We start from the raw sequence: 71,304 nt of genomic DNA, 5'->3' as shown, positions 1-71,304 counted from the left end.
ATTGCTTTCTCAGCTCTAATTTTTCCTTTACTCCCTGGATGCTTTGTTTCTTCTCTGGTTATACCATTTTGCACAGTCAATACAGAGAAATGCACTTTCCAGTGTGTGTGCTCATCTCTTGGATGTCCATGTCCATAGCCACCACTTCTCCAGATGTCCAACCCAGCCTGCTGACTTGTCCCTCATCGATGTCCAACCCAACCCGCTGACTTGTCCCTCATCCTCCCATTTGGGCTAGTTTTCATTTTAAATTTTATCTTATTTGTAACTGTTTCTTATTGTTTTTCGATTACCAGTATTATTAGTATTACCAGTGTGACCAGTATGACCAGTAGGCCCGGCTAGCAATCAATTAAGACACCGACACTTGGTATATTTTAAAATGTCCTTAGTTAACCTGGGGCAGGGCAGACATTCATCCTCTAAACTACTTCTCATACCTGCCCAAATCCTATGCCATCTGTTTCTACCAATTTCTATCAAGCTACCTCCCATCCATAATCCTAAATACTTGTTAATGTTCTTCATCTCTTCATCTGGGGCGAATTCCCCATCCACACCGGCCATGTGCTTCTCCTCCACCTAACTCACGGTGGCCTTCTCCTCCGGTCTTTTTCTTCTTCCCAGAATTCCTCTCTCTGTCTCTAAGCCCCACCTGTCTCCACTTCCCTGCCCAGGTAGGATGGGCTTTTTATTTATCAAAAGGTGGATCACAGAGACAGCAAGCAGTAATTAACATCAAAATACACCAGACATCTCTCAACAGTTTCTCCTATCATGTCCACCTTTCTTTTCCTCCCTCCAAGTTCTCTCTTATTCCTCTCCTTGACTGTTTTCAGATCCATGACCTCTTTTTTCATTAATTGTTTTGTGTGTGTGTGTGTGTGTGTGTGTGTGTGTGTGTGTGTGTATTCCTAAGTACACAAATGCAACCTGCTCAGTCTGTATGTTACATACATACATATGCATGTTTTCAGGGCTGATGGGAGAGCCCAGGAGGCCTCAATCCTACACAAAGAACTGCAGGCAACTAAGGAGCCCTGAGAATGGGAGAAATACTCTTCACTTGGGAAGATTAGACCAACTGGTTATCCGATCGTCTGCGAGAATGCTTAAGTTTCCCAGAGTTTGTAGACAATGTGATAAAAGGGGTCATCTGACTAGTGAATGTATGTCCAGGAGAGGCATACAAAGTAACGTCTTGCCGTTAGAAAGCAGCTTTGGAGTCCTAGCTCAAGACTCAACAGCAAAAAGCATGAACCATTCCAGACAAGAGCAGTCCAGAGTTATCAGGTTAAAAAACAAACCAACAGCAAGTCTCATTCATATTAAGAGAAAAGCCATTTTTTAAACAGAAAGGGGGAGAGAGAGAGAGACAGAGACAGAGACAGAGACACAGAGAGACAGAGACAGAGGGCTCACTCCAAGAAAGAAGGCTGCTGGTGCTTCCCCCCTTGCTGCTCCTGGTTGCTGTTGATGCAATTTGACAAGAAGAAGCTGGAGGTATCCTGAAATGAAGACTGGACTTGCCCCAAGGCACCTGATGACCCTAAACAGCAGGAAGTAGCTAAGAAAAACCATGCTCCTTCTCCTCACTAACCTTCTTTCTCTTCTACCTGGTGTTGGGGTGCTGGAAGGGACTGGGGTGGCAGTGGGAGAAAGAGATATAAGGAAGCCAAAATAAAAACAGATTTTAAAAGTCCATCTACAGATTACCCCTGTTTTCTGGAGTAAACTTACCAACCACCCAACTGTTAACGCCAGAAACCTGTTACCATTTCTCTGCTGTCCCTGTCTCGAGACAGATCTTTCCAATCAGGTGTCTGCTAGAAAGTGGAATGTTTCTGACATTGTTGGGTGGTGCAGGAGCCTATTAGTTTAGCCCATCATTAAATGTCTTCTGATTCCAGTTCATCATTCATTTATTTAGTCACCAATTAGTCCTGTAAATTTTGATAAAGTTTGACACATCCGATTGTTGGTCTGGTGGCCAGGTCCAGCTTCCTCCCTCTTAGCATGTCCAGGTACCAAAGCATGCATGTGCTGGACCCAAAGGCATGAAGTGTAGCCTGGCAGATGGGTTTTCAGGATGCCAGGCTGGCAATGAATGGCCAGAGGAGACAGTTTTCTCTGATACAGCTCCTCCACTTTATTGAGGTGAGCGAATAAGCATTATATAAGCATTGGAGGAGTGGGTAGGGGTTTTCGGGTTAGTGTACATCATTACCTGAGGCTGAAGTGCTAGGAATGCTTCATTTTCGTGGAGATGAATTCCAGGTGCTAGGCTATCTGACTACCTCAAGAATTGCAAAGGAGGGCTGGGCGTAGTGGTGCACGCCTTTAATCCCAGCACTCCAGAGGCAGAGGCAGGTGGATCACTGTGAATTCGAGGCCAGCCTGGTCTACAAAGTGAGTTCAGGACAGCCAACGCTAATATAGAGAGACCCTGTCTTGAAAAAAAAAACAAAAACAAACAAATAAACAAACAAAAAGAATTGCAAAGGAGGGGAGGAAGTGTCACAAGACCATGTGCACCAAGGAACAGGAAAAGAACCTCCTTACTCCCGCCAGTCTCAAGATTGAGATTTTGGGGGCTTGGACACATCCCAAAATCACTCTAGCTCCAGGCCAGTTTCCCCAGTTGCACAGTCTACATGCCCCACATCCACTGGTTGGATTGTTGGGGTTAGGTTAGTAATCCTAAGCAGTGCGTATAATTCCTCTATGTCCCTTGTAGTGGTTTGAGTGAGAATGGCTTTCATGGACTCGTCTGTATGAGTGTTTACTCACCAGAGAGTGGAACTGCTTGATAGGATCAGAAGAACTAGCAGGTTGGCTTTCAAAAGTCCATGCCAGGCCAGATCTCTCTCTCTCTCTCTCTCTCTCTCTCTCTCTCTCTCTCTCTCTCTCTCTCTCTCTCTCTCTCTCTCCCTCTCTCTCTCTCTCTCTCTCTCTCTCTCTCTGTTTCTCTGTCTCTGTCTCTCTCTGTGTCCTCCTCTCTTTCCCTCCCCTCCCTCTCTTCCTCTTCCTCCCCTTTTCTCTCTCAGCCTGCAGACCACAATGCAGCTCTCAGCTACAGCTACAGCTGCAGCTACAGTCGTGGAGAGCATGATGACACCATGCTCTCCACCATGATGTTAATGTGCTAGACTTAGATCCTCGGAGTCTATTCCTGGAAACCCAATTGAGAGACAGAGTCCAGAGTCGATGCAAAGGCAAAGGAATTTTATTGAGCTGACGCACCGGGGTCCACCAAGCTCAGAAGAGTTGGGGGACCCCATCCTGCAAAGGCTGAGGGTTTACAGAGGCAGAACTCAGTACCAGTGGTTAGTTATTAACTGATCGGCTAACAAAGGTGACCTTTTGGGAGCATGGCCTTTTCTCAGGGCCTTGTAAATTCTGATCAGGGTGAGGTAGAGGCAGTAAATTCCAAGGGGTGAGGTGGAGGGCTCTTGCTCGGCTAACAATGTTTTGTTTGTTCTTGCTATCACCCTATGATGCTATTGTTAATGTGGCTGAGCTCAGGCCACCTGGAATCTTACACTATCTCAGGCTAACAGATTCCGGGTAAGCTGGGGTAGGGGCTGTGGGGTGTAGTAGTGGAAATTTTTCTTAACTTGACCTATTTGGCTACTTTAAGCAGGAAGCATTTAAGTAACATGGCTGAGCTATAGCTAACTTAAGCTAACTTGGATTCTTCAAATGAACTAAACCTCTAAAACTGTAAGCGAGCCCCCCATTAAATACTTTCTTTTATAAGAGTTACCTTGGTCATGGTGTCTCCTCACAGCAATAGAACAGTGACTGAGATAGAAGTTGGTACCAGGGACTGGGATTGCTGTGACAGGCCTGATCCTGCTGTTAATGTTGGAGGACTTTGGGACTTCGGATTAGAAAAGCTGTTGACTTCATGAGACATCCTAATAGAAGCAGGGGAGGCAGGTGCTGAGGGCGATTTGAACTGCAGGGACCAGCTCAAGAAGTTTCCGAGAGGAAGATAATTAGTAAGTGGCCTAAAGACCATTCTTGGGATATTTGGCAAAAAAGTGGCTACGTTTTTGTCCTTTTCTTAAAAATCCGCATGAAGCTAAGTTGAAGAGTTTTGGATTAATGGTGTTGGCAGAGGGAACGTCAGAGCAGCTTAGTATTGACTGTGTTGTGTGGCTATTCGTGACGCTCTCACGCAGAATTGCACCGAGAAGGGGCAAGCTGGACAAAGAGAAACACAAAATGTACAGCGTGAGGAGAAAAGGAGCACCAGGAAAGGCAGCAGTGAGCCGAGCCCTCTACTCAAGGAGGTAAAAAGTCTGGTGCCCTAAACATCCTAAAGGGATTGGGGACCTCAAGGCAAGACCACACCCAACTAAGCTTTCTTCCAACTTGTAAAAAAGGAAGTAAAGAAGAGCTTAATCAGAGAAGGAAACCTGAAAGCTAATGCAAATGTAATTAAAAGAGGGGACCGAGTTCCAGCCCCAACAAGTGGCAGAAGTTAGCGGCTTCAGACATGTGCCTCTGGCTTCAGATTCAAGGATACAAGAAAGGGGTTATGGAAACTCCCTCTGCATCCAAGACAAGCCACTGAGTCCAGGCATATGTCAGGGCTGTTACTGAATGGAGACCCAAAGAGGCCATTGTGTGAGGCTGTGAAGGGAAATCCTGGGTTACACTGGAGACCCCAAGATGTTGGAGATGCCAGAGTCATGGGGGTACCTGTGAAGGAAAGCTTCAGACTAGGTGGGGAACCAGCCCAAGAGAGAGAACTGTGTTACAGTTAACAAAGCTAAAAAGAAATAGAGATATGAAGAGCACTTTGACATTATGTGACAGAGCAAGACATTGCAAAGTCTCTTCCATTTTGTATTCTTGTTGAAACCATTTCTAGTTTAACTAAAATTTGATCTGCTTGATGAAGGACTCCATGGAAGATTATCTAACTCTGTTCTAGGAACCCAAGGTTAGGATGTCCCAGCAAACTTATCTTAGCTTGTATGCATAGAAACCCCTACAGTGAACACCTTATGTTAGCTTCTGTTAAACTGCTTGCTTCTACAAAGCCCCACTCCCACAAGCTGCCAAGCAAGATGCTAGGACGTAGTTTCTACTATCAAAAACCACATGTTCTAGACACTTAGGGTCATACCTAGTTCCTAGAATACTTGGGTGTGGTCCCATCTGGCTGGAATAAAGGCTTTCGATTGACTATAAACTGTGTCTAAGTGGTCATGTCTGGTGGGCTACCAGAAACAATCAGCCATGGAGATGCAGAATTAGAAGTTTGCCCTGATGGTTTTTGGTCTTGCTTTGGTCCTATACTTCTTTACTATGTTTCCTTTCCTCCCTTTTGGAATGGTAATGTGTATTCTGTGCCACTGTATGTTGGAAGTGTGTGATCTGCTTTTTGATTTCAGCTTTATAGGGGATTACAGTTAAAAGACTGCCATGCGGTTCAGAAGAGACTTCAAACTTTGGACTTTTAAAGTGTTAAGACTGTGGTAGAATATGAAGACTCTTGAAGCTGGACCGAATGTATTTTTGTATTTCGATATGGCTACAAGGATGTGAGGATGTCAGAGTGGGATGTGGTAGCTCGAATGAGAATGGCTCTCCCAGGTTAGTATTTGAATGCTTGGTCCACTGGAGAGTAGAGCCATTTGATAGGATTAGAAGAACTAGGAGGCGTGGCCTTGGAGAAGGTGTGTCACGGAGGGTGGGCTTTAAGGCTTCGAAAGCCCAGGCCAGGCCCAGGCCTAGTCTCTCTCTCTCTCTCTCTCTCTCTCTCTCTCTCTCTCTCTCTCTCTCTCCTCCCTCCCTCCCTCCCTCCCTCCCTCTCTCTCTCTCTCTCTCTCTCTCTCTCTCTCTCTCTCTCTCTCTCTCTCTCTCCCCCTGTGGATCAGGATGTACCTCTGAGCAGCTGCTCCAGAACCAAGCTTTCTGCCCCACTCTCCACCGTGATGAAAATGGACTAACCCTCTAAAACTGTAAACAAGTCTCCAAATTAAACACTTTCTTGGTTATGGTGTCTCCTCACAGAATTAGAGCGGTGACTAAGACACTTTTTCACTCCCAATCAAAATTCATTGTTCTGCTGACCTACTCCCTTAGTTCTCTGATTTCTGCTACATGGCAGCCAATTCTTCCTCTACCTCAGCCCACACAGGTTTCTTAGTTGTTTGTCACTGTTTTATTTCAGCTGGCCATTCAGAGTTTTATCAACAATATTCTATAGTAACACAGTATTTTTCTTTCTTTTCTTTTCTTTTTTTTTTTTAGGAATGGTTTCAGACAGGGTTTCTCTATGTAGCCTCGGCTGTCCTGGACTCGGTTTGTAGACAAGGCTCTTTTCAAACTCACAGCGATCCACCTGCCTCTGCCTCCCGAGTGCTGGGATTATAGTTATGCACCGCTGCACCAGGCCATAATATTTCCTTCTCTGCACTCAGGTAGTAGCAGCCCCCAAATCATGCCATGGTCTTGCTTCATGGCGGATGGAATTGTTCAGATTCAAACACCGTAACTGAAGAGAGCAGAGAACATTCCTGTTTTCATTTGGAGGCATTTTCTGTTTTGTTTTGGGGGAACACAACTGCGTTTTCTCCACGAGTCAGATCTTCTCTCCTTCTACACACTGTTCCCCACCAGTATTTCTAGTTGTCTTTGTTCCCCCTTTAATTTTCTTTACCTTTTTTTCCCTCCCATTCCATTCCACGTTTTTTGTGATCTCACTTAAGTCTCATTTTGTTGGTCTGTGTCAGGGATTTCAGTAGGGGATTATTTTATCCCACCCAAAGAATACAAACCAGGCTGAAGGAGGTCTGGATCTGAAAGCTGAAATAGCATGTGGTATAATGTTGTATAAAGTGGCTGGTATTTCAGTTTTGTTTGCTACAGAACCTGAACTTTGCTCCTCTTTGTTATTTCCAACAAAGTACCCATTTGTCAGGAATTTCTCATTTCAAAGTTATCATCCCCAGTGGTGAGGGCTTGCTCTCTGAGTAGCCTGCAAAGAAAGATACATCTCATCTAAGAATCATTTATTTTCACCCCCGTCCCTTCCCTCCAAAAAGGAAAACAAACAAAAACAACCCCCCCCAAAAAAACTCCACCACTTAACAGTACATGCTGTGTTTTTACTCTAGCCCCAGGTAAAGAAAGGAAGTTTTTTCCTACATGTTTTTTGTGTGTTTGTTTGTTTTGTTTTGTTTTTTGCTAGAAACAAAATTTCAGTGTCCTTCGTAGCATCATAGATTCGGCAGACAGTTGTATGTATAGTAGAGGTAGAAATAAAAATAATAATTAAAACATGCTGAATTGACTGGCATTCAAGAATGCCACATGTCCAACACAGCTTTAGGAAGATCTCCTTGAGCTGGGAAGATGGCTCAGAATGTAAAACACTTGCTTTGCGGACCTAAGTTCAAATCCCCAGTGCCCGTTTAAGAAGCTGGCTATGGCTGTGTATGTGTGTCTGTAGGTCCAGCTTTGGCCAACCAGCTTAGCCAAACCAGGGGGCTTTGGGCTCAGTGAGAGACCAGCCTCAAGGCAATAAGGTGGAGAACAATTGGAAATGCCTGAAGCCCTGCTCTGGCCTCTGCAAGCGCACTGCCCCAGCAACAAATAAAGGCATTCTTTCTGCATACCCAACTCTAATCTCCAAGTAAAGGGCTGATCTGAGGATCTTTAAAATTACATGGAGTTGATGTGCCTATTGGCAACTCTTATAAAAGAAAGCATTTATTAAAAAAGAAAAAGAAAAGAAAAGAAAAGAAAGCATTTATTGGGGTCTGGCTTACAGTTTCACAGGTTTAGTCCCTTCTCATCACGACAGGGAGCAGGCAGGCATGGTGCTAGGGAGGTAGCTGCGAGTTCTACCTCCAGATCCACAGGCAGCAGGAAGAGAGAAAGACACTGGGCCTGGCTTGGGCTTTTGAAACTCCAAAGCCCACCCACAGTGACACTCTTCCTCCAAGAAGGCCACACCTAACTCTTCTCAAGCCTTGTGCCTCTTCCTGATGACCAAGCATTCAGATACAGGGAGTCTACGGGGCCTTCTTATTCAAACCACCACAGGGGCTATGTGAGATAAGCTGTTAGGCCATAGAGAATAAAACAAGAAAAGAGTACAGAGACTGGAGAAACAAACCATCACGATTTATTAAAGAGATTCAAGACGGCAGATTACCAGGAACAAGAAATCCATGACGCCAACAGTAGAAACTGAAAACATACGTGACTGTGTGGTCATGCATAGTCAGGAGGAACCGAGGCCAGAGTTGCCTACCTTTCCAGCACCTCAGACGACAACACTACTAATGTGTAGCAGGCAACCTAAATAATATTTATTTATTTATTTATTTTCGAGACAGGGTTTCTCTGTGTAGCCTTGGCTGTCCTGGACTCCCTTTGCAGAGCAAGCTGGCCTAGAACGCACAGCGATCTGCGTGCCTCTGTCTCGTGAGTGCTGGGATTATAAGGATACACCATTGTACCTGGTGCAGTTTGTGAATAAAGTTTATATACAAGCCTGTCTGTAGCCGTTTGCTGCTGCCTAATGAGAACAAAGAGGATTTCCACTGCTATAGGCAGAGTTGCTGCCGTAAAATTTATTTGAGATGGCCCAGCACAGTGTCGCACGCCTATCATCCCAGCACTTGGCAGAGGCAGGTGGATCTCTGTGAGTTCGAGGCCAGCCTGGTCTACAAAGTGAGTCCAGGTCAGCCAAGGCTACACAGAGAAACCATGCCTCTAAAAATGAAAAAGAAAAAGAAACCAACCCAAATATATTAAAGACGATGCTGCCCATTATGATGTAAATAGCTGCGTGCATGAATTCAGATGTCTGGTTACACAAGCCAATTAAATGTTGTGATGGAACATTGTCTTCTGTATGATACTGTGCCCGGCATTAGTAGGCTGTGCGATCTTGGATATTCATCTGTATACTGAAGGTAAATGACCACGTCAATAACCTCATAGGTTGGGATTTAAAACATTCGGAAGAGCACTTGGCACAGCGTAAGTGCTCTTATTATTTTAACGTTATTCTGGCTTTTAGCCAACTCACTGAGCAAAATAATCTCGTCTCATAGATGCTGGAGGATTTCTGTAAGTGAGTAGTAAAGTTTATTAAGAAAAATGAGGGTGGGGCTGGAGAGATGGGTCAGCCATTAAGAGTATTTGTTGTTCTTGTCAGAGGACCAGGGGTTCAGTTCCCAGCACCCACATAGTAGCTCACAATCAGGTATAACTCCAGTTCCAGGGCATCTGAAGCCTTCTTCCGTCCTCCTCAGACAACACACACGCACACGCACACGCACACGCACACACACCTGGTGCACATGCGTACATTCAGGCAAAATGCAAAAACACTCATAATGAAATAACACTAAAAATGCTTTAAAAAAATTTTTTTTAAAGAAAAGAGAGGCCACCCATGAATTTAATGTCACATTTAGTGTATTTAGGGCTGAGTTTCAGTTAGGGTGTTAATTAAGGACAGTATTTTCATGTTAGAGTGTGACACAGACTCTGGCATTGTTAGGGTATAAACTAGTAAAAACTGACCACAGTCTCCCTCCCTCCCTCTCTCCCTCCTTCCCTCCCTCCCTCCCTTCCTCCCTCCTTCTCTCGCTACCTTTCTGAGACAGAGTTTATTTTATGTACCTCTGGCTGCCCTTGAACTCGCTCTGTAGAGTAAGTGGGCTTCGAACTCAGAAATCTGCCTGCCTCTGCCTTCTTAGTGCTGGGATAAAAGGCGTGGGCCACCTCACCAGGCTTCTGTATACTCATTTTCAAAGATAAGGTTTGTTTGTTTGTTTATTTTTATAGTTTTTATTTGCTTTTGTTTTTCAAGACAGGATTTCACTGTGTAGCCCTGGTTGTCCTGGAACTCACTCTGTAGGCCAGGCTGGCCTTGAACTCAGAGACCCACTTGCTCTGCCTCCCAAGTGCTGGGATTAAAGGAGTGCACTTTTTAAAAAAAATTATATATTATATTTTAAAACATTAAACATTTCTTATTTTTACACATACATTTATATTATTACATATACATCGTATTTTGTTTGACATAGTTATGGCAATTTAAGAGATGGTAGGATAGGAAGAACCGGCAGCAGCTTTTAATACAAGAAAACCTCAGAACACTAATTATTAGACACATTGTCCATTTAACAATTTCTCGAAATTGTATCGCTCTGGAGGAAGGGGAGAATATGACTTGAATTTCCACCTGTTAGGATATGAACACGGGCTGTGCAAATCATGTTACTTGGGCTTATCATCAGCCAAAATTTTAGCTAAAACTTGCCATATACAATTCCCCTTCTTAGGAGGCGCTGACACCCCAGCTCCACCCTGGGCCTGAGGGCAGAGCTGCAAGGGCGACTCCTGGCCTGGAGGGTTAAGTTACAGTTAGGGTTTGTGTTGTACGGTGTGCATTCACGGAGTGCTGGTTGCCAAAGCCTCCAAGCGCCGCCGAGTACTGACAAGGACAGCCTAGCAGTGCGGGATACATCTGAAGAGTTGCCAAAAGGGCAGCCGAGCGCTGCCAAGGTGCCGAGCGGTGCCGAGCGGTGCCGAGGACCGGCAAGGATTCCCGAGCGGTGCCGAGGACAGGCAAGGATTCCCGAGCGGTGCCGAGGACCGGCAAGGATTCCCGAGCGGCGCCGAGGACCGGCAAGGATTCCCGAGCGGCGCCGAGGACCGGCAAGGATTCCCGAGCGGCGCCGAGGACCGGCAAGGATTCCCGAGCGGCGCCGAGGACCAGCAAGGACTGCCGAGCGCCGCCGAGCCTCGCAGAGCGGACTAGGGTACAGCGGTGCACGCCCGCGCCATGGTGGAGCGGCCGGCCGAGCCGGGCACGAGCGGCGCCCCGGAGCTGGAGCTGCTGAAGCGGCGCGCGGCCGAGAGCATCGACGAGGCGGCCGAGCGCCTGGGCGCGCTGAGCCGCGCCATCTGGAGCGCCCCGGAGCTTGCCTACGAGGAGCACGGCGCGCACCGCGAGCTGACCGGCTTCTTCGAGCGCGAGCCCCCGGCCGCCTCGTGGACCGTGCAGCCGCACTTCGGGCTTCCCACCGCCTTCCGTGCTGAGTGGGCGCCGCCGGAGGCCGCGGCGGGGCCCCGCGAGCTGCAGCTGGCCTTCCTGTGCGAGTACGACGCGCTGCCCGCCCTGGGCCACGCCTGCGGCCACAACCTCATCGCCGAGGTCGGGGCGGCCGCCGCGCTGGGCCTGCGGGCCGCGCTGGAGAGCATCGCTGCGCCGCCGCCGGTCAAGGTGAGCCTCGCCCGGCCAGGGCGGGGAGTGTCGGTGCCGCGGCGCGGACCCGGCGGGGAGTGCCAGAGCAGTTAGTTTTTGGTGGCAGACGGCTGCAGTTTGCCGACTGGGTTGTGGATCTCTGGAGGAAGTTAAATTCTGTAGACTCAAAGAAAAAGGGGGGGGGGGGAGGATTTTGATTTGAGTAATTGGTATTTGTATAGTAAATTTCAGTCTTTAGAACTACCAGACGAACAAACTTTCTACAGGAGTAGAGATAACGGAGAAGCGAATAAACATTTACTGCGTGTTCGGATTCATTAAAAGTGTTGATTTTTTACTTCAGAATGTCAGCAGGCGTCGCGGTTCTTTAAACAGGAGAATATTGTGCGTGTCTGTCTTAAGCAGGTCTGATCTTGTGTTTACTCTTTCAGATGGTATGCCTAGTTCTGTGAACCAAGAATCAACCCTCTGTCACTGAGCCCGGCTCCCCTCTCAGTGGCAGGAATCTTCTACAGCAGTTCATCTCTTGTGGCCTTTCCCCTTTAGCTACTACCTTCTCTTTTATGCCTCTGCTTTTTTTGTTTTGTTTAGGGATGAGGGGTGAAACCCCGGACAGACTTAGAAAAATTCTCATCAGTTGGTGAGAGCTCATTAGACACAGAGGAAGGAGGAGCTCCGCGGCCAGGCATGATAGGGCATGGTAGTACATGCAAGGCCGATCTCTGTAAGTTCGAGGTTAGTCTGGTCAGCATTAAGAGCTCCAGGACAGTCAAGATTATAGAAAGGGACCCTGTGTCAAACCGCCCCCTCTCCCCCACTCCAAGCACATCAATTTTAAATGCTTTATAAATTTAAAAATAAAGCCAGACTTTGCGAACTATACCAACTTATAATTCCAAGTGGTGGTTCTCAGCAAAATTCCTCCCTTGCCAGAAAATGCAATTTAAGTGCAAAGACTTATATTTGGCAGGCAAAGCCTTTTTCTCAACCCCAGCTTGTTTCATTGTATTTTTATACACGACCCTGAGAGTATGTGAATTTTATGCAGTTAATTTGTCTTTGCTTTTTAAAAAAATTGCTTGAAGAAGTTAAGCTTAAATATCAAAGTAAAATGTTTGTTCTGTAAAGTTCTCTTTTGTTTGATTAGGTGTTTGGTGGCCCATTAAGTCTTCTGGGTTGAACTGGTGGAATCGAATTAGTAAGTTTGTGTCACAGTTGTCGGTTTCTAACCATGACGATAAGATTAATGACTTGAGACTTTTTAAGCAGTGTGTCAGTAAGGAATCAGTTCCAACCGGAAGAGTAGGACAGCTCTCTAAGGTAACTGCAGCCCAGAAGACTTGCTCTGTAACCTGGGAAGCCTGAAGCCTCTCTGAAGTGATTCAGGCCACTCACCCACCTCACAGGGTTGTTGTGAGGGTAAGAGACAGGCCACTTGCAAGGTTCTCACCAGGAAATCCCCTCGCTAACTATATACCTATTATGCACATAATGCTAGCAGGCTCAGCTATGAAGAGACCTGAACAGATAAGTCCTAGCAAATGTTGAAGAACGAAGTACATAGAATTCTAATTTTTTTTATCTTTGTTATCATAGCTAAGTTTAAATTAAGTTATAAATTTGAGGTAACTTTCCAAGAGCATTCCTAGCATGCATTTATATTAGTTTACTGTAACAATACAGATTAAAATGTGTGATTCTGCACCGTTTATTTCTATTGACAGTATAAGTGTCAGACTGTAACTTCTCTTCAGGGTTTAAGGACTTAAGTATGCATTTTGAATGCAGGTGCACTAAAATCTGTTTAATGTTTTCCTGCTAGGAATCTCTTTGTGGTGCTAACATATGTAGTTCCTTGTAGGTAATTGTCCTGGGAACCCCTGCAGAAGAAGATGGCGGTGGCAAAATTGATTTAATTGAGGCAGGTGCTTTTAAGAACCTCGATATTGTTTTCATGGCTCATCCATCTCAGGAGGATGCCGCCTATCTACCAGATGTGGCCGAGCATGAGTAAGTCATCACGCTTGTTTGTTTTGTTTTGTTTTCTTGTTTTTTTAAGATTTTATTTATTATGTATACAGTGTTTCACCTACTTGTAGGCCTGCATGCCAGAAGAGGGCACCAGATCTCATTATAGATGGTTTTGAGCCACCATATGGTTGCTGGGAATTGAACTCAGGACCGTTGGAAGAACAGACAGTGCTCTTAACCTCTGAGCCATCTCTCCAACCCCTGAGGATAGTTTCTTAGTGGACGACAGACTGAAGAGCTTGGGCAAAAAAGCTACGGCAGGGAGACGGTGTAGTGGGTAGAAAGGCCCTTGTCACACACGCCTGGTGACCTGAGTTATTTCCCTAGGACCCACATCGAAGTGGAGAGAGCAAGCGGGCCGTGGTGGTGCATGCCTGCAATGCCAGCAGAGGCAGGCGGATCTCTATGAGTTCGAGGCCAGCCTGGTCTACACAGTGAGTCTAGGACAGCTAGGACTACACAGAGAAACCCTGTCTAAAAACAAAAACAAAAGAGTGAAGAGAACTAAGTTGTCCTTTGATGGCCACAGGTGTCCCATGGCGTGCACCTTCCCCGTCACACACACACACAGTAGTTTAAACAGGAAAAGGAAAGTAAGCCAGACACTAAACCTCCGCAGTTACACATTGAGAGAGTAGAATAAACCTCTCATCTCATTGCTGGATGCTAAGACAACCCCAGTCTTGAGTTTGAGGCCAGCGTGTTCTGCACTGGAAGGACCCTGTGAGCTGACTGAGAGCGCTGTGATGTTTTACACCGAGTAGCTTCTGGCAAGCCTCTTCTGGTCACAACCTGTTACTCTAGTCACAGTTGAACTGTTCCAGGATGGTCTGAACAGGGAGAGCAAGCGTTGCTGTTCTCTTTTGAACTTAGCCTGGTTTCCGGAAGCCATCTGTCCTTCGGTGAGGAATTGTCTTTATAAGGGGTGGCTGTGTTAGCCTGGGAAGACAGCACTTCATGCTGTTTTTAACTTGGGCCTGTGGAGCTGAAGGAGGTTCTGCCATGAGCCACTGTGAATTTTAACCTCAAACGACAGACTGTGAGAGTAGTTGTGGTATGGTTAGTGGGATGGTCCCACAGAGCCACTGCTGGGCTGTGTTGGCTAGTTTCTGTAGAAGTGGGCAGGGATGCTGGGCGGGACCATGGCTCCATCCCTGCAGTGGGACTGTGCTCAGGAATTTCACCTCTCCGAGCCCCACCCGATCTCATTTTCAGAGGGTAGACACTGTGATTGCTGTGGTGTCTTCATCCTCATCAACTTGGAACTGGTACTGTGAGAGTAGAAATGACTCGCTTTGTATGGGGGGCAGATAGAGTTTTATCTGTGTACTTCTGGAAAATGCTAGAGACTACAAATCTTGCCCAGTACTTCTGACTGGAGGAGGCCTGCACACTGTAGGCCCATTTCCCAGAATACTAGGATTAGATTTAGGCTACACTGACTAGATCACCCACTTGCCTGCACAAACCCTACCCCCTCAGCTAAGGTCTGGTATATAGCCCCGGCTTTCTGGAGCTCACTCTGTAGCTGAGGTTGTCTGGAACTACTGATCCTCTGGCCTCTCCCACCCCAGCACTGGGCTCGCAGGTGTGCCTCTCCATGCCTTGTTTGTGCAGGCAATGAGTAAGCCTAGGACATTACACACGCTAGATAAACACTGTGCCGTCTAAGCTCTGTCTTCAGCCCAGCTTTGTAGTGCTTTCTTTATTTGGGGTGTTGAGGCCTCAACCTCCCTTCCAGCCTCCCAACTTTAGGTAGGAGAAAGGTTAGTGGGGGAGAGGGGGCCCCTTTACTTCTCCTGGCTGTTTTGGGTCAGTTGGGTTCTTTTGGGCTATACCCGTCTCTGCCAACAGCACCAGCACACAGTCTCCTCCAAGCTGCTGCTCCCTCCTTCTCTCTGTCTGCCCCAAACTGCAATACTGCCGTCTCTCATCTCTTCAAACTGCTACTTGCCACACACCCAACACTGCTGGCCACACTCTGTGCCCTAGACCACACCCTTCTCTGTGCTGCAGGAGGCAGACAGACACCAGCTGGCAAAAGCCACGCCCCTCAGTTAACAAGTGTGGACAGGCTAAAGCTCAAACTGAAACCCCACACTTGGATTAGAACAAAAGCATATTTATACAACACAACTGAGTTTACAAAGAAATCAAAACTTCCATTATACAGCTTTGCTTTTTGTTTGTTTGTTTGTTTTGTTTTTTAATTTAGGTAGTTTGATGCAGCCCAGGCTAGCCTCAGATTTCCTATGTAGCCGAGGATGATCCTGTTGCATCCCCCGTACTGGGATTACAGGCATACACCATTACACCTGGTCATATGGGGTGTTAGAGATTGAGCCCAGGGCTGCATACACGCTACATCTCTGCTCTACCCCGACACACGCACACGCGCACACACACACACTCTCAATATGCCGTCTAGGTTGGCCTAGAGTTTGTAAAGATCTACCTGCTCCAGTCTCCTGAGAGCTAGGCATTTATTATTATTAAAGGCATTTATTTATCTTAGCCTGTATGTATATGATGGGGGGGCCATGTGTGCCTTGGTACACGTGTTGCACTCAGAGGACACTGGTGGAATTGGTTCTGCTTGTACCTTTATATGGGCTCCAAGGATCAAACTCAGGTGTCAGACTTGTTTAGCGAATAATCTACCTGTTGGGCTGCCGCATCATCCCAACCCCCTTTTAACTTAACAGTCTGCCTTAAAAAGTAATTATATATGTACTAAACCAACTGCTATTTTAAACAAAAGCAGGCCTTTTGAACTTAAAATACTACTATTGATATAATGAATCCATTAATATTTCTGTTTTTACTGTTTTTTTTAAACCATGGATTTAAGCTTTGTGTTTAATATAGTCTAAGAAGTTGACAACCTTTTACAGTTGAATTTTATTTATCAGTTTATTTATGTAGTTTGTGTGTGTGTACACATGCATGAGTGTGTTCCACAGTGTAAGTGTGGTAGCCAGAGAGCATCTTGTGGGGTTGGACGTCTCTTTCCACTTATGAGTCCCAGGGATCAATCTTAGGTTGTCAGGCTTGGAGCCAAGTCCAGCCCTTGACAACTGTTTATGTAGTACAATAATAATTCATAAAATTTAAAAATATTACAGATATTAACTGTTTTGTAACATTAATAGGAATTTGGTCAGAAGTAGCTGAAGTACCAGGATACTTTAAAAAGTTGTGATAGTTTAATTTTCAAATAGCATCCTAATGTATTTCAATACCACCTTTTTTTCTCTTTCCTTGACCTTCCCTCTCTTTGCTGTTGGTTTTCCTCAGACAGGGTCTCACTATGTAGCCTTAGCTGGCCTTAGCCTCGAACTCAGAGATCTGCCTGCCTCTGCTTTCCGAATGCCAGGATTTTAAAAAGTGAGCCACCACTCCCAGCAGACCATTTGAAGACAAGCTTGCCTGAGTTCTTGCAGCTTTTGTTACAGAACTGTCCCAGAACTGTTGTCTGAAGGATGTAGAAATGTTTGTGCTCCAGCACCTAATGCGGCATTGCATGTTTGCTTGAGCTGAGTTGTTGGGCAGTCCCCTTTCTCTTTGTGTTTGGAGTTTTTCCTCCCTCCCTCCCTCCCTCCCTCCCTCCCTCCCTCCCTCCCTCCCTCCCTTCCTTCTCCCATCACTCTAGAAATGGAACTCCCAGCCTTCCACAGGATGAGCAGGCCCTCCCACTGAGCCACATTTGAGTTCCCACATCTGCATGCTTCTGCAGATGCTTTTCACATAGAAATTCCAGTGCTCAGAGGTCCCAGAGGCGGCTCTGTAGTTAAGACCGGGCACTGCTCCTCCAGAGAACTTGTTTGTCCTGTAACTCCAGCTTCGGCATTCTGATTTGCTCTGCTGGCCTCCTCAGGCATTGCACTCACGTGTGCAAACTCACGTGTACACACACACACACACACACACACACTGTAGTTCACACCCTTACCCTTCTCAGCTCCATATTCACACGCACATTCTCATACACAGACACATAGGAACACACACAGCTAATTAGATTGTCTTATTTTGTGATACTGGAGAAAGTAGTTTCCAGTGATTTCTTTTATTTCCTAGTGTGACTGTGAAATACTATGGAAAAGCGTCGCATGCTGCTGCTTACCCGTGGGAGGGAGTGAACGCCTTAGACGCTGCAGTCCTCGCCTACAACAACCTCTCTGCATTCAGACAGCAGATGAAACCAACCTGGAGAGCTCATGGTATTCGTGCCAAGTATTTGTATAGTAAATGGTTCCTATTATATTTCAGTGCAGTAAAATCTTTTTTAAAATTATATTTTATTAATGTATTCATATTACATCTCAATTGTTATCCCATCCCTGTATCCTCCCATTCCTCCCTCCCATTTTCCCCTTACTCCCCTCCCCTATGACTGAATGAGGGTGTCCTCCTCCCCCTGTGTATGTTCAGGCTATCAAGTCTCTTCTTGGTAGCCTGCTATCCTTCCTCTGAGTGCCACCAGGCCTCCCTGTCCAGGGGACGTGGTCAAATACGGGGCACCAGAGTTCGTGTGAAAGTCAGTCCTCACTCTCCACTCAACTGTAGAGAATGTCTTGTCCATTGGCTAGATCTGGCTAGGGGTTCGAAATTCGGTGCAGTAAAATCTTAAAATTGGGGTTTGGAAGCCAGGCAGTGGTAATATACACCTTTAATCCCAACGTTTGGGAGGCAGAGATAGGTGGATCTCTGTGAGTTCAAGGCCAGCCTGGTCGACAGAGTGAGAGTCCCAGGACAGCCAGGGCTACACAGAGGAACCCTGTCTCAAAAAACCAAAAAGAAAAGAAACAGGTGGGGGTCGGGGTGGGGATGTGGTTCAGTTAGTGGAATGCTCGCCCAGGATGCACTGTGCATCACTTCATAAAACCTGACATGTGTCACACACCTGTAATTCCAGTACAGAATCAGAAGTTCATGGTCATCCTCAGCCAGGTGTAAATACAAAGGCAACCTGGCATAAATGAGATTCTTTCTCAAAAAAACAAAAAAACAAAACAGAACAGTGGTGCTAGGCAAGTGCTCTGTTGTTGAGCATTACCCTCAGCCCAAACTATAATTCCTTCATGTTAAGTAGATCCCTTAGAATAAAGTACATATGGATGATTTTCCCTTATTAGCTTGGAAATAGCACTTCTCTGTGGAAATGTTGTACAGCATGTCAAAATCTTTGTTTATTTCCCTTTTTATACTGGATGCAAAGCTTTTCTTTAAACAAATAATCAAATGTAACTTCAGTAATTTGATTCTTTTTATAGGTATAATAAAAAATGGTGGTGTAAAACCCAATATCATCCCCTCTTACTCGGAATTAATCTATTACTTCCGTGCCCCCTCAATGAAGGAGCTTCAAGTTCTGACCAAAAAGGCCGAAGATTCCTTCAGAGCTGCAGCTTTGGCCACAGGCTGCACAGTAAGAGCTTCGCAGGGTTGTGTGGGGGCTGTGGCTGCTCGTGTCGCCCGCAGCAAAGCCGACCTCAGGTCTTTGTTCATGTGACAGTTTGGCTTGTGTGTGGGTGGTGCTGGGCATCTGGCTCGGGGCCTTGCTCTCACTGGTGATATCGCGAATCCACAAAGTGAGTTGGTGACATATTTAATGTGAAATCCTCCGGAGAATGTTTACTGTGAAAGCATTTAATTCTTGCATACTACTTCAGTGTCTACAATAAAGAATGCTACAGGCCGCCTTACTTAGACAGAGGCTAGAGAGCTTAGCATATGCTATGCTAGTATCCCTGCCTTTTCCTGTCTCTTTGCATAGTTCCCATAAAGGGCATTTTAGGACATCTGTGTATCTCTTTGGCAAAGGTGTCATATAAATATGTGTATGGCTTGCTGGAGTGGAAGTTAAGATAGACTCAGAACAAAGGAGGTTCTGCTGACTAGAACTGTGAAGTCAGAAACATTTCAGTATCAGCCGCATGGGCTGTGACATGGGATGGTCTTCTTAGAGACACTTTTGTCTCCTGGCCATTCGAAACATAGTGTCTCTGGGGCTCTGTTTCTCCCTGGAAAAGTTGGGGCAATGCTGTGGTTTCCCCATGTTTCTTGTAGAGACAAATGCAGTAGCATCTGTAGAGAGGCCCCAGCCTGGCCTTGTGTTCTGCCCTTGGTCGAGTGGTTGTTGACATGGTAGTAGTGTCCCAGCAGTCCTCATAATGTGTACTTTTTGTCTTAAGAGTAGAGTGGACAGTGTTGGGAAGAACAGAGCAGTTAAGAAAAATTTGGGGTAGGGCTGTAGCTTGGCAAACGCAAGACTCTGGATTCAACTCCTGGTTGGTGGGGCGGGAGGAGAGTGTTTCCTGGAATACTGCAGGCCTGATTGAGCTTTGAAGGCTAGTCAAACTTCTAGACACATGAGCAATAGCGAGATCTCAGGCAGGTGTCAGAAAGACGATGTATAAATGCTCGTCTTGTGTTTTGAGTAGATAAATGCTTGTGCAGGAGTAAGGACATGTCCCCCTTTGGCCATTTGCAAAGAAGTTCATTGTACAGCTGTAAATCTCCCACAACCCAATGACTAGACACTTATTTCCTCATAATTAAATAATTTAAATATTTATAAGTTAGTTACATGAACTGTAATTAGCTAATATTTCAGTGTATTCCCTAAGCAAGGCTTAGGGGCTGGAGAGATGGTCCAGTCAGCAAAACACTTTTTTTTTTTTCAGGCTGAAGACCTGAGTTTGTTGTCCAGAACCACTTTTAAAAGGCAGGTGTGATAGAGGACACATGAAATCCCAGCTCTGGGGAGGCAGATTTCAGTGCCTCACTAGCCAGCCAGCCTAGGTCTCTTGGTGAGCCCCAGGCAAACGGAGAGAGAGGCCCTATCTCAAAACCCAGAGAAATGTCACCTGAGCTTGTTCTCTTATCTTCCACATGCATGTCTGTATACACGAACGAAGGTAGAGTTTATTGTTGGATTTAAATCTATGAGAGACCTTTCACTAATTTATATTTTGGCTGATTTATAAGATATGGTCGCCATTATTCCTACCTTAGATGTTGCCAAGAATAGAAGAAATTGATCTCTTCAGTTTGATGATTAGCTTTTGTTCATTGAAAACAAACACTGTTAGGTGCACTTGCATAGTCACATAGAGGCTGCTTCTGTGTCTTCCTGTACTTGCATTGGTATGCAAGGCCATCACACCTGCCTCACTGAAGTGTCTGTTGTCTCTGAGGATCCCATTCAAACAAGGCTGAGATGTCAGGGGCAATTCTATGCACAGTGTGTTGACTTGTATAGATGTGTTTTGTGTTTTCCTTTTGGATACTGAAGTCTACAGCAGTGTCTATCAGAATGATTTGCGGCCATCTGCATCAGAATTCCTTGGAGGTTCAGGTTTTAAAAAGGAAGTTTCTGGACAATCCTATACTCTTTTTAGATGACTGAATCGATACTTGCTGGCTAGGATAGTGTTTAGTGACACTTTGGTGTGAGGCTTGTGTAACAGAGCAAATGGGGCATTAGGAACTATATCTCACTTTATAATGCACTTTTTTTTTTTAATTAAGAGATTTTTATAAGAGTCTATATCTAGGATGGAAAGTGCCTGTCCTGAAACCTTTTCCTTTTAGAAACCATCACTGTTTTAGACTTGATGAATTTGAGTTTTTTAATCTCAAGCTCTATTTTGTAATTTTTTATTAGGTAGAAATTGAAAGTGACGCACATGATTATTACAATGTTATTCCCAATAAGACACTGTGCAGTGCGTATATGGAGAACGGGAAGAAGCTGGGAATAGAATTCATTTCAGAAGATGCAGTGTTGAATCGCCCTTCAGGTAACTAAGCTGTCGTAGACTGAGCTGTTTGAGTAAGAGAAATGCCAACTTAGAGTCTAAAGAGGTAAGGAGGACTGCTGGGCAGGGTCTTGGCGTAGCCCACACTGGCCTCCAACTGCACGTGGAGCTGACACTGACCTTACGCTTGCCACTTCTGCCTCTGCTTCTCACATGCAGCGACTGTAAATCCATGCCACCGTACCTGGGACAAGGAGGGGTGCGGGAAATAGAGGCAAGTCTGGAAATTTCTGATCAAAACTCGCTTATTGAAAATCCTCACAGAGCTTTTATGGGGTTACTGGGGCAAGGGCATTTGCGTAAGCGAGGTTGCTATGGATACCTAACTGTAAAATGCCCCAGCAGTTGTCTACCTTCACAGCTGTTCTAACCACAGAAGAAGGGAAAATTCCAGAAAGAGGGAAGTTGTAAACGGTCTGGTTAGCCGAGCTGTTCGGAGCCCCCTCCCTAGGAGATGGTTGGCACAAGGACTGTGGTGGGAAGCTGCAGAGTTAGAGGGGAAGTGAATGCTGGCTTCGGCAGTACCTAAACCAAAGGTGCAAAGAAGCAGGCCAACGTGGGCTCTGCAGATCCTGAGGCTTTCCGTGGATTTAAGGAAAACTCAGGAATTCTGAGTAAAATCAGTGCAATATATGTACACCTATCCTTCCATGTTCACACCCACTCATATACGTACACTCAAACATACATATTTTGAGACAAGGTCTTGTGTAACCCAGGCTTCTTTGAATTTGTTGTGTAGCTGAGGGTGGCCTTGAACTGATCATTCCTGCCTCCACCTCATGAGTGTTGGTTTACGCGGCGCTGGGGTCTAGACCCAGGGCTTCTTGTGTGCTCTTGGCAAGCTCTCTTCCAAGCCCATGTCAGGGACTACATTAATGTCAGTATTCTGGCTGTGGCGGAGGGTTGTAGTAAGATGTCACCATTGGGGGATGTAGGGTAGGGGACATACAGACTCTGCCAGCTTCCAAGTAAAAGAACCAATGGATGATGTCACTGAGTCTCAGTCAGCTGGCGTTCCCAGTGAAGATTTCTCTTCACAGCTGAGCTTCCTGTGGCCAAACTTGTAGATTCCTTCCTCCTGTGGTTTTTATATGTGGGACAAACAATAGCACCATCTCTTGGAAATGATTGACTTCTAGCTGCGTTCAAGGATACAGTATACTTACTGTCACAGAGTTAGGGGAGTCAGAACATCCTCAGGCAAGGACACTTGGGTCTGAAATGGGGTAGGGGCAGCCATGCTTCCAGAGCCAGCTTCTCAGCTCAGTCAACACAAGACAATCCCCAATATACTGCACACCACAAGTATGTATAATCAGAAACCCTGTATTTTAGAGTACCCCAAATCCTAACCTCCCTCCACCTTTGCCTCATAACTTGTAGCTATGAGACCTTTAATGTCTGTAAGACCTGGTTTCTTCCTGAGTAAAGTGAGAACTGTTCAAATATAAGTGAGAAACTTGGGGGTAGTGCCCACAACTATAATCCCAGGACTCGGGAAGTTGAGACAGGATTACAGGTTCAAGGTTGTCCTGTGCAACCTATCAAGACCCTGTCTTATCACCTAGCCAACCTCAAAGAAGATGATGAGCATCAAAGAGCCTCCTTATGGACATGGCTTCAAAGGTGGCAAAATAAGCCACTGGGCAAAATGTCCCCGTTCCTGCCACAAACAGAATCTGCCTAAAAATGGGCAACTTAGATGCAGGCAGAGTCGACCGCTGCACTCTGCCAAGTCAGGGTAAGCGAGTCCTCAATAGTTCCTGCCCTGTGAACAAGTCTGGCAGAGATATTAGGCCAGAAAGCTGAAGATGAGGCGCCAACGTTATACAGTGTATTGGATGACTGGTCAGGCAGTAAACTGTCTTAAGTCAATTTGTACAATTTGGAAGCTGCTAACCCATGCTGCTGGTTCACTCAGGAATTTGTTTTATTTCTTCTCAAGTCACTGAGGGGAATTGAAGACAAGATAGTATAGTTTTACAACCAAGCTTAGTTGGTTAGGGGACAAAATTGTTTTAGATCAAGATAAAGAAGTTAAGCAATTAGAGTTGAGATAGGATAGATATTGAATCTCATTTGGAAATTTAGACCCAACAAGACAGGAAAGACACTTACTTCAAACGAGACGAATGCAGATGGTCAAGTCACTATGAATGTAACATGTATAGCACTCATTATTCTCATGATTGTCACATGGTTTCCCCCTGCTGTATGTAGTTTGTTTAATACATGTGTAGTAAGATAAAAGTATTTAAAAAAAAAAAAAAGACCCTGTCTTAACAAACAAAAGGACACTTGTAAAGTTTAAAAATGTAAATGAGAATGTATATGAAGTTCTTAGTTTTAAACAGAGTAATTCCTGTTCCTGTTGGCTGCATGTTTTGATTTCCTTTTCTTACATTTACGCTTGTGTAGTTTAACACCCTGGCACAGTGTTTAACCTATCAGAAAGCATTCAGCAAATAACCATTGAATTAGCACAAAGCTTTGCTTTTGTTATGATTCATTCAACAATGGTAGCCTCTGCCTTGTGATAATCTCATGTGTGGCAATTTAAAAATACTATTTCTTGACTAATGGTGAGAGACATTAGCCAAATAACCCAACAAGAAATAAGCTAGAATTGAAAAGTGATACTGTTTCTGTGTACACTGTGAGAGCCTCCACTACTGGCCGGACCAGGGAAGTGAGACAAGGCTTGCTCAGAGTGGATGACAGGGGAACAGCAGGGCTGGGAATGTGCTTCAGCTGGTAGAGTAGTTGCCTAGCATGCATGAAGCCCTGCGTTCCACCTCAGCATGTGCTAGGGAGAGAGGCAGGAGGATCAGAGAAGGTCATCACATACTAAGTTCAAGGCCATCCAGGGCCACACAATACTTTGTCTCAAAAAATAAAGAAAAATGTAAAAAAAAAAAAAAAAAAAAAAAAAAAAGATCAGTGTCTCCAGAAGTCCTGTGGTATGGCAGACATGGATGCCAAGCTGCTGTTGGAGAGGGGTAATGGAACGGTTGTCATGGCATCGGGTTAGAAAGGTGAGTGGTGTTGCACTATGTTAAGATTGCAAAATGCTGACAAAGGGAGTAGGGTCTGTTGGGCAAACTGGGAGGCTGTTCCTAATCGGCCCAGGCGAAGACAGGTTTAGTGATGATGAAAACAGGAGTCTAGCTTTTTGAGAGGTGGTGTTAGCAGGTGGCGTGCCCCAGAACAGGGTGACAGTGAGTTTGGTTCTAGCTGTGTTGAGTGTGATCTGCTTTAGACATCTGAGAAAGAACTGTCGGGTGGGCAGTAAGGTGTATAAGCAAGAGGGTTGAGGGGAACCAAGCCTGCATTCTGAATTGCTAATCTGAAGCAGTTATAGAGAAAAGTCTAATGGCATGGTGTGAACGGAGGAAAGCACTGGCACCAGGTCTCAGGAAACCACTCTCTCACAGTCTGTAGCCCTGAGACAGGAGGAGTCATCACAGCTCACAGTGGGGTACTAGTGTGGCTAGCTTTGTGGCTGGGCAAGGACAGGTCTGCAGACCCCTTTGTGAGAGCAGCGTGGCCGTGTGGAGGTGGGAGTGAGCGTGAGCAGCAGCAGACAGCTCTCCCAGAAGCTAAGCTCACCCTGAGAGCCCTGACTGAGCACAGGATTCTAGTTATAACTTCATCTTTCGGAATATTTAACCAACACCCTGTTCTTCCTTCTTGTGGTCCAAGGCTCTACTGATTTTGGAAATGTCAGTTTTGTGGTTCCTGGGATTCATCCATACTTTTATATTGGGACTGATGCCTTGAATCACACGGAGCAGTACACGGAAGCTGCAGGTGAGCACAAGCCGCGCATAGTCAGGGTTCTCGCCCTCTTCCTACGAGGCGCTGCTCTTGAGCCTGCTGTTCTCCAGCGTCCCTTCACAAGACACTGCTCTGCTCAGAAGCTGGACTGCGGTGTAGATGGTGAGAGGTGGCCTCAGGAACTAACTAGTGCCCTTCAACATATGTAGAGGTGTTTTGTTTTGTTTTGTTTTCTTTACTTTTTAGGATCACAAGACGCTCAGGTGTACACTTTGCGAACAGCTAAGGCTCTGGCAATGACTGCACTGGACGTCATCTTTAAGCCTGAGTTGTTGGAAGCAATCAGAGAGGAGTTTAAATCAAAACTTCAAGAAGAACAGCTTTTACATACACCAGCATAGAAGAAAGACTTAAGGACCGCTCAGGAAACATTGGTTGGTTGATTGGTTGGTTTTACCTCTAACTTCTTCTTCTTTTTTTTTTTTTTTTTTTTTAATGAAGGAGAGCAAGCGTGTTTTTCAGTTGTGGTAAGTGAGGACAGCATATAGTGTCTAGTCCTGATGGCGCCTGTGATCCTTGAGGCCGTGGTGTGTGATGCCATCTATCAAGCTGGGTGGTACATGATTCTGTGACATGGCAATGCTTTGTAAATGTATCTGTTGTGTAGTGTTACAAGTCCCTCAGGCTTTAGAACTCTGTGGTTCAGAGTACTGCATGTCTTCTCATCAGTTTAAATTCAGGGGAGTTTGTTTTAAGTCTAACTGTATCTGTTTTAGTCTCAAGAAAAGTTTACAATAAACATATCTCTGTGGGGCACACCTAGAATCCCCAATACAATGAATTAGCTTTACTTTTGACGCTTTTAAAAAACAGAGTACGTTCTTTATTTACATGTAGTTACTCCAAGAAGTGGCATAGGAGCAGTAGACAATAATGGGGAAATGACAAAAAGGCAAGGCTGGCCTTTTCCAATGTTGTAGGGTGTTGTGTGGTAGCCCAGGGTTTTACAGGAGTTGGCAGAAGAGTGCTGTGTGCTCTGTTCTCCATCGCCCTGCCCTGGTTCCCACTACCCAGCAGCTCAGAAGCCTCCCTGAGCCCCGTGCTGGCCAAGGAGTAACAGGAGTTTGAGGCCTTGGAAAGGAGGCTTTGCAGCCTCCTGCCCTTTCTCTGAGCTTTCTCCTTCTTAGCTCACCTTCTGCCTCTTTGTCACCAGAGCATTTGTAGAATTACAAAACAGAGTTCTCATAATGAGAAAGCCAGGATTTTACCCAGAAATCGGAAACATTTCTGTGCTTGTCAATAAGAATCACTGGCAACAATAATCCTGGAAATGAGAGGCACAGAGAGAGTCACAGAAAATCAACAATTTTTTTATGATTCTTAATTTAGTATGAATTTTTGGGGTGTGTGTGGCAGAGTTTAAGACAAGTTTTTCTTCTGCTCCCCTCCTCTCCCCTCTCCTAGTGCAGTCCTGTTGCCGCAGCCTCCCAAGTGCTGGGATTATAGGTGTGAACACAGCACACCTGCCATTTAGTGTTGCACATGATTAAAGAGTGAACAAGCTGGTAAAATCAAACCCATAGGCATTTGAGGAGGCATTCCAGAGATGGAAGTAGAAGGAGACAGTGAAGTGCCTTTGGCTTCTGTGGTGGAAGCAAGTCACTTTCTCTGAGTAAGGACCAGCTGTCACTAAGAAGGTGACCTGTGACCCTCCCTGCCTCTAATTCCTATTCAAGGTGTAGTTTAGAATTGTGAGAGAGTGGTGTAAATCTGAGAACTATTCTCTGCTAGACTCTGTCTCGATAGGAGCTGGCATTTGCTTGCCTACTTGCTTCTGTGTAGCCAGTATACTGAGCATAGCTTTTCATTTTTAGAGGTTCAAACAACAACAAAAACATCACCACTACAAAGCTTAAAGTATCTGGCACTTCACAAAAAAGCTTGCCAGCCCAGTCCATCAGCAGCTTCTGATTTCCATCCTCTCAGATATTCTAGGTAAAGCTTCAAGTTCCCTGTTGAAAACCCTTGAGTGTCTGGATGGGGACGCTCTGACAGAGAGATCTGGGCTTGTCGTCCCAAGATCGCCTTTGCCCTTCTGCTCCCTCACCTGCCTCATAAGCCCTCAGACTTCCTCTATGCACACCAGCCTTCCTGTCTCTTCCTTCACAGCACCCTCTGTCTGGGAATTCACAGCCCAGCTCATTGTGTTTGGTAGGCATTTTATATAAAGGGAGCATCAGTGAAAGCCCAGGCAGAAAATAAGACACGTTGGAGGTGTGGCTTGTATTCATGGAGTTAGTCTCCTATGAGTTTCTCACATCTACCGAGCAGGTTGCTTGCTGATTGCTTTGGCTTCAGTTCTTGCAGGGCTGGATTTTGAGCCCAGGCCTCTAGCACTGAGCTGCATCCACAGCCCAGGACGGGCCGTTGGACAACTTCCTAGGAGAGCTGTTGTCCCTGATACATCCCATCCTCTGCAAATCATCACAGCTGTTACTTACGTGTGTGTCCTATGTCTGATTTACTTTTTTTTTTTTTTTTTTTTTTTTTAAGTAAAATTAAGTTTTACTCATGTATAAACAAGTCTCTTTTAGGTAAGGAAGGGAAGGCTCTATTTTTTTTCTTTGTTTGTTTCTTCTTGGGGGCTGCTGTTGTTTTGTATAGGGCCTTGCTTGCTGTCCTGCCCAGACTGACCTCACACTGCCTAGCTTATCTGAGTAGCCCAGTGTTAGGGATGCGCCAGCGTGCACAGCGTTATCTCCTGGATCTCAAGAGATGACTGCTTGTTTTTAGAAAGCTGATGAGACTTAAATGTGGAGTGCTGTGTGTTGTTTTTGGACGATGCAACAATATTTTCTCCCAGGGTCAATTTGATGATACTTTTATCATTTAACCGAGTCTATAATTAAATGTGTTTTTGCACTATATTTTAGGTTGGTGTCTGTGTGGACTGTTTGAAACTTTACATAGCCAGCATAGTTGCTTGCTTTTGAGTAGGCTGCCTGCTTGCTTGGAATTGCTTAAGATCAGACGGCTTTCTCATGGCGCACAGTCACAGGGTAAGTTTTCATCTTGTGACTCCTCGAACAGAAAAGGGAGATTAGTGCCCCTGTTCTTCAATACACAGACCAGACCCGTCTCCTCACATGCTCAGGCTGCCTTGTGCAAAGTTAACATTTAAGATATTAAATCTTGACTCAGTTCTTGACGGTTGTCTGTCAGTGGGCCTGGTTGAGGTTTTGTTGTGTTTTTATCTTTCAGTGGTTTAGTCTTGCATCACTTACAACTCAGCTGTCACCTAGGGGCTGTCATAAGGACAATAGACCTTAGAATGAATAAACTACACTACCGGTTTAAGTGTCATTATAATCTGAAAATATATTCTCTCTACCAACTTAATTTTAAGGAAGCTTGAATATAGGACTGATACTGTGTGTGTGTGTGTGTGTGTGTGTGTGTGTGTGTGTGTGTGTGTGTGTGTGTGTGTGTATTATGAGAGAGGAGAGGGGTATGGAACCCATATAGAGCTATAAAATTCCTTTATGTTTCCCATGCACCTGCCATGTACACACAGCTTGCAAGAAATTGTGCTCAGTGTTTCAGAGTGTCTAAGATTTGACTAACCTCTCATAGGGCCAGTTGTGCAGTTTTCTCCCTGGTTCATGCCACTCAAAAGGGTGTGGAGCATTTTGGGTTTCAGGTTAAACCTGTACTATTAACTCTGTGTATTCTGTGAGTATGGCTAATATTTAGTTTGCCTCAATTTTTTTTTTTTACTTATTATTGGTCTTAAATTCTTATTGGATGAACTAACTACACAGGAAATGTTTCTTTTCTCAGCCACGTCTGTCTGTAGCATAAATGCTAAGGTATTTGAGGTAAAGTAGACATTGTATTTTTAATTTTAATTTATTGTAATTTATTCAGATTGCATCCTGAATATTATCTCCTCGCTTGCATCTCCCTGTTCCCACCTTCCCTCCCTCTTCCACCCCATTCCCCAGACATTGTGTGTTTTTATGAGGATGTATAAACATGGGTGTCCCACAGTCTCCCAAGATGCTGTGTGGTATAGTGTCATTGTTTTTCCTGTTGTTGTTTTTAAACTGTTCTAGTCTCAATATCAGAGTGGGTAAACCTTTGCAGAAAATTGCCTGCCAGACACAGGAGCAGAGTAAAACCAGGTCTCACACACAACTCCCTGTGGTTAGTGGCATGTTCTCCCAGGATTTAGTTCATATGAACCACCTGGGGCGGGGGGCACCTGAAGACTGTATTGGGAACTTGGGAGGAAGGGCTTCTAAAACATTTTGAATATGTGAGTCACTTCAGTCTGTTTAAACAGAAGAAATTTGATACCAGGTCCTCTTTAAAGGAATAGTTGCCTCACTTTATAACATTTTTGAAAGGAAAACAAACAAACAAAAACCCCTTTCTGATTTTGTGTGTGTGTGTGTGTTCTGTAATGCCTAACTATTTACCTGAAACAATCTTCTGAAATGTGCCCCACATCATCAGAGTAAATTGTAATGATGACTTTAGTCTTTGTGCCAGCTAGCATCTCTAATCATCTGGAGGATGAGATGGACTATTTGCTTACTACTTCACACCTTTTGTGGTCTAATGACAGAGTGTGGATGAGGTGTTTGGGTCTATAAGAGGTTAGTATTTTCAAATAAGCAATCCCTCTATCATGATTATTATAACTTTTGTAGTGTTTGAATATATACATATTAAAGTTTATAGAAAAATCTAAAATGTCTATGTGTTTTTCTAATAGCAGTTATTCTTAATGACATATATACATCAAAATAGAGATTTCGTAAAAGTAAAGCATAACCACCCAGATAAGAGGCTGTGCACTGTTTTCTGATTCATCAGGACTCAGGGGTTGGTTCCTTTCACTCCCATGCAAATGTTCTGTTTATAGAATATGAATTTTGACACTAAGTCTTTTGTTTAAAAGTGAATGTTTAGGTTGGACATAGTAACGCACACACCTTTACTCTCAACACTTGGGAGGCAGAGGCAGGTGGCTCTTTGAGTTCAAAGCCAGCCTGGTCTACATAGATAACTTCAACAGAAATCCAGGAAAACAAACAAACAGTAGAAGGAAATGAATATAACTGTTTAAAATTAAAGAAAATAAAAAAATTTTTAAATCCAAATTGAGGGAATTCTGAAAAATGAAAAATACAGAAATAGCTTCACCAACAGATGACTACAGGATATGGAAGAGGAATCTCAGGCCTTAAAGATACAATAGAAAAAATGAATTTATCAGTCAAAGAAAATGTTAATTCTAAAATCTCCTGACACAAAACATCCAGGAAACCTAGAACACTATGAAAGACCAAATCTGAGAATAATAGGAATAAAGTAAGGAAAATAATTTTAGCTCAAAGCTGCCCTTCCAAAAATGTTCAGCAGAGTCATAGAGGAAGATTTTCCTAACCTAAAGCAGGAGATTCCTATAAAGGTACAAGAAGCATACAGAACACAAAATAGATTGACCTAGAAAAGAAAGGCCCCCCCCCCACACAAAAAAATCAAAACACAAAATGTACAGAACAAAGACAGAATATTAAAAACTGCAAGAGGGAAGGAAGCAACGTATAAAGGCAGACTTATTATAATTACATCTGACTTCTCAATGGAGACACTAAGCTAGAAGGTCCTGGGCAGATATCCTGCAGGCTCTAAGAGTCCACAGATGTCAGCCTAGGCTACTACACTCAGCAAAACTTTCAATCACTATAGATGGAAAAAAATAAGAGATTCCATGACAAAGTCAAATTTAAACATCTATCTATAAATCTGCCACACAGAAGATGCTAGAAGTAAAACTCCAGCCTAAGGAGGTTAATGACAATCATGAAAACACAGGAAATAAATAATTTCAGACTAGCAAAACCAAATGAAGGAAAACACACACACACACACACACACACACACCCTACCACCACCACCACTAACAATAACAAAATAACAGGAATCAATAATCATTGGTCATTGATATCTCAATATTAATGATCTCAATTCCCCAATAAAAAGACTAACAGAATGGATGTGAAAATAGAATCCATCCTTCTGCTGCGTATAAGAAACATACCTTAGCATCAAGGATAGACACAACCTTAGGGTAAAGGATTGGAAAAAGATATTCCAAGCAAATGGACTTAAGAAGCAAGCTGGTGTGTCCATTTTAATATCTAACAAAATAGACTTAAGACCAAAACTAATCAAAAGAGACAGGGAAGGACACTACATACTCATTAAAGGGAAAAAAATCTGTCAAGATGACATTTCAGTGTTTAACATCTATGCCCCAAACACAAAGGGACTTTGTAAAAGAAACTATTACAGCTTAAATCACATATTGGCCCTCACACACTAATAGTGAGAGACTTCAGTACTGCACTCTGACCAATGGACAGGTCATCAAGACAAAAACTAAGAGAAATGCTAGAGCTAATAGATGTTATAAACAAAATGAACTTAACATATTACAGAACATTTCATTCAAACACAGAAAAATATACCTTCTTCTCTGTACCCCTGGAACTTTCTCCAAACTTGACCACATACTTGAACACAAAGCAAGTCTCAACAGATACAAGAAAATTGAAGATAACACACTGCATCCCGTCAGACCACCGTGGATTGAAGCTGAATATCATCAACAAAACAACATAAGCCCTACAAACTCATGGAAACTGAACAACTCTCTGCTGAGTAAAAAATGGTTCAAAACAAATAAATTGAAGACTTTATAGAATTCAAAGGAAATCAATATACAGCACATTCAAACATGACCCAGTGGAGGCAGTTCTAAGTGTTTACACTAAAAAAACAAAAACTGAAGAGATCTTGTACTAGCAACTTAACAAAAAGAAGTAATCACACCCAAGAGGAGTAGACTGCAAAAAATAATCAAACTGAGGTCTGAAATCAATTAAATAGAAATGAAGAGAACAAAGACTCAACGAAACAAAGACTTGATTCTTTGAGAAAATCAACAGAATATACAGACCTTTATCTAAACTAACTAAAAAGCAAAGAAAGAATATCCAAATTAGCAAAATCAGAAACAAAAAGAGGGGCATAACAACAGATACCAGGGAAATCTAGAGAATCATAACGCACTATAAAAGCTTGTACTCTACCAAATTGAAAATCTAAAAGAAACGGGTAATGCTCTCAATAGGTACCACTTACCAAAATTAAATCAAGATCAGTTAAACAGTTTAAACAGACCTATAAACCCCTAAAAAATGGAAGTAGTCATTAAAGATCTCCCAGGGGTGGGGTAGGGAAAGCCCAGGTATTTTTAATTCTACCAGACTTTCAAAGAAGAGCTACTACCAATATTTTTCAAATTAGTCTATAAGATGGAAACAGAACATTTCCCGATTCATTTTATGAGACCACAGATACCCTCCTCCTACCCAAGCTACATAAATACCCAACAAAGAAAGAGAATTACAGACCAATTTCCCTTATGAACATAGATGTAAAAATCTCAGTAAAATGCTTGCAAACCGAATCCAAAAACACATCAAAAAGATCATCCACAACAATGAAGTAGGCTTCATCCTAGAGATGCAGAGATGGTTCATTATACAAAAATCAATAAATTCAATCCACCATATAAACCAACTCAAAGAAAAAAACCCCACATGATCACCAGATGCAAGAAAGACCTTTGACAAAAGTCTTGGAGAGATTAAGGATACAAGGGATGTGATTAAAAGCAATTTACAGCAAGCCCATAGCCAACATCAACTTAAGTGGAGAGAAACTCCAATCAGTTTCACTAAGATCATGAACTCTGTCCATACACATTCGATATGGCACTTGAAGTCTTAGCTAGAGCAATAAGACAACTGAAAGAGATCAAGATTATACAGATTGGAAAGGAATAAGTCAAAGTATCTTTATTTGCAGATGGTATATATGACAGTAAACATATGTGACCCTAATAATTCCACCAAGGTACTCTTACAGCTAATAAACACTTTCAGCAAAATAGCTGGATATAAAATTTACTCATAAAAATCCTATATACAGATGGCAAACAAACTGAGAAAGAAACCAGGGAAACAACACATTTCACTATAGCATCAAATAATACAAAATATCTTGGGGTAACTATAGCCAACCAGGTGAAAGTCTTGTATGATTAAAAACTTGGAGTCTTTGAAGAAAGAAATTGAAGAAGATATCAGAAGATGGAAAAATTGTCCATGCTCATGGATTGATAGAATTAATACAGTAAAAATGGCCATCCTACCAAAAACGGTCTACGGATTCAATGCAATTTCCATCAAAATTCCAACAGAATTCTTCACAGACCTTGAAAGGACAATTCTCAACCTCATGTGGAAAAAAAAAAAAACAGAATAGCTAAAACAATCTTGAACAACAACAAACCTACTAGAGGTCTCATCATTCTTGATTTCAAGTTGTACTTTTTTATTTGTATAGTAATAAAAACCAGCAAGGTATTGGCATAAAAACAAACATATTGATCAGTGGAATAAAACTGAAGACACAGACACAAATCCACATATTTATGGGTGTACTGGCAGGGCACAGACAGGAATGGGAGGATCAAGTGGGGAAGGGAAGGGGAAAAAGTTGAGGGAAGGAATGCGGGGAGAGATAGCTGGAATTGAGGGGCATTTGAGAGGTGGGTATGGAAACAGTGCAGTGGAACCTTCCTAACTATGTAAAGGCTATCTAGAAGGGGAGACAGAGTTTTGACTCACCATCTCTTGTCACCAAACAAGGGACTAGTTTACATTCAATTGGATTGTTGACCAAGGAGGTCCTATGGAAATCTATAAACAACCCAGGGTGTTGCCAAGACAGTAAGTTGCTTTCTGCAAACTGACAGCAAGGACACCATTGCTGAGGACATTATCCACACAACTCATTGAACATGGAGCAGTTGAACTAGTGCCTACATGGAGCCTTCACTGCTAGTTCTAGTGCCTTTGCTGAGGGAGGGGGTCTCTGTAGGCTACCAAAAGAGAAATGGAAACACTACCCAGTCACAAAACCTTTAGCCTACAATCTGTCTTGCTTGCTAGATGTTAGGGCGATGGTGGCACTGAGCTTGTGGGAGTAACCAGCAATGCCTAATTTAACTTAAGGCCCACTCCTTGAGATGGAACCCATACCCAACACTGCTTGGGTGATCAAGAACCAGAGAGTATATAGCCCAGAGACCTAGGATAAATACTATTGGTCTTTAAAAAAAAAAAAAAAAAGAAAGAAAGAAAGTAACAATGAAATGACTCCTAATATCATTCTGCTATATTCATAGATCACCACTTTGCTCAGCCATCATTAGAGAAGCTTCCTCCTGTAGCAGATGGGAGCAAGCACTACCAAGAACCACAGCGAGACACTATGTCTCCATCAAATACCTCCCATCAGAGCTCAGGGAGCCCCACAGAAGAGGAGGCAGAAAGATGGTAAGAGCGAGAGGGGAGTACACCAGGAGAGCAGGTCCTCTAAATCAACTAAGCAAGGGTCATAGGAACTCCAGAGACTGAAGCAGCAAGCACAGGGCCTAGCTGGGTCTGCACCTGGTCCTGTGTGTGTGTGTGTGTGTGTGTGTGTGTGTGTGTGTGTGTGTGTGTGTTACAGCTTTTAGCCTAGTATTTTTATGGGACTCCAGAGTGTGTGAACAAGTGGTCTCTGATTCTTGTCTCTGCTCTTGGACTCTTTTTCTTCTGTTTGGATGCCTTGTCCAGCTTTGATTGCATAGTATTTGTTTTTATCTTAGTATATTTTATTTTGTTATCTTTGGTTGGTTGGATCTAGAGGGAAAGGGAAGTAGGGGGGGCGGGGGAGACCTGGGAAGAGTAGAGGGAGAGGAAACGGTAATCGGGGTATATTGCTTGTGAAAAGAGTCTATTTTCAATAAAGGAGGAAAGAGTTTGGAGGGATGAAGAGATAGCTCAGTGAGTAGTTGACTGCTGCAAGCGTGAGGTCCTGAGTTCAGATTCCCAGAACCTATAGAAAAGCTGAGCATGGCGGTGCTGCTTGTAACCCCAGTGCTGGGCCTAGAGACAGGAAAACCCAGGTCCTCCCTATCAGCCAGCCTAACCAAAACCAAACCTGAAGTTCAGCGAGAGACTCCAAAACAGAAGGTGGCAAGTTCAGTTTGAATGGATTCCTGTTGCTTATCCCCAAATGTGACAGGGCCTTCATACCTACAGGCTCTGCATATATGTATTCAACTACTTTAAATCCAAATACATCTGTAATAACATGCATTCGTATTGAACACGTGCAGGCACTTTTTCCTGTGTGTGAGTATGTGTGTGGGGTGTGTGCATATGGGGTGGCTTCACTTCTTGTACGTATACCCATAAAGACTGGAGGAGAAATCAGGTGTCCTGCTCCATTACTGTCCATGCATTCTTTTGAGTCAAAGTTTCTTTCTGAAATTAGAGTGTGGCTAGTGGCCAGCAAGCCCTAGAAGTCCTCCTCTCTCCACTCTGTTATACACACACACACACACACACACACACACACACACACACACACACACACACAACACTGGGATTGAGGACATACACGTGGCCACACACAGCTTTCTGGATGGGTGCTAATGATTTCAACCCAATTCCTCACATTTGAGCAGTGGTGCTCTTACCCATTGAACTCTCTCCAGTCCCCAGATTTTGCTTCTTGTCATTCCCTAAATAATATAGTACAGCTGTTTGTATAGTATTAGATGGACTGTGACGCAAATAGACTTCCATGGGCATGTGTTATGGAATGTACATGATTGCATTGTGTGACCCTGTTCCTGTGCGTATGTGAACAAACATGTACTCACTTCATATAGGAAATCAACGAAAGACCAAAAGTCCAACTTGGTGAACCAATGAGCTTTATTGGGGTTATTTAGAGGAACAGGAATGACTCAAGACAGATGCCTCAGCATTTTAAACCCACCTCATCACAATAGCTGGAAATCTAAAGCTCACTGCATGACTGACAGGCAACTGGATGGGTTGGAAACTGTCCCTTTCAGGCAGCTTGGCTGGTCTTTGCATCTTCCAGACAGCTTGGGTTGCCTGAAAGTGGTTCTCAGCAGTTCTTATTGCTTATATGTACTTGGCAGAGGCTGATAGTTTATCTAGTTCGTTTCAGGGACTTCCTGAAACTTTTGAGTCATTAGCTTCCTGAGCTTAACCTGAATGAACTTCTTCCCTGTGGGATGGAGGGTCATCGGCTTCCTTTAGCACATCCTAAGTCCTAAGGAGCTCCCCTCCAAGATGAAGTATTCCAACTTGGAGGAGATTGCTACAAAACTGAATGGTTTGGAGTCAAGGCTTTTAAAGAAGTAACTAAGGTTAAATGAGGCCATAGATGTGGACCCTGATCCGATATAATGGGGGAGAAAGGGATTTAGGCATAGGTGGATACAGAGAGAAGAAGGCAAGGAGTGCAGCAAGAAAGTAGCCATAGCAAAGTCGGGAAGAGGGGCCTCTGGGGAAACCACATGTGCCAGCACCTTGACCTTGGACATCAGTCTCTACAACTGTGAGGAAATAAATGTCTGTTGATTAAGCCATCCATGTCTTCGGTCTCTGAGATAGCAGGTTAGCAGACTAGTAGAGCATTCTACACACTGGCTCACAGAGTGGAGTATCCCAGACAGTAGGTAGGAGGTTAGTTGCATGCTCTGGAAACCTAGACAGCTCAGTGGCCCTAGTGGTGAGAAAGAAGACAGTGGCAAAGGTGTTGACCTTAATGGTAATTGTTTCATAAAATAAAAATGAAAAACACAATCTTTTTAAACGTCACACAGCTCGGGCTGGCTTCCAGGATGCTACAGAGCCAAGACTGGCTTTGAACTCCAGCTTCTTCCACTTCTGCTTCCCAAGTGCATGTGCAAACCATGTTTGGCAAAATGAATAGTCATTTTAAATACCAACGATGATCAGGTATTTAATTTATCCCTCTAAGTTTACTATTTGAGTTTGAAAAAAAAATATTTTGATGAGCTTTTATTGGGAGAAATGAGAGATTGTCTTGAAAGTAGGGATTTGCAAAGAGTTCTTTTTAAAATCAGAATAAAGAATAATCATGTATATGATATTATTTAGTCTGATCCATCAAGGTAACTTTGAAATGAATGGAGATATAAGGACATATATGAAGGGAAGTTACCTAGCACAGAAGATGGATGTCCCCGGAGGGGTCTCTTAGACCACCTCCATATTTATTAACAATATGTTCCAGCATGTTAAACTATCATGAATTTCTCTGCTGGGAGTTCTCTCACTAAACTCTGAACACAAGCACAATTAGATGGGCCTTGACTTGGTTAGTGGCTGCCAGGATGTGGTAGGTGGTGACAAGGTGTCTCTCCGAGTGACAGATGTGGCCGGGAGAAAATGTCATACTGTTAAATACAGTTTGGGCAAGTTTGGTTTGGCTTGTTATATATCTTCTAGATAGATAACATGAAGGCTTCTATTTTAAAATAATACATCACATTACTCCCCATGACTGACATCAGCTGCCACTGGGCCAGCTTGTCTGGTCTATGGATGCTCAGTCCGGATGATAACAGCTCTCTAGTTCCTGCAGAGTGCTGGCACACGCTGAATGGAAGGGAAGATGTCTGTTTCTTTTGCTTTGTAATGTTTTCTCTTTTAAAAGATTGTTTCTCCTTCTTATGAGCTACTAGCAGCCCCAAGTTTCCTTGAAATGCTTATTATTATTCAGAAGAAATTACTGCCTCTTCACGATCCTTGGTGACAATATGATGTCTTTGAGAAAAGCCTTGATTTTGAGGAAGTCAACTGCTCCATGGTAGAGAGGCAGGAGATGGTGACTACAAAGCAGAGGAAGGAACACAGTTCTCTGGCTTAGTCACCTCCGCAGACAGGCCAAGATGCACACATGTAGAGGTGCATACATAGAGAAACGTCAAAGTTTCTCTGCCAGCAAAACGTCAGCAACCTAAAGAGCATTTCTTCTACAGGGACAACTTACAGCTTGTAAGGAGAGGCCCTAGGAGCTTCACTGCCATCCGTTACCTCTGGCGGATGCAGAGCAGACGCAGGGGCAGACTGAAGCATGGCCTCTCCTCAGAAGCAGTCTGTGTGCCTGTGGGCTCCACACAGATGGCTTTTATTTAGGTACTCCCCATTTCTACCTAGTCTAACGAACACAGTGCCTCCAACGAAGGAAGCCCTCCAGTGAGCAGCATCCGGGGCCAGCACCGAACTGCAGCGTGTCCTACGTGGCCTCTGCGCTCTCCCTGGGATCTAGGAACAGCTAATATCAGTTGCTATCATGACAAATGCCTGCAACACCTAGTATAATGTTGAGTATACAGCTGATGCTTAATAAATGCAGAGGAAAAGTGTGTTGTCCATGCAGCTTTGGACAGCTGAAGAAGGGACAGTGAAAACGCAGGTGGTTACTGGGGTGATTTGAAACCATTATTTTCATTTTTACAGTAATTTCTGCAGAGCACGCAAACTGTGAAGAAGGTGAGATTTACAGAATTACAGGCATCTAGGAGAAAATTGACCAGTATATCAGATTGAATAAAATGTACGCGGCTGGGAAAATGACCCTGGAGTATTTATCGATGGCGTGGGTGTTGATCCTCATGCTCACATAGCTGCCTTTCTGGCTTTTCCTCTGAGGAGAGCCCCTCTCGGAGGCCAGGGTCAGCTGCACCATCATCCTGTCAGGCTTCTCCCCCGTCTCAGGCATGTAGCCACCCAGGTCGTTCACCTCCCCGTCACTGTAGCTGCCGTCCAGCATCACTGCTCGGGGTTGGGGCAGCCCACAGTTGCAGGAGATCTGTGAACACACGTACGGGCATGTGAGCTGAACACTGCCCCTCAGAAGCCTGCAGAAGCACCGTATAGGAAGGGTATTTCTATCGTCTGGTAGTCTCCGTTCGGGGTAAAAGCTAAGGAAAATAATGACTTAGCTACAAACATCCAAGAACAGCTGTATCAGAGGGCTTACCTAAGCACCCTGGGGGTCATGGGAGGTGATGGGAACTGGGTGTTGAACTAGCATCTACATGGTAACTTGTAGGAAAGAGCACACTGTTGCACCAGAGACCAACAAGACCAGCAATGGCTAGGCCCTGTCCTTCATGGGGTCATAAGCCCTGAGCTCAAGCCACACCTCCCTTAGGGACAGTGGGGACAAACCGAGGGCCTTGCATATATTAGACAAGAGCACTCTCCTGAGCTACACCTTTCTTCCTTTTTCATTTTCAGACAGTCTTGCTAGTTGCCCGGGATGGCCTCCAATTGTGACTTCCCACCTCAGCCCCTGGGCAGCTGGATTACAGGTTGTTGACACCACACCTGGCACCGAACCCTTGATTTAAAAATGTTTACGGATGACGTAATTCGGTGTCAGTCCTGAGGATAGGGCTTGAAAGACAGCACTGTGGGAATAGTAAAAGGAGAGGCTTTGCTGGAAGAGAGGGGCTCTGAGTTGCAGGCTCTGAGGAGAAAAGGAGGGTGGGAGGAAAGATAACTTACGAACTGATGGGAGAAATGAGGTCATTATGAAGAAAAGTCTCCCAGCACAGACTATGGCTGCCCCTGGAGGGGTCTCTTAGGCCACCTCCGTATTTGTTAATAATACATTCTACAATGTTAACCTGGTATTTTCTCACTAAATCAGTGGTTCTCAGCCTTCCTAATGCTGTGTTACTGCCTTTAATACAGTTCTTCATGCCGTGCTGGCCCCCAACCATAACATTATTTTTCTTGCTACTTCATAGCTGCACTTTTGCTATGGTTATGACCTGTAATGTAAAATCTGAGATGTAGGATGGCCTTAGGTGACCCCTGTGAAAAGGTCAGTCCCCACAGGGGTCGTGACCCACAGGTTGAGAGCAACTGCACCAAACTCTGAACACAACCACAATTGAATGGACTGTGTTTTAATTTGGTTTAGTGGCTGCTGCGATGTAGATGCTGAAGGAATTTCTTGACGGAATGAGGGATGTAATGTTAAGTATTAGAGCATACATCATTCCATTTGCTCTTGACCATGGCTGGAAATAGGCTGAGGAGAAATGAGCAGCCGCATTTTACGGGGAGGGGGTGGACCTGTCCACAGTCCCAAGGCTAGCCCAGGCTGTGTCATGGTAAAGTCACCTTCTCCCGTAGCTTCCGTTCCTTCCGCTCCTGCACTGTGGTCAGGTAGTTGACAGCCGCATACTCCAGCACCGAGAGGAACACAAACACGAAGCTGACCCAGAGGTAGATGTCCACGGCCTTGATGTAGGACACTCGGGGCATGGAGGCGTTCACGCCCGTGATGATGGTGGACATCGTCAGCACGGTTGTGATGCCTGCCGTAAACGGTGAGAAATCAGCAATATACTTGCTTTCCCCAAACACTGCAAGCCTTGTCCCTTTGCAGCCCTGCCTTTCATTCTCCCTTGGCCTATAGAGTCAGTACCTCCTCCCTTCCAGTGAACATCCTCCTGTCCTTCAAGAGCCCACTATCACAAATCTCTTCCGGTTCCTCTGCCCCTCAGCAGCACTTCCTTCTCTGTACATCTGGCACCTCCAGTACAGCACTAAACCACATCCTTTCTGCAGAAAGCTCCAGACATTTCAGCACGAAGGTATTTCTTTCAATTGTTTAAAGAAAGGAGGTACAAACAACCAGTGGTGAGGGAAAGCATGACATTTACCCCAACACCGTGTCCTTTTGTGTCATGAAGTTCCTATAATCCCGGGCCCCTCTCTTCACCCACCCCATGGCGGGCCTGTGTGCCTATCCAGCAGAACTACCCTAAGCACCTACCTTGGCAACAGCTCTACCAGGATCATTTTTATTTATAGGAGGCAGATTTTAGTATGAAAGCACACGTGTATTTAGCACAGTAGCTGTTGCAGTGGCAGCTAACTGCTAGAGAGCAGGGCATCTGTCTGTGGGAAACTGCCCAGGATTTCAAATTAAGCTCAGAACATTTGCTTGGAAAACATCAAATCACAGGGGATTAGGTTCATCCTAAGGGCCAACTCCAAACCGTTTCATTGAGCCTGGTGGGTCACCCTGTCACCTGTAGCCTGAGCTTCTGAGCAGCAGCAGGGCCTATGACTAAGTGGGCTCAAAGCTTAGGGAGAGCTGATGAGGTGCTCAAAAAGGAAGTGTATTAAAAATGCAGGTCCTGTCTGAGTGGTGGTGGCGCACACCTTTGATCCCAGCACTCAAAAGCAGAGGCAGGCAGATCTCTGAGTTTGAGGCCAGCCTGGTCTACAGAGTGAGGTTCCAGAACAGCCAGAGATACACAGGGAAATCCTGTCTTGACACGCCAAAAAGCAATAGCAAAATACAGCTCCTTACATGGGGATTCTGACTGCAGATTTTTCATTTTTAACAATCCCCCAAGGATTCTATTGCACAGATCCCTTGTGGCACGCATTGAGAAACACTGTTATGCCCCGACCTGCGGGGTTTGACTAAAACTCGGGAGGGAGGTCACCTTTTGAGAAATGCAAGACACAAGGAAGGAGAGCAAGTTTAATTGATCAAACTCTCAAACTTTATTAGTCAGGCAGCAGCTTTTATAAGTCAGAAGGCAGGGAAGCATATTGCTATAGCAACCCAGCTGCAGGCTTTTCTCAAAACACAGGGAATTCCAGGCAGGGTCATAATGTCCTGCCACACAGGGTGTCTTGCTTTGTCTTCATCTAGCTTTAGTCTAAGTGCTGACTCACAACAGGGTCGCTCCATCCCTGACTGTCTTTAGTCTAACTGCTGACTCACAACAGGGTCAGCTAGTTTCTGGTGAAAGGCAAGCTTTGGGAAAGACAGAGACGTAAAGGTGCAGACTTGGACAAGATGGCTGAACATTGGCCATATGGCCTATCGTCCCCAACACTGTTACAGAACACATTACACAAATCACCCAAAGTCTGGGAACCCCCTCCTGAAAGGAGGGCTCTTAGAGGGCTACAAGTAAGTTGCTTGGATGGACAAACATTGGGGACTGGACAGGTGTCCAGGTGGCAGGCACTTAGATCATGGGATGCTACTTGAATCAATCCTTGAAACATTTCCAAGCTGTGCTGTGGAGAAGGGTGGGGGACCTGCTCGAGAAAGACGGAAGGGATGGCCTACATTTCCAAACACCTGTAACATAGCCTTGAGCTAGTCCTTACCTAAGGGGACTCTGGCCGGCACAGCTCTGCGGTCGATCCAGAAGGATACCCAGGACAGCATGACCATCAGGGTGGCAGGGAAGTAGGTCTGGAGCAAGAAGAAGAAGATGTGGCGACGCAACGTGAAATTAATGTACAGACGGTTGTACCAGCCTGGGGACAAAGGAAGAAGTGAGCATGGAACAGCTCCTTGGCTCCTACAGAAGACAATAAACCTCCCACTGGAAGGCAGAGTACGAAACAACAACAAAAACAAACAAACAAACAAGCAAACAGTGGCAGTGACACCTGCTGACCCTCACCACTTGTGTGAACCCACTACAAGGGATCTTTTTCCCCTTCATAAACACAAAGGGAACCCCTGAGAAAGTCATTTAAAGTCTTGTTTCTCAAAATAGGACCTAGGGCCCATCAGCCTCGCTGTTATACGGGAGCTTCTTAGAAGTTCAAATACAGGGTAGAGTCCTTGACTAGTGCACACAGGACCCTAAGCTTGATCCCTCTCTCCCCACTACCCCCTCTTCTCCTCCCTCCCCCTTCTCCTCCCTCCCCTCTTCTCCTCCCTCCCCCCTTCTCCTCCTTTCCCCCCCTTCTCTTCCCTCCCCCCTCTTTTCCTCCCTCTCTCACTCTAGATCTTAAGCTGTAACCCAGACGCTGTGGAGCAGAAGCCTTCTTGAACAGCAGCCCCGTGTGGTTTGTGTGCATACTGAAGAGAGGCAGTGACCAACAAACCCCTTTATTTCTGTCCTATTTCTTTTCTTTTGAGATGGGGTTTTAAATTGCCCAGACCAGTCACAAATTTCCTAAGTAGCTGATAAAGGCCTTGAACTCCTGATCTTCATGCCTCTGCCTGGCAAGAGCTGAAACGGCTGCCTGGCTTCCTTTCGAGATCTCTTTATAGGAAGAAATTTTTTTTTTTTTTAAGGTATAAACACAGTATTTTATCTAGGCATGGAGGAACAATCACTGATCCACTATGCTTTTCTCTGCCTTTGTGTTTGTTCATGGAAAGGGCCGTGTGTAAGGATGGTGGGAGGAGGGTGCCCAGGACTGAGAGTAAGTGGGGACTTGGTGGCTATAACTCAGGACCTGGTCTTCTCAGTGTGAGCATTGCACGGGACCAGGAAGTGACAGTGGAGGGAATTTCAGAAGACTGAGACCCAGAGCATCCAGGTGAATGATGCAGGGGTGAGTTGAACTGCCACACTAAGCTGGATTGTTAATGTAACAGGAAGGCCAGGATGTACTTCCAAGGTGGATTCCAGCAAGAAAAAAGTGCAAAACCTTTTGTCAAAATAGAAGCGAGAAATGGCAACTGTTAGCCCTTAGCCGTTCCCAGCACAGGCCTACTCACATGGCTTACCTCTGAGCCTTTACCAGCATTTCCTAGGCAATTATCTCTGATACATTGGCACATCAAAACTTGCCTACAAAGCTAGTGGCCTTGGAGCACACCTATAACCCCAGCACTGCTGATACTGAGTCAGAGGGCCAGTCTAGCTACATAGTGTATAATGAGTTCACCATCTGGATGGATAGTGTGTGGTGAGTTCACCAGCCTGGATGGACAGTGTGTGGTGAGTTCACCAGCCTGGATGGATAGTGTGTGGTGAGTTCACCAGCCTGGCACATGGTGTATAATGTGTTCAGAGCAGCATGGATAATGGAGTGAGACTGTGTGTCAAGGCAATCAGGTCACCCCTACCTGATGCATACCACCCATTAGACGTCCTTTAGGACACTGGTCTTCTGTTTCAAAGCTTTGGTCTCTTGATGTGACAACCAAACCACACAGTTCTTAAACAGACCCTGAAGCATCCAGCCAAGGTGACCCTCCTTGGCTCTCATGCCCCTAGCTCACCTGTGCTGCTGTAAAAGGCTAGCTTGGTCGTGGTGTGGAATTCCTGAATGAGGAACTGAGAGAGCGAGATCCTCTCGTCTGTCTTTAAGGAGTCATTGCCTTTTTTCCAGTATAGCATGAGGTCATCTTCCGTGTAGGCATCTGGGAAGATGAGAGGCAGTGTCAGGCATGGGGCAACAGGCAAGCCAGGCCTGCCTGTGGGGCTGTGTGACTTCTGTATCCCCAGCCCTCACACAGACAACTTGGGTTGTGGTAAGATAGCAAAGTGCAATTTAAATGATAAGAGAGACAACTCAAAATTCTTCTGAGTTTCTCAAAACTCAGGCCAAGGCTCTGAAGCTTAAAGGTTCATGGTTCCTACAAAAAGCCTCACCCACAATCCAGCGGCAACCACTGAGTTAAGCCAAATAATGGTGCTGTTGGTAGGGTAGAGAGAACTAAATTCTGGCAAGAGTTCAGCTTGCCAAGACTCAGCTTTATATACCGGACCCAATCAGTTCTTTCTTCTCTTCCATCTCTTGATGGCCAGGCTATAACTCACTCTCAGGCAGCATGTGTGAAGGGGCTTCTCCTCAGGCCAATTGTGCCCACTTCCTCAAAATAAGGAGGCAATGACTGTGGCCATCACCCTCTCAGAGTCGGCCACATGCCCACCATGCCCCCTTCTGGTGAGGCCACTGAGCTCAATTGTACAACTGCAGCTGAGGTGAAACTTCTTGGAGTTTCCAGCAGCATCTCCCCTTGTGTAACCTGTTCTTTCAGGAGCTCCCTAAGCCTCGACGTTGTGATAGGAGAGCTTGCGTGTGGTACACAGGTGTCCAAGCAGATACTAATCTGTGAAGATGTTTTATAGAAGTGACTAGCAGTAGGTAAAGGAGATGATCCCAGGTCTTCTGGGAGAGCCTGATCCCAGGAGGTAAAAGGCAGGAAGAGCAGAGCAGAGTTCCCCTCGAGAGAACTGTCACCTGCTACTGAGAGAGGTGTTTAGATGTGCTGGCACCAGGCTGTGTCTACTCACAGCTTTCAATTTCCAGGGAGCAGGTCTGCGTGTCCAGGGGGAACCTGCTGAAGTCCATGTTGCACATCGCTGTCACTGTGACTCTGCAAACACAAGACAAACTTTCAGCATCTGCTGCAGATGGATGCTGAATTATAAAGCAGACAGAAGGGGCCCTGCTTTCTCTCCCCAGTTCCTGAGCAGCGTGTTGACATCAGGAAAGAGCCTTAGGCATGATGTGCTCTGCAGAGTCCTCTCAAGATTTATGTTCAACCTTAGGACCTATACGAGGTATATGAGCATCTCTTCTAATGCCAGCACATTCCAAGCATCTGGAGACAGGATGTTGTCTGTCAGTATAACAATATAGCCTGGGTGCAATGGGTGCACACACACACTTTTAAAGTATTGTTCAAAGAAAAGAATATTCTCAAAATAGAAGTATCCATATATTTGAAGACCTACTCAAAAGTCACTGCTTCTTAGTGATATTAGTACACTCTACTGTTTGCTGTGCTTCCACTTTTGATGGCGTTGACTTTATCAGTGTAGCAGGAAGGTTGCAGAGCAGTGAAACCCCTACCTGACACTGTGAAGTGGCCAGGAGCCCGAGACTCCTGTGACCCTCTCCTATACCCCTGACCAGTGCCCCACCCGGTCCTCATCAGAGAAGCCTGCGGTCAATGGGAATGAACATCCTCCCACAGACAATGTGCAGAGAGAGACCTGGGAGAACTCAGTCCTAAGTGGAATGTCTCTACCAAAGCTTTCCCTCAAGGCATCTGTGCAGAAGATGCTGTAATAGGCAGAGACTCCAAAGAAACAGTGTTTTCACACACAACAGAACCGATCCACATTTGGATCCACAGAAGCTGTGACAGGAGGCACAAGACCTGCACAAATTCAAACCAGAGAAAATCCCAGTGTTGGGGAGGGGAAGAGGGCCGAATGCCCTGCCCCTACCCAAGAGCTTTCTTGCAATTGGGAAGTGCTGGAAAGGGAAACTTGGTTTTCTCCAAGGCAGTGCCACTGAGTACACCAACACTTGAGGGTGGGCCCCTTACCCTAACCCTGAGGTAACAAATATGCGTGGAGTTCATTTTGTTTTGGTAGTTTCTGGGTTTGCTTGTTTGTTTTTGTTTTTGTGGGGGTTTTGATTTGAGAGAGAGAGACAGAAAGACAGACAGACAGACAGAGACAGAGAACATGAAGGTGGATGGGTGGGGAGGTGGGGAGGCTCTGAGAGGATGGGGGGCAGAGAAAGAATAGGACCAAAATATATTGTATGAAAAAAAAGGGTTTAAAAAAAAAAAAAAAAACAAGAAAACAGAAGAAAAAAATAAATGTGTGTGTTTAAAGCCGTTGCCTTGAGAATGGCGTGGATACTCGGGTGTGTTCATTCAGGACTGGAAAGCTGTCACCCAAGTCAGCTAGAAGAGTATGAACATCTTGGGCAACTGAGAAAAACCCTATGTAATCCTTCCTTATCTCACCTTTTCCTTATTACCGTGAATGAAGCGTCAATCTACACTCACTTGTCATCTAAGTAAGCAGGCACTTGCAAATGTTTAGTGTGCTCTCACTTTGCAGAACTTTTGCTGATAGCAGACATAAAAACTGGTAAAGGGTTTCCTAAAAAGTAGTAGAAAATTATGTTCAAGTTAAATTACCTGGAGATCATAAGTAAAGAGTGCTATGCATTTTATTCACTTGTAAATAATATGCTATCCATCAGCCTCAGCTCTATTTCCCGTTGCTGTGATAAAATACTCCAACAAAAGCAGTTTAGCGGGGAGAGAGGTTACTGGCCTAACAATCCCAGCCCTGTGGAGAAGTCAAGGTGGCAGGAACATGAAGCAGTTGGTCACAGCAAGTCACAGTTGAGAACAGAGACAAATAAACAAATGTATGCACGCTGGTACACAGCTGACTTCTCTTTTTAGTCAGTTCAGGACCCCAATCTCAGGGAAAAGTGCTGCCCACAGAGGAGGGGCCTTCCCATATCAATTAACATAATTAAGGTAATCCCCCACAGACCTGATCTCAACAAGTCCTCATTGAGACCCCTGTCCCAGATGATTCTAAGCTGTGTCACGCTGAAAATTAAAACTAATTAATTAACTAAAAAGCTAATTAGTTAAAACTAATCATCACAGTATCCTTTATATCAGCAATGTTTATAATAATATGTGTACATACACACACACACACACACACACACACACACACACACACACAGCTCCTGACAAGCAGTTGCTAAATGTTCGCTAGCACATCAGTGGTTATAGGTGTGGTGGTCTAGTTAAGGCACTGTAGGGCTGTGTGGTGGTTTGAGTGAAAATGACTCCCATGGGCTTATAGGGAGTGGCACTGTTAGGAGGGATGGCCATGTTGGGATAGATGTGGCTTTGTTGGAGGAAATATGTCAATGTGTCATTGTGGAAGTGGGCTTTGAGGTTTGGAGTGCTCAGGCCAGGCCCAGTGTCACTCTCTTCCTGATGACTTAGGATCTGGAGGTAGAACTCTCAGCTTCTTCTCCAGCACCATGTCTGCCTGTGCGTCACCATGCTTCCCTCCACGACAATACTGAACTAACCCTCAGAGCTATAAGCCAGCGCCAATTAAGTGTTTTCCTTATAAGAGTTCCCGTGGCCATGGTGTCTCTACACAGCAATAAAAGCCTTAAGACTTTGTTGCTGTTGTTGTTGTTTTGATAATTTTGTCTTGAAATGAAGCACCATAAGATCCTCAGAAATGAGGAATCCAGAGGGAACCAGCGTGATATTGCTGGGGAAGGAACTGAAGATCCATGGCCTCCCTGGGCATGTCCTACAGGAGCTGGGCTTCCAAACAAAGAGATGAAAAGCACACACCTACTGCCTAGACCCAAGATGTGATGGGGACCGAGGGATTGGTACAGAGCTCCCTGAGTACTGTGACTGGAGTTCAACTTTGACCTTAGTATCTGGGTTTCTCTTTGCATTTTCAACATGTCATCCTAGAACAAAGTATGTCAGGCTGAAACACGACATCCACGTGGTATACAGGAGCCAATTCCAGCCAGTGACCACTCCCTTCTATGAGAGTCTGAGCTTGTTCCACCACAGGGAGGGGAGGACCACCAGCTTCTAAAGCTGTCCTTACACAAGGGGGGGGGGGGGGGGCGGAGTCTACCAGGAGTTAAAACACTCCCAAGGCACCTAAGCCCCTGAGGAACTCCCTCTCTCTCCCTCTCTCTCTCTCTCTCTCTCTCTCCTCTCTTCCTCCTTTCCTTTTCCTCTCTTTCTGTCTCTTTCTTCTTCCTCCTTCCCTTTTCTCTCTCGCCTCTTTCTCTCGCCCCCTCCCTCTCTCGGCTCTTCCTCCCCCCCTCTCCTCTTCGATCGACCGCCCTCCTCCTTTGTAGCTCTCCCTCCCTCCCTCCTTCCTCCCCCTTCCTCCTCCTTCTTTTTTTTTATTTTTAATTTTTCTTCTTTGGCAGTGCTGGTGGGATCTAGGCCTCTCACACTGCTAGGCAAGTACTCTACTACTGAGCTACACACACGTCCCAGCCCTAGATTTTATTCTTAACATTGTAAATGAGATGTTCAAAATGACATTGTCATTGGGTAGTCCAGAGTCCCATGGTATTTCAGGCCAGGCCAGGCAGAAGAATCTATTTAAGCTTTAAAAATACCCAGGCAGTGTGCAAGGAGGGGCACGGGTGAGTGTTCCTAGCCCACAGCCTGACGGTTGGAGCGTGAGTGGGACAAGAGATGAGAGCTCTCCTGAGCACCATGAGGGGCCAGGCAAAGCACAGGTGCACACAGAGCAGTGTGCATGTCAGGTGTGTATAAACAGGAAAAGCTCGTGTCTAGCCTAGGTCACATCTCCAGGACATTTGGTTTTGGATAACCAGATCTTCCAGAATCCAAAATGCAGCCCAGCTCAGTACTCTTTGTCAATGTATTCAATAAACTGTTCTTACTAAACAAAAACAAAAATAAAAAATAAATATAAATTTAAAAATAAAAATAAAAAAATACCCAGGCAGAAAGTTAGAGGAAGTTGTGCATCTGCATCTAGGAGAACGTGTTCATTTTTATTTCCAACTCTTACTAGAAAAACAAAATTTTTTTCTTAAAATTAGGCTTTCAGGCTGGAGAGATGGCTCAGCTGTTAAAAGCACTGGCTGCTCTTGCAGAGGACCTGAATTTGAGTCCCAGCACCAGCTCCCACATGCTGCCTCACAGCAGTCTGTAGCTGGAGGCCTAGAGGATCTGGCACCCTCTTCTGGGCTTCACAGGCACACACGCGGCGAACAGCCAGATGTACATGTACAGCCAGAACACTCATACACACAATACAGAATTTTAAAACTTTAATTAATTTAAGTATATTCTTAAAAATGAAAGTGATCGGGCAGGGCCTCTCAGTGCTGGCCTGCCTTTGTCCCCACCTGAGGCTGTATAGCACTTTTCCATCTGGCTGCACCCTCAGCATGACGTTGTCCGTGGTGGTGTCATGGATAAAGGAGCGTTTGGAGTGCACGAAGAACATGTCCGGAACCCAGATCTTCTTCACAAGCCGGCCGTCAAACGTCATGCTGAGATTGTTCGTGCTGGGAAAAGACAACCTCTCATCCTTCCAGTAGTGCCTCAGATAGAGGGTCATGGTAAAGTCCTGCAGGCGAGAGACGGAGCAGAAACACAGACACCCACCCACTGTGGAGCTGAGGCAAGAGGGCCAAGCATCACCACAGGAGAAGGGAGAGAGGAACCCAACAGGACTCCACCCACACCCACCCCCGCCCCCGCCCCCACCCGCAGCGTCCGACCGTCTCCATGACAGCTGCCCCACTGATGGCAGTGACTCAAGATGAAAGTGCCAGCGTTAGAGCCGCTAGCACACTGGCTGGAGAAGACTGGTCCAGTTCCCAGATGATGCTGCCCTGAGCTGAGTTCTTCACTGCTTCCTGGAGAACGTGCCGGAGAAGTAGCGTAGGCGTGGCTTTCTTGAGAACACAGTGCCTTTTGCTTGCTTCCCTGTCTCACTACCTTACTCTGTCTTGGCAGTTTCTGGGAGCAGTCCCCAAGAACACAGTGGCCTGTTTCTCGGAGGCTCCAAGCCAAGATAGAGGTTTTTTTTTTTTTTAAGTCCTCTAACTTGCAAAGGGCTCCCCACCCCCACCTGTGCTACCATTTTCAGTTTTGAGATAGGGTCTCACTGTGTATGTAGCCCAGGCTAGTATGGAGCTTCCTCTATAGTAGACCAGGCTGGTTACAAACCTAAGATAACCCTTCCTCTACCTCTTGGGTGTTGACTCGAAGACATGCACCACCATGCCTAGCTGGCAACATTTTTTTTTTTTTTTTAAATCGGAACCCACTGGAAAGCAAAAGGGAATACTCCCATTGTTCCAGGTGTCCAGAGCCAGGCACAGACTGCAGGAGTACAGTGGGCCTGGCCGCAGTCTGGGCCTGCGTCTCACAAGGCATCCATGCTGGAGGTTAAAGAGCAAGCTTGTCACCTGACTCTATCTCACTCCACCTGGGAACGCTGGGCAAAGGACATCTGTAAAGGGAATGGGACAGTTCCCACCTGCCAGGGAGTTTCGAGGTCTGACAGAATTCAGCTGAGCTTCTGCCCAGACAGGTCCACAGGAGCCTCCCCACTGCCCAGAGCCCCGGTCAGAGGAGCACTCACCATGTCCACCTCTGAAATGCTGTCCAAGCTTTCCACTTGCACATCCACACCCACAGGAATGGCCGGGCCTGGGGAGGGCATGACAGGCAGCTCACTCGCTCGTTCTCACTGCTCTCTTTTTCCCTCCTTTCCTCCCTCCGTTTCTCTCTCTCTCTATTTCTCACATACATTACATCCTCACCACAGGCTCCACCTCCTTCCTCTCCTCCCAGCCCTTCCCCCACACTCCTCTCTCCCCCAGATCCACCCCTCCTCAGTTTGTCTTAAGAAGAGGCAGGTCTGCCAGAGACATCAACCAAACATCATAGAACCAGCTACAATAAGGCTAGCCACACCCCCTCACAATTAAGGGGCCCAAAGCAGGCAGAAGAGTCAGGGACACCCCTGCTCCCACCGTTAGGGGGTCCCACAACATCTAAGCAGAGGACCCATTCTGGATCCCTGGCCATTGGCCCAGCCTCTGTGAGCCCCTGCAACAATGGCTAGCTGTGTAGCTGATCTTAAACTCGCAATCCTCCTGCCTCAGCTTCCAACATGCTAGGAGTAGAGGAGTGTGCCCTCACACCCAGCTGAACACTCTTTTTACCCCAACGTTTACTACAGAAGAGGCAGGCAAAGGATGGTCAGTCATATCAGAGTCAAACATTTGAAGGTTTGGGCACCCCCCCCCCCGCCGTCAGAGAAGTAAGAGAAAGGGCTCATGGGTTGGGTTAAGCTTGCCCCCCTCAAAAAAAATTAGTAAGCAAAGTGCTTTGCCCTTTGTGGAATTACAAGGTTAAATTATTTTGTTTTATATATACAAGTTTTCTGTATACCTGCAGGTATTCCTAGAGTCCACTGAAGCCTGCAGAGGCATCTGATCCCCTAGGACTAGAGTTATATAGAGACCATTATGACCTTTCCTGTGACTCAGGGAATCGAACCTGCATCCTCTAGGAGAGCAGCCAGTGTTCTTAACCACTAAGCTGTCTTTCCAGGCCCAGAATGATGAGGCCAAAATAAACCATTCCTTTCTAGTTCTATCTGTTCATTTGAATCTGTGGTGAAGACATGGGTTGTGTCAAGGTCTGATCTAAGGGGCAGCCAGCATGCTCCTCAGCATGAAATTGCCTAGTGGATTTTCTCCACCTGTGCCCCCTTTCCTCACATTCAGGTCATTTGTCCTCCCACTCAGCTGTAGCTTTCTTTTTCTTTCTTTTTTTAAGATTTATTTATTTCTTATGTATACAAATCTCGTTATAGATGGTTGTGAGCCAACATGTGGTTGCTGGGAATTGAACTCATGACCTTTGGAAGAGCAGTCAGTGCTCTTAACCTCTGAGCCATCTCTCCAGCCCATGCTGTAGCTTTCTTACATGGTGAAGAAGCTTCCAGAAAAGATAGGACATGCTAAAGCAGTCTTAAATCAAAACCTTACATTTTTGTTTTTATTTCCACACCATTAAAAACTTAGTATTGACAGAGAATGAGAGAGAGTTTGCTTGCAAGCTATGGGTTGTATACAGGATGTGTCCCAGTTACCATGACACAAAGAGGTAGGATCGGATCCAATAGATGCATGTGACAAAAAGGATAAAGACCTTTCTAGAACTTGGGGGATTGGTTTGGAGGGAACTGGAGTGGAGGCAACATGACTAGAAAAAAAAAAAAAATGAAAGACATGGAAATTATTTCTAGCGGCTGGAGGGACGGCTTACTCAGTAAGCACTCCAGGCCTTGACAGCATGAAGACCAGGGTTGATCCCATGTAGAAATACTGGGTGTGGTGTTGTGTCCCCCAGTACTGGGAGGCAGAGGTGGGGGCCCTCTGGCCAGGCAGTGTAGCCTAACGGATTAGCTTTAGGACAGTGAGAGACTGTCCCAAAGGAGCCTGAGCCTGGCACAGAAGGTTTTCTTTGGTCTCTGCATGCAATTCACCAGCACCTACATTTATTTATTTGCAAACACACTCATACACACTCATACACACTCATACACACTCATACACACAGCCATAAAAAAAAATATTTTCCCCAGAAAGAAATCAAACCTGGGTCAGCGAGATGGCTCAGCCGGTGAGGCTGTTCACTGCCAAACCCAAAGACTCTGAGCTGGAGTCCCAGGACCCACCCAGGGGAGAGAACCAACTTCCACAAGTTGTCTTCCATACGTGTCTCCATACCATACCACCCCAAAATAAACACACACACACACACACACACACACACACACACACACACACGGCCTCGTGCTCTGCAGTGAGTCCTTACTGTCTCAAGCTATTTTCAGTTCACTAAATCCAGCTCTGATGTGTGAGTGGCGCTCCTCTGCCAACCGCCAATGAGAACAAATCCAGCTCGAGATGGTTGCATGGGATTTCAATGCGTCCTCAGGAGGCAACCCTGCCTGCATCTGCCCCGCCCTCCACGGCAGCCGCTGCCTCACTGACCTTCAGTGAGCTTTCTCATGAGCACTGCAGGGGGACAGCTGGCTGGCCTTGCCTGACCACACAACAGCAGGTACTCGGGCAGTGCCAGGCAGAGCCAGGGCAAGAACGGCAAGATGCTCAGAAGGTGTTCAGCCAGCCCACCAAGCTCAGCCAAGTCAGATACGATACGTGGATCTGGGTGCACAGACAGACAAAGAACCCTCGTCCCCAGCCCCAGCCCCAGCCCCTCATGCCCACCTCATACCTCCAAAGCCAGGCCTCATGCTGAAATCGTGGTCATCTATCCGCAGCAGCTGCTCGGACTTGGTGAGAGGTGACTTGGTTATGTCGGAGCTTCGTTTCAGAATCGGGCTGACACAGAGGAAAAGCGGGCATGTCACACGGGCTGGTCAGAGCCATCTGCCTTCTGCTTGTTCTTGGCAGGTTTCGTGGAGCATGCTATTTCTTCCTCGAGCCAGCCTGCCTCCCCTCTTCCTTTTCCCAAGTTTCTGGATAACTGACCTGCAAGTTCTAAGGTTGGGGGTCCCTAGGCACACTGAAGGGCCCTGCCTCTGACATCCTATCATCTCCCTCCCTCCCTCCCTTCCTCCCTCCCTCCCTTTCCTTTTAATGAAGGTAGGGACTGGAGAAATGGTTCAGCTGCCAAGAGCACTGGCTCTTCCAAAGGACCCAGGTTCTATTCCCAGGGACAGCATCTATAACTCTTATTCAGAGGATCTGACGCCCTCTCCTGGCCTCCCTAGGCACTACATGCATATTGTGCACAGACATATATTCAGGCAAAAAACACCATACACACATAAAAAAAAATTTTTTTTAATTAAACATGCAGTTAATTCTACTAAGCTACCCGCCATCCACAGATACCTGTCTTACTGGTTCTTTGTCTGTCTGCCCAGTCTTTGATATAAAAACGTTAAAGTACCAAAATAATAGTGTTATTTTCCCTCCTTACACAGTTAATGTCCTACAAATGCTTCTTTGTCTTGAATATGGCCTGGATTTTCACACATGGGAGTCCCCTATGTCCCTATCCCACTGCAGAGTGCCCATCTGACCAGCCTTCACACAGCCAGCACCTGAACTGCTGTGAGTCCTCTGTCCCTACAGTAAGCTGCACCTGCCCTGGAATTCTTCACTATGGAACAGCACAACCCAGAGATCTCACAAATAGCCAGTCACTTCCCGCTCCTTCCGATGCTGGTGCCAGGCAGTGTCCTTTCCGGGAGACCCCCCCCCCTTGTCTATCCCCACCCCCACCCCGTGCAGGTGTTCCCACACTTGATGGGGGGCTCGTGAGACTCCTGAGCCTCACAGGCCCTTGTGTGTCTGATGCAGAGATCTGCACTGAGGTTGCTGAAAGCCAGGAGGGGACGCCTGAGAGCCCGGCTCAGAAGCAGTCTCCTCGTCGTGGCTGGCTCAGGTGTGTTACCTTCCGCCTCTTCAATACCGCCCAGACACTTGCCCGGCCCAGCTCTCAGCCCTCACCATCCCTGAAAGAAGCTCTCGTGAGTCCAGAAACCAGGGCTCTCTCCTCTCTTCAGAACCTGGCTCCTTTAAACTCTTAGGCAAGCAGCTTGTTCCTGGCAAGCAGTTTTCCTGCCTTAAGAACTAAGGCTGTGAGAGTGGATGTGGGTTGTGAAGGTTGAACGGGAAGTAGCTCGGTTCCTGACCGGAAGAAGGAGCCGGGGCTTGGACTCAGGGATATCATCAGCTTCCTGGTCCTGGTGGGGTGGGGCTGAAAGTCACTGTAGTTGAGGTCCTTGGTCCTTGCTGCTATCAATGGGTCATACCTGCCTTGCTTGTGGGCATCGTCGTGTGCTCCTCGTCTCTGTCTCTGAGGTCTGCTATGGAAACAAAAGTGAAGGTGCTCCAGAGACTGTGTAGGGACTCAGGTCAGCAAAGCACCCCGGCCTCTGTGCGTGCCTCAAATCTAGCCAGAATAAAATGGGGGTGAGGAGGGAAGAAGGCTCAAAGCGTTAATCTGGTCTGATGAGCATTTTCCAAGTACTCACAGGAGCGGGGAATGAGGATTAATTATTTAGAAGGCCTGATTTACAGAGATCTGACATAACCACCTCCCCCACTACCGCATGCATGTGCGCACATGCACTCATACACATTTGTATTCATACACACTTTTACATACACTCAAATACACAATCATACATACTCCCACACTCATATATACACCCTATACAGTCATACACACACATATTCGTGCACACTCATACACACAGACTCACACACACAGCCTGTACACTCACACTTATACACATACTCAGACACCCACATCTATGCACATTCACATGCATGCATGCACACACATGCACTTAGACACCTGCAGGTATACACATACATGCATGCGCATGCGCATGCACACACACACACACACACACACAATCATACATGAACTCATACCCACCCAGGCTTGGAATTGAGCCTTAAGAGTTGCACACACTAACTTGGACCCACTATGAAACAGTGGCAAACAATTCTGCCAGTGAGTTTTGCCCTCCCTGGTGTACTTGCCTTTGGCTAGAGATTTGGCCAAGTGGGCACAGCAGGGAGTGAGGCTGGAGCACTTTCTGTTCACTTGTTTCTTCTTCAGTGTTGGTGACTGGCAATACCTTTTGCCTCTGCCCAGGGCACACATGGTTTACTGTTCTTCCCCCTTTTGGGGGACATCGACATGCCTGCTTAGTGCCCTGAGCCTTGCCCACATCTCTGTGAGGAGTGCTTGTTTTCGATTATTATTGGTTAAGCCCCTCTGAGCATAATGCTATTTCCTGCTGGGTCTCCACGGGTGACAGGGACAGGGGTTATGTCATCCATAGCACAGTGGAGCAGGGCAGACATGAGTTTGGCAGGAAAGGAGTGAAAATTGGGGAAAGATAAGGTGGGAGAGGAGATAGGCCACCAAGGGCAGAACCCTGTGCATGGCCACCAAGGGCAGAGCCCTGGGCATGACCACCAAGGGCAGAGCGCTGTGCATGACCACCAAGGGCAAAGCCCTGTGCATGGCCACCAAGGGCAGAGCCCTGTGCATGGCCACCAAGGGCAGAGCCCTGTGCATGACCACCAAGGGCAGAGCCCTGTGCATGGCCACCAAGGGCAGAGCCCTGTGCATGACCACCAAGGATAGTTGAATGAGAAAGGATTAAGAGCCCTATACATGAAAGAGACCATATAAAAAGAGGCAAATGAGACTGAGAAGGATATTGGAGTGGAAAACAAGTTGCCTGTTCTGACTTTTCCTTTGGGCCAGCCTGCAATACAGCCACTCACCAACTGACAGAGGACTGTCAAGCTCTGAGGTACCCCATAGTTGCCTCAGCCTAGCCTAGAGGACATAGATAAGGATCCCCCTACATCCTTCCCAGAGCTGTTAATACTTTAAAGCACCTTTTCCTGTTCACATATTGCATACAAAGTGGAAAGAAGACAAAAATAAGACAGATGAAAGCACCTCAGAGATGACTCGTGCGTTTCTATGCTCATCTTTAGCAGAGACGAGGGCAAACAATAAACTATCCTTTGCAGGTCACAACACAAGTACCCTGGAACATCTAGCACCTTTTTACCAGCTATAGATATGATGATGGTTGTTAAAATTAAGCCTAACACAGTACAATACTATGAACAACTGACACAGCTTGAACGCTTAAATCACCACCATTGGCTAGGCGCTGTTCTGACTCATTTCAGGATTAACTGATCATTTCTCACAGCGCATTGGTGGCAGGCCTCACCACTAGTGCCAATTCGCATGTGAGAAAACCAAAAGGCAATCCTGGGACCTCAAGTGTTTTTAAGATGGCAGAGGTAGGCATTGGACTGGGGACTCTGGAAGAAGTGTTGGCCACCTTGTGTTGCTGGAGGAGCTCCCCTCTCTCCTTGAACTTGGGTTGGTTTCCACCCTTGTTTATTTATTGTTTGAGGCAGAGTTTCTCACTGAGCCTGGATTGTGTAAGGGAGCAGGTTTAGGGGTTGGGGGTTGGCTCAGCAGGAAAGAGAGCTTGTTATTCTTCTGGAAGACTTAGGCTCAATCCCAGCACTCAGGGAGGCAGAGGCAGGTGGATCTCTGTGAGTTTGAGGCCAGCTTGGTCTACAAAGCGAGTCCAGGACAGCCAAGGCTACACAGAGAAATCCTGCCTTGAAGAGAGAGAGAGAGAGAGAGAGAGAGAGAGAGAGAGAGAGAGAGAGAAACAAAAACAAAGAAAGCCTTCTCCAAATGTCTTTTGGTCAAGGTCTCCATCATGAAATACAAAGCAGTGAGCAGTGCAGGACCCATTCTGCTGTACAGAAAAAGCACACTGGAAGCTGTCAGATGACTCATGCCAGGTCACTGGTAAGTGTGTGGCTGTGCCAAGCCTCAAGTCGAGGCCTTCTCACTGTGTGGAAACTCTCTTCCACTAGTCCGTTATTCCACCCAGCTTGGAGCACAGGATTGAGTTCTGTTCCCTGGAACTGTTACACCTAAGTCACACAGCACAGGAGCTTGTCGAGGACACAGCCAGGGCTCAGTTCCTGGAGGCAGTGAGCTGATGGCAACAGTCCACCAGACCTTGAGCCCCAGTTTTTCTGACCTTGAAGTGGCTCTTTAGCTGTGAAGGAATTGGAGCCATGCACTGATGTGGAGTCTGTAATCCCAACACTCAGGAGGCCAAGACAGGAGGACGGATGTCAGTTTGAGCTCAGGCTGAGCTGCATAATAAGGCCTTGTCTCAACACTGCCACACACCCCCCAAAACACACATAGAAGAAAAAAAGAATTAGGCTTCAAGGAGTCACTGCGGGCGTTGGCATGTTGAAAGGCTCAGCCACCTGTTCGAGGCCACCGGAGCCTGCCAGCTGCCCCGTGTGCTCAGATCACACCCTGTGAGGATGCTCACGGAGTGTGGTGCCTCATGGCGTGTCCTGGAGCTTACGCATGTCCCACGTGTTGAGTATTGTGTGTTTTCCCTCAGCTCTAAATGGTCTCTCTCCTTTGGTTCCTTACTGAGAGGTTTTGATAACCAGTAATCTGCCCTTTGAGTTAAGTGTTGCCTTAGACATCGCTCTGTTGCTGAAGAGACATGATGACCAAGGCAACTCTTATAAGAGACCGCGTTTGAACGGAGGCTTGCTTATAGTTTCAGAGGCTTAGTCCATTGTCATCATGGCAGACAGGAGGATGGCAGGTGGGTTTGGTGCTGAAGAAGTGGCTGAGAGCTATATTCTGATCCACAAGCAGGGAGGGAAAGACTAGACCTGGCACGGGTGTTGGAAACCTCAAAGCCCACCTCAATGACACACTTCCTCCAACAAGGTCACACTTCCTAGTCCTTTCAAACAGGGTTACTCCTTGGTCACCAAGCATTCAAATATATGAGCCTCTGGGCCACTCTAACTCACACCACCACACTCCGTTCCCTGGCTCTGATAGGCTTGCGGCCATATCATAATGCAAAACGCACTCAGTCCAGTTTCAGAAGTCCCCAGAGTCTACCACACTTTCAACACTGTTTAAAAGTCCAAAGTTTGAAGTCTCTTCTGAGACCCATGGCAATCTCTTAACTGTAGCCCCTAGAATAATTAAAATAAAAAGCAGATCACATACCTCCAACATACAATGGCACAGGATACACATTATCATTCTAAAAGGAAGGAAAAGACGCCCTCACGAGGGAATATCTGGCCAAAGCAAGACCTAAAACCAGCAGTGCGGACTCCAAACCGTCTCTCCGTGTGTGATGTCAAAGCACTCTTCAGACTTTCAACTCCTTTCAGCTTTGTTCGCTGCAACACACCTCTCTCCTCTGGGCTTGTTCCCCGCCCAGTCTGTAGCTTTCCTTGGCAGGCATCCCACAACTCTGATAGCTCCAACATCTCTGGGTCTCCAAGGCAACCCAGGCTTCCCCTCCACAGCTTTATGCAATGGCCTCTCTAGGCCTCCATGCAGGGACTCCCCTGATGCATGCTAGGCTCAGGGGATTTCCTTAGCCATGGAGGGAGATTTCACAACAGGTTTCTTGTATCCTTAACTCTAAAGCCAGAACCATTTGGCCAAAGCTGGCCAGCCCTGCTGCTTGCTGGGACATGCTTTCCTCTTTCAATTACATCTGTGTCCACTGTTGATGCTTTTCCTCACTGCTTAAGCTTTTCTTTAATTTCTTATTACAAGTTGAAAGCTTAGCTGGGTGGAGTCTTGCCCTGTATAAGGCTTTTTACTACATAAGTTTTTTCTTTAAACATTTTTTTTAATCTCCTTGAGCACTGGACTTAGCCCATTACCCTCCTGGTGTTCCTTTGCTTCTCATAGTGTATATCGTATTTTTTTTTCTTGATCAGTTTGCTCTTTTTCATTATAGACCTGCATAAGAGTGACCACTAATAACCAAATGACAGATGACAATAGCTAAATTAATACTGGGCTGGCTTGAAATTTCCTCTGCCAATACCATGAATCCATCAATTTACCCTCAGGCAGATTTTTTTTTTTTTTTGAACAAGAGCAGAAAACAGTTAAATTCTTTGCCAAAATATAAGAATGGTCTCTAAGCCACTTACTAATATGCTTGTCCTCTGATACCTGCTGAGCTGGCTGATCATAATCTGTATTGCTCTTAGCACCACTATCTTCCACATTCTTACTTGTACGGTCCATTAAGCTTCATTTAAAACATTCAACTGCTTTCCTAATCCAAGGTCCCAAAGTCCAGATTCCACCAACAAACGGCATGGTCAGGCCTCTCACAGCAATACCTTGCTCCCTGTTATCAATTTCTGTCTTAGTCACAGTTCTATTGCTGTGAAGAGACACCACGACCAAAGCAACTCTTATAAAAGAAAGCATTTAATTGCGGGCTTGCTTACAGTTTCAGTAGGTAGGCTCGGTGCTGGACAAGTAGATGAGAGCTACATCTTGATCCACAAAGTGGGGTGGGGTGGGATGAGGTGGGAGACTGGGGTTGTCATAGGCTTTTAAACCTCAAAGTCCACTTCCAGAAACATACTTTCTCCAACAAGCCTACTCTTCCTAATCCTTCTAATCCTTTCAAATAGTGTGTTTAAGTGACTTTGAGTGGGTGGGATCCTCACCAAATGAGTGAAGTTCCCAAAGCTGATGGAATGCATTAGGCATTAGAAACCCAAAACACAAGTATGTTTGTCATGGAGGGAGCCTGCAGTACAGTGCTGTCAGAGGGGAGCTTGCTGAGTTCTCCGCCTAGTTCCAGCCCTTGCCCCCGGGACTGAGGCAGTAAGCTATGGACTCCTTCTTTGCTTAGCCACTGACATCTGCCTCTTGTGAAGGATGCTAAAGGTGGGGTCTCCTGTGTCCTGTATCACTTCCCAGTCTTCCACCGGATTGGTTCTGATCTTGGTGTAAACGGACCCCATTGGCCATTCCGTCCTCAGGAAACCCTTGGCACCTCTCTAGGATGCCTCCCCAGTCTGAGGCCCCCCCAGAGGCTGATGACTGTCCAAGTAGTTAACTGCTACAACAAACCCATGAAGGTCCTTTCTTAGTGTCCTTGACATCTCCACTCACTCTTCATATCCGCCCACTTCCTTCACAGTCTTCTTCCTCAAATATTTGTCTTTTGCGTTAGTGTGGGGAGCTGAGGGCTGGTACTGAGCAGTGAACCCAGGCCTCGTGCATGCTCTGAGAGCATTTTGTCATCTCCCTCTTTCCCCCTCAGACAAGATCTCATGATGCCCAGACCGACCTCAAACTCACTCATTATGTAGCTGAAGGTGACCCACCACCGGGTGCTGGGATTACATACAGCATGTGCCTTCACACCGGGTCCCCAGCTCTTCTTGCACTAAGTTGTTCACACTGCATTGGCTACACAGCCCATCCCTGAACTTGTGGTCCTCCTGCCTCCCACGGAGCTGGGATTGCAGGCCTACAGTTTTGTACCCACTTCCTCTGACTTCTTAAATGCTTTTCTTCTTCTGTCTTTCTTCCTACTTTTATTTCATGTCATTTTTCTCTCTCAGGGTCCCATGACTACCACAGCCCAAGAGGACACCCTTTTAATTTGCGTCTGCTGGCCCAGGTCCCCATGAACTGCGCACATCTTCCTGAAGATGGACAGGTGACCCAGAGCCATGAGCTCTTTCTTCTTCACACCACTCCTTTCCCTGATCACTCTCCCCAGACAAGCAACCCAAATGCCTGCTGGGTATTTACCTAAAACTGCTTCTTTTACCCTAATGCCATGCAAATCCTGGCAATTCTAAAATGCTCTGGCTCCATCTCTCCATCATTCCACTATCATCCAAGACCACTCACTATTTCTCACCTATTCCAGGTGTGGCCTCTGGTTGTTTTCTGTTTTTCCTTTCCTCTGTTTTTGTTTTGTTTTGTTTTGGTGTGTGTGTGTATGTGTGTGTGTGTGTGTGTGTGTGTGTGTGTGTGTGTGTGTGTGTGTCCCTTCCTACCCATCTGCTATATTTCCTGGGGTGCAAGCAAGTCTGGTCTCTCTGGGATGGAGTTCTGCTGAAGCCAGCTGAGCTTTCGTTCCCTTTATAGGAAGTGCAGGTTTTAGCATGGCAAGAAGCTATGAAGCTAGCAGGCTCTGGCTTCTGGTGTGACGAGCTCATGTTGCAGAGCCTAGACTGGCATCCCCAGGGTACACACGTTCCCAGCCTTCCAGTGAAGAAAGGGGAGACAGTATGTATTGGTCCATTCTAGAAGCTTTGCCCAGGGCCCTACATGATGCATGAAAATAAGTCACATTTGGACATGCCTTCAGAGAGATTTTTAGAATCTGGGAGACTAAGAATTGATTCTTGCACACGCCTTTAATCCCAGCACTCGGGAGGCAGAGGCAGTCAGATTGCTGTGAGTTTGAGGCCAGCTTGGTCTACAAATGAGCCCAGGACAGCCAAGATAACACCAAGAAACCCTGTCTGTCTTAAAAAACAAAAAACAAAACAACAACAACAAAATTCTTTAGAATCTGGGAGAAACATTCTATAAAAGTTTAGGCTACATAAAAATAAATTTTAACTTAAATGATGGGATATAAATTGGACCCACTTTCTGTTTGTAAAGAAATATAATCAAATCTACACAGAATTTCAGGTTTTATTATATTTATTTGTGTGGGGGGTGGGGTGAATGTACATGCAACGGTGCACATGTGGAGGTCAGAGGACAGCTTGCAGGATTTAGTGCCCTCTCCTTCTACTTAGCAGGACCCGGGAATGGAACTCAGCTCTTCAGACTGAGACAAAAGCAAGAGACTTTACCCGCTAACGTATCTCCAGACCCATACCTAGACTTCTAAGTGTCTGCATGCTAGCTGATCCAGGATGCTTTCTTTATTTTATTTTGGGTTTTTTGTTTGTTTGTTTTTTGTTTTTGTTTTTCAAGACAGGGTTTCCCTGTGTAGCCTTGGCTGTCCTGGTTTGTAGACCAGGTTGTCCTTGCACTCACAGCAATCCACCTGCCTCTGCCTCCCGAGTGCTGGGATGAAAGACGTGCACCGCCACACCTGACTGATTCAGGACACTTTCAAGAGTCTATCCTAACTATACAATCATGTATAATAGTTGTAATAACAGGAGCCAGAGAAATGGCTCGGTGGTTAAGAATAATTGCTATTCTCGCAGGGAATCCAGGTGTGGTTCCCAGTTGCTTGATGACAGCACGATTCTATGACCCCAGAGTCCACTCAAAACCACCAGAAATAACAAATAAATACAGTAAACTAGAGGACACATAAACGTAGTTTTTTTCTACACACCAGCAATGAACTGCCCAAAAGAGAAGCCAATAAAGGAATCCTTTTTATAATAGCCACAGAAAATAAAATACTTATGCACCCAAGCCCTGCCACCGAGTGATGTATCCAGACCTAAACTGGTTTTGGCAAAAGCATCCAGAACACATAATAGGAAAATGATGGTCTGCTCCATAGAGAGTATTGGGGAAACTGGATATCCAAATGCAGACGGAGGAACTGGACTCTTACCACACATGGATGAATTCAAACCGTGTTACGGACATAAGCGTATGACCCGAAACAATGACTAGAAGAACTGGGGCCGTTGAGCTTGGTGATAGGATTTTGGGTGTGACCTCAAATGTTCATGCAATGTAGGCAAAAACCAGTGGGATTACCTCAAACTAACAGCTTCTCCACAGTGAAGACAGCAACTCTGGAATAAAGTGACCTGCAGACTGGCAGAAACTATTAACCAGGCCTACATCTGAGAAAGATGTCCCCCCCAAGAATTCACAGAAAATCAAATTCCATAAGAAAACAAACAACTGGACTCAAAACAGAACAAAGACAAGCCTTTGCCATTTTTCTCTTTCAAGAGAAGCCATACAAGTGGCCAGTGGGACCTGGAAAAGCAAGCGCCAACAAGGTATGCAGAGGGGTAACCCTCCTGCGTTGTTGGTGAGGGTGCAGATTAATACAGCTATTTCACAAAACCACAAGGATCCTCAAACAACAAATAGAATCACCACACCATCGTGCCTCGGAGCTTGTATGTCAGGCTTTGAATTCAGTGTTTTGAACAGATATCTGCCTTTCCACGTTCACCGTGGCACTGTTCACAACAGCCAAGTTATAGCATCAACCAAAATGTCCCTGAGGACAAGTGAAGAGGACGTGGTGTGCTCTTAAAAGGACAATGGTCAGCCCTTTACAGAAGGGAACTCCGCTCTGTGACAACAGGGACACACTGCAGGTGTCAGTCTAAGTTAATAAGCTAGACACACGACAGTCGCCCAGCTAAATAGTCTTAGTCTCCCTCATAGGGCCACATTCTGACCTAAATCTGATTCCCTGGTTTTAAATGCCAGAAAGAGATCTCCATGGCATATAAAACCAATTTATTTCTTCTTTTCTCCCTCACTCCTCACCCACCCCCATCCTTTACCCCTCTCCCTCTCTCTCCGCCTCTATATTCTCCTCTTGTTTTGCTTTGAGATTGGGTTTCGTGTAGCCAGGCTGGCCTCAAACCTACGACGACGTATTTGAGGATAACCTGCCCCAACCTCTTGAATGCTGAAATAACAGACAGGCACAGCTCCTTACATTGGCCGCCCATCCTCAATACTGCACCTCTCACAGGCAGAAGCTAAAGCAGCTGAACTCACAGAAGCAGAACAGTCACTCAAGGCTGGGCTTGGGAAGCTGCTGGGTAAGGTGACTCTGTTTATAGTGTGCTGTAGATTCCAAAGCAGTCAGCGTTCATTTTGGGTCTTCTGGCCAAAATAAAATCCTTGGGGGGCTGGAGAGATGGCTCAGTGGTTAAGAGCACTGGCTGCTCTTCCAGAGGATCCAGACTCAATTCAAGCACCTACATGGCACCTCACAACTGTCTATAACTCCAGTCCCAAGTGATCCAATGCCTTCTTCCCACTTCTGTGGCACCAGGCACACACAGGGTACATAGGCATACATGCAGACAAAACACCCATACACGTAAAGTAAATAATAAAATATAAAAAAGAAACCTTAAGTATCTCAGGTGACAGATATGTTAACCAGTCTGATTTAATTAGTCCACATTTATGTCTATATAATACTCTATACCCTTTAATAATCAGTTTATGTGACATCCCTGGACAGGCTGCTGTTCTAGTCATGTCTTGGGGGAAAAGACTGAGAAATTTTTGGTGTCAACTAGCAGGGTTAGTTAGCTTTAATCCCCACGAGCACATTTGGGACAAAGGATCCTGCATTTTGGGGTGTATCACTGCACACATTCCTTTTCCCCAAGCAATTCTCGACACCCTTGGCACAGTGGTCCTCCTCAGCAGGCCAGGCTCACTGTGACCACTGGATGTCTGAGCCCCTAAACTAATGTCATTGTAACAGCAGACAGAAACTGGCAAGGCGAGCCCATCTGACCTGCAAAGCTAGTGTACAGAGACTCAGACCTCAGGAGGGAGCACAGAGAAACAAGGCAGGGCCCTACTGGATCCAGAATTTTGAGAGGCATGCCTCCCTTCATGCTAGCTGGTCTTTCTCACTCTATGGATTTATATCCGAATAGAATGAAAGTTTAAGTTGAACTGGAAATTAACATTGATGACAAAAAAAAAAAAAAAAAGTCCCTTTCTTCATCCATTTCCTCGTTAGTAAAGAGGGAATGTTGGGCCCAGTTGTCTCCAGCTCCTGGTCTACTGACTGATGCCAGGTGGGATTGTGAGAAAGATGCACACCAAGCCAGGGTGGTCTTGGAGCCCGATGAGGCCGAAGCCCAGGCCCCTGGCTGCCCGACGGCCATCTGCTAGACCCTGGGAAGCACGTACCACCCTAGCCCCTCCCAGGTTGCAGGTAAGGGACAACCTACTGATGATGCAAGCTGCACATCCCAAAGAAAGCTGGTTTTAAAACAAAATGTGGGAAAAGAGTCCCACATTCACAATAGAAATAACTAGAATTATAGGAATAATTCTCCTGGATCAAAACTCCCCTCAGCCCCTTGAGAATCTGTGCAGCCATCAATCATCCTTATTTTTATACAGGAAGTTATAAGGAAGTTAATAACAAATTTAAGAATATACACTGATACTCTTGAGTGCAGTACATTACAAAGGACAACACCTTCCTAGTTTCCCAAAAGAGAAAGAGAAGGAAGGGAAGGGGAGGAGATGGCCCCACACAGAGACTAAACAATCGAGAACCTTCTTTTCATCCTCCCTTCCCCCTCCCCCCATCCCGCCCTCCACCTCCATGTCACCCACCTGCCTTTCCTAGATGGCTCATGGACGTCTCTTCCTGGCCAGTGCACTGTGCTCTCAGCGGCCAGAACCCATCCCCACCACAAAAGGAGTATGCCAAATTTCATATTCCGGACAGGCAGCATAGATTTCCAAATCAAACAGTTCTCCTGAGGCGCAGTGGGAAAGAGCCGGTGAGGGGAGACAGCCTCTGTCTGTCCTCTCCTAAGGCATCATTGCTGTGTTTGTTATTAGAAGGATGTTTGCTCCTGCAAAAATGAAGCTGCAGTCTGTAATCTGGCCAGCGGGAGAAAGCAATTTCCACTAACCCCACAAATCCTCCTGCGTCAGATGTCAGGGATTTTCTGAACTGAGGTTGAATTCCCGTGCCCTGTGGGACATTCTTGGGCTGGACAAAATTAGTTCAGGATCAAACATGGTGACTGTCGGTGAGGGTCTGAATTGTCAAGTCGATCGAACAGAAAGAAGAAAGTAAATGTCTGTCTGCTTGTCGTGATCCTCCCCTGATCTACAGAAGCTTCTAGATGTTTCTAGTTTACCCATGGTTTCTGTAACCTTGGGGTTGATACCTTGAGGGCACCTGTGGTGGAGGTTAAGAGGTCAAGTGGGGGAAAGGCTTGGCCATAGTGTGCAAAGAAAGAGCGAAAGCCCTTGGTAGTTGCAATGTTCCTGTTACCAGCCTGACTGGGGTTTTACCTTTGGAACTGCCATCAAGTACTGTCTTATTTGACACTTTCCCAGAAACCTTGGCACATTATCTATAGGTCCAGACTTCTATCTCCATCACAGGGCAGAGGCAGAGTCCCAGGAAGGAGGGCTACATCCAGGACTCCAAATTATTGTCTCTTCCAAGCTCTGCTCATACAGTTGAGAACTTTCAGACTGCTGACAAACTGAGTCAGGATTCCCAGAACACCACAGCTGAAGAGGCAACCAGCAACCCAGGCAACCTGGGCTGGCCTTGAACGCTCTACATGGCCCCCTGATCTTCCCGTCTCTACAGGGGTAGACTTTTTAAAGGTAGAGCCTAGGACATGTACTGTGCTGCATAGCTATAAGTGCAATATTCTGAGAAGCTGAGGCAGGAAGATTATACATTTGAGGTGAGCCTAGGCTACATGGCAAGACCACACTGAAGAACCAAGGAACGAAGTAAAGGGAAGGAGTACCTGCAGGAGGATGAGGAAGATGAGAAGAAGGCAGCAGAGGAGGACTGGGATCTGTAAGACAAGTAGATGATGGGGAGGAGGCTCCTCTTTTGATGAGATTAATGCTGTTCTCAAAAGACCCTATTAGTTTCTAGGAGCGTAAACTCTTATTAAAAAGCAAAGCCTTGTCCAACCTCTCCACCCAGCCAGATCCTACAACACCTTTATCCAGGGTCTCCTACTGAGTCTACCTGACCCTCCCCTGGACTGTCCTCCCCAGCCTGACAGATCTATTCTGGGTCCCACATCCAGTGCCCTGGTCTAGACTAGGCAACTCTGCTGGAGTCACAGGGAACCTCTAGGTTTCCATAGGGACCCATCCTTGCCAGTATCCAAACCCACAGGCCTCTCCCATACCAAACCCAACCTCTCCAACCAGCCAGATATACTCCCACACTCCAGGCCTGGACCAGGGTGCACATCCTGTACACCAGCCCTCTGTTCACCTGACTCCATTCTACCTAAGCCACTTCTAACCATTAGGCCCAATCCATCTGCACTTTCTCTCTTCTGCCTCAACCTCTTCTGTCCATATCAAAATTAGAACTAAAAAAAGAAGTCTACATACCCAGCTCTCAGTGAAAAAGAAAAAAAACAAAAACAATATGAATGATCAATACAGTATCTTCTCTCACACACGTACCAGTCCTGTAGAAATGCTTGCCAATGAGAATTACCTGGATGAACTCCTGCACACAGAATTTAAGAGACCAATCATAAACTTCATCAAATATTTAAAGAGTATAAAGAATACACAAAGAAAGAGCTTAATGATATTAAGGATAATAAATGTCTGAATGGTTGCCAGGAAAACACAAAGATAAGGCTAATGGAAATGGTGAAGACAATCCAGGACTTGAGAACGAAAGTCAATAAGGAGAGGGAAATGCTGACAAGGACTCAAGTTGAAATGAAGATGGAATGGAAAAACTTAGTAACCAAATGGAAAACTCAAAGGAAATCCTTATAAGTAGAACAAAGACAGAGTATCAGGATCCAAAGATAAAGCAGAGGATTTAGAGCAAAGAAGCAAGCAATATGAGAAAACATTTTAAAACTCAGGAAAGGAACACACAGGAAATGTGGGACCCCATGAAAAGACTAAACCTTCAGATTATAGGCATAGATGAGGAAGAAGAATCCCAAGTCTTCAACAAGATCATAGAAGAAAACATCTCCAAACTAAGGAAAGACACACCCACACATCTAGGCACAAGAAGCACACAGAACACCAAGCAGACAAGACCAGAAAAGAAAATCCCCACAGCATCTCATAGTCAAAACAATAAGTGTACCTAATAGAAAAAGTAGATTGAAAGTAGATTCAAGAGAAGAAACACAAGTCAAATATAAAGGAAAATCCATTAGAATAACAGCTGATTTATCAATGGCCCGAAGAGCCTGGAGCAATGCTTTCAAAGTCCTAAAAGAACATGATGGCCAACTTAGTTTAATATACCCAGCAAAACTATCTGCCATATTTCAAGGAGAAAGAAGAACTTTTCATGATATAAACAACCTTTTAAAATTACATCTAAAAATCCAAATACAGGAAGCAATATTTTGAGCTAAAAGGAAGAGTGAGCACAGCTAAATACAAAGCCATGATTTCTAAAACATAAAATATCACTGGAATATAAATAGCAATGCCAAAACCAACAACACAGTGACCACAATTAACACACACATTTCAATAATAACTTTAAATGTTATGGCTTCAATTCTCTGATTAAAAGACATAGGTTGACTGTGTAGATCAAGAAACATAAATCTGTCTGTTGTCTATAAGAAACATATCTTAGCTTTCAAGATAGAAACTGCCTTAGAGAATGAAAAAACAACAGGGCGTGGTGGCGCACACCTTTAATCCCAGCACTTGAGAGGCAGAGGCAGACAGATCTCTGTCAGTTTGAGGCCAGCCTGGTCCACAAAGTGAGTTCCAGGACAGCTAGGACAACACACAGAGAAACCTTGTCTCAAAACAAACAAACAAAAAAATGAACAAGCATGCCCCAATCACATGGGACCAGGAGGTAAGCAGGCATTGTTACCCTAATATATGACAAGATAGAATTTAAATTAAAATTAATCAGAAGTGATAAAGAGGAGCCCTTCATTCTCATCAAGGAAGTAGTTAACCAAGACGATATTACTATTCTAAACAGAAATGCACCAAATTCTGACACAACCAGTTTCATGGGGGAAAAAATGTACTACTGGATTTAAAGACACAGATTAAAACAAGTCATTAATACTAGGTAATTTCAATATGCTGCTTTCTCCAGTAGACAGGATATCTGGACAAAACAAAAAATCACAGAAAAACAGCAGAATTAGATGACATCATACATCAGATGGACCTAACAGATACAAAATATTCCATCCACACGCCAAAATTAATACATTCTACTAAGCAGCACATAGAAGTTTCTCTAAAACAGACCACACCAGGGACACAAAACAAACTCTACAAAATCAAAAGATTTAAATAACTTTGTGTATACCATCTGACCACAGTGTGATAAAACTTAAAATCAACAGGGAACAAATCTCTAGTAAATATACAAACTTGTAAAGATTAAACAACTCATTACTAAACAATGAATGGGTCAAAAAGAAATTAATTTTTTTTTCTAGAACTAAATGAAGAAGAAAACACAACACACCAAAATCTCTGGGACACACAGAAAACAGTCCTATGAGGGAAATTCATAGTTCTAAGCGCCTACATTTAAAAAATCAGAAAGATTGCTTTGCAGATGCTGCTGTCCCCTGCCACCCCTTGCTACAGCCATAGTCAACCCCACCATGTTCTTCCAACATTGCAGTTGATGCCGAGCCCTTGGGCTGCAGCTCTTTAGAGCTGTTTGCAGACGAAGTTCCAACGACTGCAGAAAATGTTCATGCTCTGAGCACTGGAGAGAAGCGATTTGAATATAAGGGTTCCTTCCTTCTTTCATAGAGTTATTCCAGGATTTATGTGCCAGGGTGGTGATTTCACACTCCATAATGGCCCTGGCAGCAGGTCCATCTATGGGGAGAAATTTGAGGACGAGAACTTCATCCTGAAGCACACAGGACCTGGCATCTTGTCCATGGCAAATGCTGGACCAAATACAAATGGTTCCTAGTTTTTTTTTATCTGTACTGCCAAGTGTGAGTGGCTGGGTGGCAAGTGTGTGGTCTTTGGAAAGACATGAGCATCATGAAAGCCATGGAGGACTTTGGGTCCAGGCAAGACCAGCAAGAGGACCACCATTTCCGACTGTGGACAACTCTAATTCTTTTGACTTGTGGCCATCTTAACCCACCAGACTGTTCCTTCTGTAGCTCAAGAGAGCACCCCCACCCCATCTGCTCCCAGTACCCTGTAATCTCTGCTCTCATTGAAGTTCTTTGGGTTCCATATTTTCCTTATTCCCCTCCAAGTCTAGCTGGATTGCAGAGTTACGTTTATGATTATGAATTAAAAAATAAATAAGAAAAAATCAGGCCGGGCACGGTGGTGCACACCTTTAATCCCAGTGCTTGGGAGGCAGAGGCAGGCGAATTGCTGTGAGTTTGAGGCCAGCCTGGTCTACAAAGCGAGTCTAGGACAGCCAAGGCCAACACAGAGAAACCCTGTCTTGAAAAACCAAAAGAAAAAGAAAAAGAAAAAAATCAGAAAATGATTTAATGATGCAACTCAAAAATTTGGAAAAACAAGAAATAACTAAATCCAAGCCCAGTCAACAGCAATAAACAATAAAAAACCAGAGGATAAATCAATGAAATGGAAACAAAGAAAACAATACAAAGAATCAAGGAATCTAAGGTCTGGTTCTTTAAGAAGAAAAAAAAGACCCACAGACCCTTACCCCAACTAACAGAAAGAAAGAAAGAACCCAAATTAACAAAATTATAAATGAACAGGGAACCATTACAACACCAAAGAAACTTAAAAGATTATAAGAGGATGCCTTAAAAACTTATATTCTATTAAGTTGGAAATCCTAAAAGAAATGGGTAAAATATTAGACTCAGCCAAATCACTAAACTTAAACCAACAGAAGCCAAAGAAAAACAAAACAAAACAAAACAAAACAAAAAAACCAACCTTAACAGACACTGTCTTAGTTATTTTTCTATTGCTGTGACAAAACAACATCATCAAGGGAACTTATAAAAAGAAGCATTTAATTTGGGGCTCACGGTGTCAGAGAGTCAGAGTCCATGACCATCATAGCAGAGAGCATGGCAGCAGGCGGGTGGGCATGTCACTGAGGGGAGAGAGAGAGAGAGAGAGAGAGAGAGAGAGAGAGAGAGAGGAATGGTGAAAAATTTGAAAGCTCAAAACCCA

At 45.4% G+C, this 71,304-nt stretch overlaps 2 protein-coding genes across 2 annotated transcripts; one reads left to right on the top strand and one right to left on the bottom strand.

Annotated features, from left to right (window-relative positions):
• The first annotated feature begins 10,831 nt into the window (after nucleotides 1–10,831).
• On the top strand, nucleotides 10,832–25,327 carry Pm20d2 (peptidase M20 domain containing 2). The gene is made up of 7 exons (XM_051161302.1): nucleotides 10,832–11,272; nucleotides 13,116–13,264; nucleotides 17,366–17,508; nucleotides 18,562–18,716; nucleotides 20,958–21,093; nucleotides 24,817–24,924; nucleotides 25,138–25,327. Exons 1-7 carry the CDS (start codon nucleotides 10,832–10,834, stop codon nucleotides 25,290–25,292), a joined length of 1,287 nt encoding a protein of 428 aa, XP_051017259.1. The 3' UTR covers nucleotides 25,293–25,327.
• A 13,076-nt stretch (nucleotides 25,328–38,403) lies between these two features.
• Gabrr1 (gamma-aminobutyric acid type A receptor subunit rho1) lies at nucleotides 38,404–65,967 on the bottom strand. The gene is made up of 10 exons (XM_051161289.1): nucleotides 65,761–65,967; nucleotides 54,848–54,901; nucleotides 53,299–53,405; nucleotides 50,627–50,694; nucleotides 49,380–49,603; nucleotides 44,966–45,048; nucleotides 43,948–44,088; nucleotides 42,087–42,239; nucleotides 40,068–40,264; nucleotides 38,404–38,742 (listed from the first exon to the last, which is right to left on the bottom strand). The coding sequence occupies exons 1-10, from the start codon at nucleotides 65,880–65,882 to the stop codon at nucleotides 38,449–38,451; spliced, it is 1,443 nt and encodes a 480-aa protein (XP_051017246.1). The 5' UTR covers nucleotides 65,883–65,967; the 3' UTR covers nucleotides 38,404–38,448.
• Between the last annotated feature and the right edge of the window lie 5,337 nt (nucleotides 65,968–71,304).

Source organism: Acomys russatus, chromosome 2 (genome assembly GCF_903995435.1).
Source record: "Acomys russatus chromosome 2, mAcoRus1.1, whole genome shotgun sequence".
Classification (NCBI taxonomy): domain Eukaryota; kingdom Metazoa; phylum Chordata; class Mammalia; order Rodentia; family Muridae; genus Acomys; species Acomys russatus.
The sequence above is the reverse complement of the archived record's forward strand: the minus strand, read 5'-3'. Positions and strand labels throughout refer to the sequence as shown.

What these genes read in the sequence shown, in the direction of transcription:
- Gabrr1 (XM_051161289.1), bottom strand. Translation starts at nt 65,882, where the DNA reads ATGCTGCCTGTCCGGAATATGAAATTTGGCATACTCCTTTTGTGGTGG. An exon ending in GCCGGCCAGAGTCCCCTTAG is followed by an intron (nt 40,265 to 42,086) that starts GTAAGGACTAGC and finishes CGTTTACGGCAG; the next exon opens with GCATCACAACCGTGCTGACG. An exon ending in AACGGAAGCTACGGGAGAAG is followed by an intron (nt 38,743 to 40,067) that starts GTGACTTTACCA and finishes GTGTGTTCACAG; the next exon opens with ATCTCCTGCAACTGTGGGCT.
- Pm20d2 (XM_051161302.1), top strand. Translation starts at nt 10,832, where the DNA reads ATGGTGGAGCGGCCGGCCGAGCCGGGCACGAGCGGCGCCCCGGAGCTG. An exon ending in ACCAACCTGGAGAGCTCATG is followed by an intron (nt 17,509 to 18,561) that starts GTATTCGTGCCA and finishes TTCTTTTTATAG; the next exon opens with GTATAATAAAAAATGGTGGT. An exon ending in CTTTGGCCACAGGCTGCACA is followed by an intron (nt 18,717 to 20,957) that starts GTAAGAGCTTCG and finishes ATTTTTTATTAG; the next exon opens with GTAGAAATTGAAAGTGACGC.